The sequence below is a fragment of the Salmo trutta genome, chromosome 17, assembly GCF_901001165.1.
Source record: "Salmo trutta chromosome 17, fSalTru1.1, whole genome shotgun sequence".
Classification (NCBI taxonomy): Eukaryota; Metazoa; Chordata; class Actinopteri; order Salmoniformes; family Salmonidae; genus Salmo; species Salmo trutta.
This window is the reverse complement of record NC_042973.1, coordinates 48492797-48557310: the sequence shown is the minus strand read 5'-3', so window position 1 is coordinate 48557310 and position 64514 is coordinate 48492797. Positions and strand designations below refer to the sequence as shown.

At 42.0% G+C, this 64514-nt stretch overlaps 1 pseudogene; it reads left to right on the top strand.

Annotated features, from left to right (window-relative positions):
- Nucleotides 1–8035: 8035 nt before the first annotated feature.
- LOC115151374 (protein O-mannosyl-transferase TMTC3-like) lies at nucleotides 8036–62509 on the top strand (annotated as a pseudogene).
- The last annotated feature ends 2005 nt before the right edge of the window (nucleotides 62510–64514 follow it).

The window sequence follows — 64514 nt, the reverse complement described above, 5'->3', positions numbered from 1 at the left end:
GACAGAGCTCGAGAGGAGCTGCAGAGAAGAATGGGAGAAACTCCCCAAATACAGGTGTGCCAAGCTTGAGCATCAAACCCAAGAAGACTCAAGACTGTAATCGCTGTCAAAGCTGCTTCAACAAAGTACTGAGTAAAGTTTTTACTTTTGTAAATGTGATATTTCAGTTTACATTTTTTATAAATTAGCACACATTTCAACAACAAAAAAAACTTTAAGATGTCATTAGGGGTATTCTGTGTAGATTGATAGGGGAAAAAATAACATTTTAATCAATTTTAGAATAAGGCTGTAACGTAACCAAATGTGGAAAACGTCAAGGGGTCTGAATACTTTCCTAATGCACTGTAGCCTGCGGCCCCAATTTTTTTAAATATATATATATATATATATATATATATATATATATATATATATATATATTTATTGCTAGCAACAACAGATTAAACAGATTTGGCCAAGTGGTAGAGGAACAAGTGTAGAGGGTTCTTTACAATACAATGTAATAGTATTCATCTCCAATATAGGCTACAACAGTGCCTGCGAAGCTCACAGGGATCCACAGTACTCCATCAATGATCCAATTTTCAACTCAATACTTCTTGTATTCCCTAAAAATTTAGTTTCGAATGTAATTTAAAACTGCAAAATGTTCTCTCTGCCCAATGGGAAATGTGTATAATTGCAGGAAATTTGCTTTAAAACCGCAAACTGTTCTCTCTTTATTTAACGCACTCTAAAGTCAGAGTTGTGTTCGGATTTTGAAGGCGTCCCTGATGAATTTGCTGTCACAAAAGGGGTCCCCGGCCCCAAAAGGTTTGGGAACCCGTGTTTTAAGGGTTAGGGACCAGAATTCTGATGTCTCCTTCTGTCATCCTCCTCCTCATCTGCAGAACTTAAGGTTGGTGTTGGTATCGGTTTGATGGATCTGGCGGGCTTGGCATCTTCCTCTAGCAATAAGCTGATCATTGGGATCCCTATGATGGAGAAAAGTGGTGTTATCAGCACAAAAACACAGATAGACTTAGTTAAATGGGGGATAAAAAAACAAATAACTACTAACAACTAGTACTTGCTATCAATACTTGCAAGGCATGCTTGCTAACCAACTCATATCTCCCTCCTATAGTTTTGTAGCAGGGAGCGGGTAGAGGGTATTTACCAGAGTTGTGGACTCGAGTCACATGACTTGGACTCGAGTCTGACTCCAGTCACACATTTGATGAGTCGGGACTCGACTCTATATATATATCAAATAATATAACGTGAGACTTTACTTGGAGCCTGCAGCAGATTGGCTAGTATAAACACATTCTCAGCACTCTGACTGGACCAGCAATCAAAACAGGTCGGGTGGTCAACTGGCGAACAGATTGCTGATTTGCTGTATAGCTTCAGATAGGATAGCGCAAGCGTCAAATTATAGGAAGAGGATTGGCATAATAAATAAATATGTAGCTCCAAAATTGTTTGGTGATTATTAATATTAACAGTTTACTTTGCAAGCTCATCACCAATGGGGCAACACTTACTAGCATAGGCCTACTGGTATTTGAATATATAACAACTGCTTCAAATTTATAATTTACTCATGAAGCTTGCATTTTGAATTTGTTTAAAATGAATTATTACTGTGGCGAAGACGCACCAAACGCGGGGCTCTACAGTTGCGCTCTCCAAACACCCGCCAGTGGAGAGTGTTTTTTTTTTATCTTGCTGAAATGTTTGCGCTTGTGTTCACACGTTTAAATGCATAGGTCCTATGTGGTAAATCTATATTCCATCTAATACTACAATAATTGCTTCCGTTTCATCAATCCATCCCCGTACCGTTTATTGCAACATGTAAACATTTCTGTTTCATAGGCCTACGATACATGTTCATTTAGCCAACCATTTCTTACCCTCTGAGTGGGCGCGATGTTTATTGTGCACATGAATGTTAACAAGACTGAGGTGTAAGTTCTGTTTATTTAATTAAATGTATGGCTTCGTTGTTCATATGTCCCGGGTTATGTGTCCTATGTTTTTTTCATTCTGTTTCCATGTATGCATGGTGCTGAAATATCATTAAGATTTATTAAGTCTGATTAAGACGAATGTACCAATGTAACAAAGGATGTGGAAATTGCCTTTTACATTGTAGAACCAGTTTATTGATTGTATTTGCCAATTGGGTAATTGTATGGTTCTGGGGGCCAAGTGCTTATATTATGTAGGTCTACCTGTTTGAGCTGTTAAACAGATTCAATTTGGTTTCTCAAGGGGCCGCTTTACAGCCTTGCCCTCTCACCTGTGTCCGGTCAGATAGGACAGGTTAGGCCTGATAGAGGCTATTCCTTTTGGGCTATTGCCCATATATCTTTGGTAAATCTACTTGTGTATTTTGTATGATATGCCACTTTCACCATTGGATCAACTAAACCTGTAGATAAATCTACACTCTTGAGCACATCAACCTGCCTTCTGCTGATTTCATGCCCTTACGACTGCTACAAGGTCCCTATTTTACAATTACATAGGCTAATCAAAATGTGTTGTAGACAAATTAATGAAAAGGGCTGTCTGGTAGACTCGATAAATAGACAAAGATTTAGCACTTTGACATTTGCTGATGTAAAAAGGGCTTTATAAATACATTTGATTGATTGATTGATTTGTAGTTGAACAAGTCATTGCATGTATAGATTTTTTTTTTACTTGACTTGAGACTTGACTTAAACTTGTAACTCGATTCTACTTGCTCTTAGAATGCACAACTTGGACTTTACTCGAGTCTTGACAAGTTCTACTTGGGACTTGACTTGAAACTCGGACCTTGTGACTTGAGTCTTGCTTGTGACTCGAATGATAGTGACTTGGTCCCACCTCTGGTATTTACCTTTGTCCTTTACCATTCCTCTGATTTGTTTCTTCAGTTCAAGTATCTCCTCTTCCAGTCGTTCGATCTGTGGGGTCAAATGGGGTCATGAAGGAAACAGGGCCACTGGCAGAGCTAAAGGTTTTGTTCCAAATGTCACCCTTTTCCCTATACAGTGCACTACTTTTGACCAGTACCCATAGTATAGTGCACTACTTTTGACCAGTGTCCATAGGGCTCGGGTCAAAGGTAGTGCACTATGTAGGGAATAGGGTGCCAATTGGGACACAGTCAAATTGACATCATGAGGATCCCTCTCATCCCAATTTACCTCTTTGGTGAGAATCTGGTTCTCTGCTTTGAACTGCCGCTGTTTCAGGGATTTGGTTCTTCTGAATTCCGTCAGATCTACTTCCTCTTGGGGCTCCAGACCTTATGAAAGAGGATGATGGATGAAAAACAGAAACTGAACTGTCTAGCTACTAAGGTCATTCACTAACTTTATGAAATATCTGCTCTCTCTCTGTTTTAGATTTTTTGTTGTCGTTTCTTATTTTACATAACAAAATTCTGTCTGTAAAGTGTGTTGAGATAATGTGAAATTACCTTTAAATGTGACTTAATGTTTGTTAATTTAATTCGTTTTGTGACTGACCGAGACTTTCCTTAAGATCTTCGTTGATTCTCATTTCCAGCTGGTTGATATCTGTGGTTATGGCCTCCGTCTCGCGGTCTCTCACACTCATCTGATTCTTACATTCTTTGATCTCAGCGATGGCCACCTGCAGACCATCAGTGCCCTGCAGGACAGTAAAGAGAGCCTAGAAAGATCAGCCATGGCTTTCGAACTTTGTTTAATCTAGGATACAAGCTTTGACAGACCAGACATCTCGAAAACAAAGTCTGTTGCATGAGTCATGAGAATATCCACAGGGGTCGGGAGAATTGGTTTTTGATTAGTTTATAGGAACTTGGGTTTGTTGGAGAACCCTTAAGCGACTGGGCGTGTGTGAAACTGGGCAGGCTGGGCAGATTTACAGACTCGTAGATTCTCATGTGGTTTAGGGTATCCCTGGCGTCTGTCTCGGCTAGCTCGGCCACACGTTCTGCCTCCCGTGCTCTTGTCTCTGTGGCCTGCAGCTATTGCTAACAATGCTACATCAGAGTCTATGGCTATACTTATACTAAAGAGCTAATGTGCTAAATGGCTGTGCTTTTACAACAAGAGAATTTGACAAGCACCTCTGTCTTTCTTCAGTGGATTCTTGAGTTCCTCTATGAGCAGGGCATTTCTCTCCATCTCCCCTGTATACTACTCCACTTGCTCTGTCAGCATCTTGATTTGATTGTCCCGCTCTTGCACAGCCTTGAAGGCATTCAAAAACATTTTATTTGTTTGGATCGAGTAGGACGAACAGGCAGAGCAGAGCCAACGTTAATACAAGGACAACCACAGAAGATCACAGCAGGTTCTGATTTGTGAACAATATTGTGTAATAAAATACATGAGATATTGTGAAAGGAGATTAAAAGAAAGCAGGGAGAGGTATGCAAAATTGGCAAGAAATATGGAGGACTGAGTAACTTACAACACATAGCTCATATATGACCTGGCCACAAGTCGGTGATGGAAGAGAAGTTCAAGTAAGGACAGGAGAAAAGAACAGATTGAACAGTAACAAAGGAAGAAGAGAATCTGCAGTGGAAATCACAGATGGAGGTGGTGTAAATACAGTAATTCAACACACATTTCAAAGATTATCTTCCTTTAAACAAAAACCACATTGTTTGAAAAAAGTGTGAAATAGTTGAAGTTGGAAGTTTACATACACCTTAGCCAAATACATTTAAACACAGTTTTTCACAATTCCTGACATTTAATCAGAGTAAAAATTCCCTGTCTTTGGTCAGTTAGGATCACCACTTTATTTTAAGAATGTGAAATGTCAGAATAATAGTAGAGAGAATGATTTATTTCAGATTTTATTTCTTTCATCACATTCCCAGTAGGTTAGAAGTTTACATACAGTCAATTCGTATTTGGTAGCATTGCCTTTAAATTGTTTAACTTGGGTCAAACGTTTCCGGTAGGCTTCCACAAGCTTCCCACAATAAGTTGGGTGAATTTTGGCCCATTCCTCCTGACAGAGCAGGTGTAACTGAGTCAGGTTTGTAGGCCTCCTTGCTCGCACATGCTTTTTCAGTTCTGCCCACAGATTTTCTATAGGATTGAGGTCAGGGCTTTGTGATGGCCACTCCAATACCTTGACTTTGTTGTCCTTAAGCCATTTTGCCACAACTTTGGAAGTATGCTTGGGGTCATTGTCCATTTGGAAGACCCATTTGCGACCAAGCTTTAACTTCCTGACTGATGTCTTGAGATATTGCTTCAATATATCCACATAAATTTCCTTCGTCATGATGCCATCTATTTTGTGAAGTGCACCAGTCCCTTGGGCAGTAAAGCAACCCCACAACATGATGCTGCCACCCCCGTGCTTCACGGTTGGGATGTTCTTCGGCTTGCAAGCGTCCCCTTTTTCCTTCAAACATAACGATGGTCATTATGGCCAAACAGTTCTATTTCAGTTTCATCAGACCAGAGGACAATTCTCCAAAAAGTACGATCTGTGTCCCCATGTGCAGTTGCAAACCGTAGTCTGGCTTTTTATGGCGGTTTTGGAGCGGTGGCTTCTTCCTTGCTGAGCGGCCTTTCAGGTTATGTCGATATTGGACTCGTTTTACTGTGGATATATATACTTTTGTTGATTTTCTTCTCATTACTCGTCTCTTTCTTTAACTGTTAGATGTTCTCTCTGCGGTCCAGTTGAGCCTCCAGTGTGCGCATCTCATCCCGCATGAAGCACGTGTCCTGCCCCCTGCCACTGCCCGACTTCTTAGCCATCTGGATAGGAAACCACGCGGACAACCAACTCTAAGACTCCATCTATTTAGAACATTTATAAATCTACCCACTTGAACTACCAGGATCCTAACACAATATTATGTCTCCATTTGCTTATGTGAAAGTGCTTAAGAAATCACAGACCGGGGCAAATTTGTTGTTCAGAAAACACAGAAAGATAAAACCACAACATACAGCAGCGTAGCAGAGAAGAATTAGTTAGCGCACTCTAATCTCGTTAAGTGCTTTGAGTGACTTTACAATTGGCTGAGAGGTATACTAAGCCAGTTGAAGGAAACTGAGCAGCATGAGGTAAAATAACCTGTGGTCCAATTCAAACAAAACTGCTACCCAGAACCGGCAGTTTCAATTGAATATGGACTCTAATGCTTCACCATTTCATTTAATGACCACATTCACACCAAGCCTTACCTCAAACTCTTGTTCCCACTTTAACTCCTTGGCCTTCCACCTATTTTCTGTAAGATACAAAAGAGATAGTGTTAAAGTATCTACTGTGGGCAATTAATTTCTAACAATACACTTAACAACGCTTAATTAACAACAATGCTTCTGTGCCAACACTATCAATGAGTTCAAATGCCATGGTAACCTCCACTTTCTTCCACAGAAAAATATAAAGATTTTGGGTCCGTATCAGTACCACCAGTAATAAATAACATGAAACCGACTATAATAGACTGAACAATTAATAAAATCGCCACCGGACTATTTACATTGACACCCCCCCTTTTGTACACTGTTGCTACTCGCTGTTTATTATCTATGCTGTTACTTGATTTGAACACATGCATGTTGTAAATCCACACACAAGCAGGTCATGTACACTATGTGATGCAAATATAATCAAACTCTACTACATTACTTAAACCACACTGTGTAGAGCTTATCCTTCAAAGCAACTATGTATTGTATTCTACTGATAATAACACTGGATCTAATAATATAAGGAATGCATTTCAGCACAGCGATGTGAATAGATCAAAGAGTTGTAGTGAGATTGAATAATGCAGCTCTGGATATGAATGGGTAATAATAGCATGGGACACCTTTAGAAGGCCCTGAGTGACTCGCAAGAGCTGAACTATTTTCTCTGGGCTTCCATCTTTCAGCTCCCACTCCCATTGTTTGACCTGCAGAGAAATAGGGCACCACAGCTGTTCAGTGAAACACACAGTGAATTTGACATCAGGCAGAAACACATCAACAGTAATGCTTGGTGCAAAATGAAGTGAAACCCTGTGACCAGCAGTGTCTAGAGATCAAGTAACTAGTACTGCTTGGTCTTTTATATATGTTCCTGTCTCATTGGTAGTAGCAGAGAACAACATTGCTTACACGTTTGTTTAGTCTACAAGCCAGGTGCTTGATCATGGCCAGGGGAAATGGTAGGGGGATGAAAATGCGGTGCGCAGAAGAGGATTAGTCTGTTTAGGCATTTTGCAGACACAGGCAGTATGTGCTTTGGCGGAAGGCAGGGTAGTCCTTTGTTTGTTTACAGACAAATCAGTAGCAGAACCACTCATTTCAATGGTCATACATCCATATCAACACGAAAAACTAGATTGGTCTATTTGAATGATACAGTATTAGATTAGAAGAGGATTTGGGGTGCAGGTATGTGCATTTTGGAACAGTACTGTAATGTTACCTGTAGAAACATTTGGTTAATTATATCTGCATCTCCACTCTCCTGCATTTGTTCTAGGTCAGAATCAATTAGCCTACTCCAGTCAAGATGAGGAGGCATCTTAACAATTGTATAGTTACAGCTAGCTAACAGGAACTGGGGAACAAATAGATGGACAGGACAGACACACATTATAAGCTTGGGTAATGCTGTAAAGGGACAACACAGAGCTGTAGCTATTATCCTTGCAAGATGCATTTTAGTTGTAACTAGCTAGTTAACTAGGTTAGCTGACTACTGCCCCTAACAACATGTTTAGCTTGTTAGCTGCTGCTAGCTACTTGCTTCCAGACTTGCTAAACATTGCATTCTACATGTATAGAAATTACGTATGCATACACCTGGGTTATTTTCATTTAAATCAATATTCGTGTGTATCTTTCCTTTTTTCATATACCTGCCACAACGTATTTGGCGAGCTTACTTGGTATTTTAGCTAAGCATACCACAGCTGGAACAATGAGAACATATTTGACCAAACAGCTGCTCCAGTTGCTAAGTTACCACTGACAACAATCGTAAATTGATTTGCGCAACATGCTACTATGGCTGATAAAGTCGTTTCACCGTCGCAAAAGGCTAGCCAGTCATTTAGCCAGCTATATAGCTAGTTAGAGAGATTTTCAAAGCAAAAATGTTCATGATTTATACCAAGCTAAGTGTGTTCTCTTCTTGATAGTGTCAGTACACATGGGACAACACGTTACAGCCACCGCTGTTTCTGAAATCAGTCCCCCTTTTTAGCTTAAACTTTGCCCCGGAAGTTTGGGGATTTATTGGCTTGCTAGCGTTCAAATTGGAATGTCAATCGCCGAATACTTTAACGTATGTTTCTAAATGTTCTAATTTCTTCTAACAATGTTATATGTTAGGACATGTTACTGTAAACTATTTTCATCAGCAGTGGATAAACTAGACCATGAATCGTGAACAATCAAGTGGAAATGCAGCGGCGATTAGGTTATCTTCAACAACAGTTAGCTAACTAAGTTAACTTTCGTGTGTTTGTAAAAGGCATACTTCGGGATTTGATCTACTTCCCCAGAGTCGGGTGAACTCTTGGATACCATTTGTATGCATCTGTGTCAAGTAAGAAGGACGTTATAGGCAGTGTCGCTAGCCAATGCTAACTAGCGTTAACACAATGTCTAGAAGTAAGAGTATGGGTATTTGTTCGCTAGCAGAGACCCATAGACTTCCAGTCATTGCGCTAACGCTAGTTAGCAGCTTCCTTCTTACTGCACGCAGTTCATCTGACTCTGGGGAAGTAGATAAAGTAAAAATCTTGACGTATCCCCAATGCCGCCTAGCTGGATGGCAATGTTTTTAAAGTTACAGTGACTAGCTAGCGTGACTGCAACTACATGATCTTGTTCTCGGTTGATATAGTTACCTAGCTAGCTAGCTACATTGTTGCCTTTCGAGTTTTAATACGACATCCTCAATGTCATTGTCATAGTTTTTTTTTGCTAATATAATATGTCTGCATTGTATGGGAATTGATCATAGACCTACTCAGTGTACCTGAAGGCATACATTGTTATGATGTCAGTCTTGTCACCGGCAGCACCAAGCTGTGTCAGTGGCATCCTCGCAAATCTGGGTTGGGCACATTGTATTGTGTGAACCATGATATGATAATTAATAAAGATAACCTCTCTACTCTAATTTCTCCTGTCCTGCTGTTACTTCATCCATCACAATGATCAATGAAGCCTTTGGTCAGCAATGGCTGTTGTCTTGTGGAAGGAGATTTTGATTTTGACCAGACTGGTGTTGGGATGCTACTGGAACAGCCTATCCTGTGGCTTTGTGTTTGATAATGTCTCAGCCATTCTGGACAACAAGGACCTGCGGCCCGCCACCCCACTCTGCAACCTGTTCTTCAATGACTTCTGGGGCATGCCCATGTCTTAGGTGATGAATCTATCATGAAATATCCTCGAGCTTGGGGAAGTGTTTGGTGCACGAGATTACATATGGCATGTCATGCACCATGTCTTACTTTGTTTATGCTCCCCTTGCAAAACATGCAGATGATCAAGTGAAAAGGGATTATTTGAATTTCAGGTGAGAATAGTTCAAATGTATTTTACTCTGAACAAAAATATAAACACAACATTTAAAGTGTTGGTTTCATGAGCTGAAATAAAATATCCCAGAAATGTTTCATATGCACTAAAAGCTTATTTCTTTAAAATATTTTGCACAAATGTGTTTACATCCCTGTTTGTGAGAATTTCTCCTTTGCCAAGATAATCCATCCACCTGACAGGTGTGGCATATCAAGAAGCTGATTAAACAGCAGGACCATTACACAGGTGCACCTTGTACTAGAGACAAAAGGCCACTATCATGTGCCGTTTTGTCACATAACACAATGCCACAGATGTCTTAAATTTTGAGGGAGAGTACAATTGGCATGCTGATTGTAACTCAGTAAAATTAATGAAATTGTTGCATGTTGCATTTTTGTTCAGTATATGTTCAATTAATCAATGGCTGTTGTGTATATTGGTGAACTTTGATTCTTGGCATAATGCTAGTCAGAGGAGGTTGATTGTAAGTTCCAACAAAATCACCTATATTCATAACAGCACAATTCTCCCTTCCATATTTCTGTTTCTTACCACAGGAGAGGAGCCACAAGTCCTACCGGCCCCTGTCCGTGCTCACGTTCCGGTTGAACTACCTCTTCAGTGAGCTGAGTTCTGCATCCTACCACCTGCTCAACGTGGGGCTACATGCCGTGGTGTGTGTGCTCTTCATGCGCATCTGTCGTCTCTTCCTGGATAAGACCTCCAGCCTGGTGGCGGCTCTGCTTTTTGCTGTGCACCCCATCCACACAGAGGCCGTAAGTCTGCTCGTATTGTAGGCAAACACAGATCTAGGATCAGATTAAACATTGCTGTTCGCAGTGGCAGCGGCTGTGCACTCCATCCACATGGAGGCCCTAAGTCTGCTCATAGTGTAGGCACAGATCTAGGAACTAACAAGCTGAATTAACTATCCCTAAATCCTAACCCCATCCATGCTCCCAAGTGGCACAGTGGTCTAAGGGAGCTTTCTGACATGAACTTAGCTGCTTCTGTTTAAATCTGTGGATTCTGATTGGCTACAAGCACAGGAATAGCTTACATTTGCTTTGTTCTTACAAGGCACCCCCCCCTCGCCTAATGTTTTTTTATTTATTATTATTATTTATTTAACTTTTATTTAATTAGGCATGTCAGTTAAGAACAAATTATTTTTTACAATGACTGCCTACACCGGCCAAACTCGGACGTTGCTGGGCCAATTGTGCGCCGCCCTATGGGACTCCCAATCACTGCCGGTTGTGATACAGCCTGGATTCGAACCATGATGTCTGTAGTGACGCCTCTAGCACTGAAATTCAGTGCCTTAGACCGCTGCACCATAGTGACAGGGGTTGGCTTTCATTTGAGGGATAGCTTGACTGTCAAATCCATGTATTTGTTTGTGGCCAGCGACTTTTATACAGAGAGAAGCTCCAAAAGATCTGTGCCATTTGAGTTTGAAAATGAGTCCTTCAATGGATAGGCACGTATGATAAAAGCAATTGTACCAAACCAAATATATGAATCTGTTTAAAGCAATCTATTCAGTATCATCTTAATGACTATATATCACCAATCTGAGGTAAAAAGGATGGGTAAGCTAATTCCACTCAATTTATGTGGTTAAAATGCAAGCTTATAATGTAGTAACACAAACTGTCCACATTAGTGCAATATACAATGTTTTAATAAACTCAGCAAAAAAAAGATACATCCCTTTTTCAGGACACTGTCTTTCAAAGATAATTTGTAAAAATCCAAATAACTTCACAGTTATTCATTGTAAAGGGTTTCAACACTGTTTCCCATGCTTGTTCAATGAACCATGAATGAACATGCACCTGTGGAACCGTTGTTAAGACACTAACAGCTAACAGACGGTAGGCAATTAAGGTCACAGTTATGAAAACAGGACACTAAAGAGGCCTTTCTACTGTCTCTGAAAAACACCAAAAGAAAGATGCCCAGGGTCCCTGATCATTTGCGTGAACGTTCCTTAGGCATGCTGCAAGGAAGCATGAGGACTGCAGATGTGGCCAGGGCAATAAATTGCAATGTCTGTACTGTGAGACGCCTAAGTCAGCGGTACAGGGAGACAGGATGGACAGCTGATCGTCCTTGCAGAGGCAGACCATTTGTAACAACACCTGCACAGGATCTGTACATCCGAACATCACACCTGCGGGAAAGGTACAGGATGGCAACAACAACTGCCCGAGTTACACCAGTAACGCATAATCCCTCCATCAGTGCTTAGACTGTCTGCAATAGGCTGAGAGAGGCTGGACTGAGGGCTTGTAGGCCTGTTGTAAGGCAGGTCGTCACCAGACATCACCGGCAACAACGTCGCCTATGGGCACAAACCCACTGTCGCTGGACCAGACAGGACTAGCAAAAAGTGCTCATCACTGGCGAGTCGCGGTTTTGTCTCACCAGGGGTGATGGTCGGATTTGCGTTTATTGTCGAAGGAATGAGCTGTACTCTGGAGCGGGATCGATTTTGAGGTGGAGGGTCCGTCATGGTCTGGGGCGGTGTGTCACAGCATCATCGGACTGAGCTTGTTGTCATTACAGGCAATCTCAACTCTGTGCGTTACAGGGAAGACATCCTCCTCCCTCATGTGGTACCCTTCCTGCAGGCTCATCCTGACAGTGTTCTGCCATGGCCAGCGGAGAGTCCGGATCTCAATCCCATAGAGCACGTCTGGGACCTGTTGGATCGGAGGGTGATGGCTAGGGCCATTCCCCCCAGAAATTTCCGGGAACTTGCAGGTGCCTTGGTGGAAGAGTGGGGTAACATCTCACATTAAGAACTGGCAAATCTGGTGCAGTCCATGAGAAGGAGATGCACTGCAGTACTTAATGCAGCTGGTGGCCACACCAGATACTGACTGTTACTTTTGATTATGACCCCCCCCTTTGTTCAGGGACACATTATTCCATTTCTGTTAGTCGCAGTTTATGTCTCAGTTGTTGAATCTTGTTATGTTCATACAAATATTTACACATGTTAAGTTTGCTGAAAATAAACACAGTTGACAGTGAGAGGATGTTTCCTTTTTTGCTGAGTTTATATCTAAATGTAATTTTAGGATGATTGTATATGTTGCCCACTAGGGTTGCACATTTTGGGGAATATTTGGAGTTGGAAACTTTCTGTTAGAATTAACGGTAATATATGGGAATTAACGGAAATATATGCAAATTAATTTTAATACCATTTAAATGTAGATGTTTTTTGCATTGTATATATTTACCATATCATATGGAGACAAACATTTACCTTTTACCTCATCATAAGTAGACATAATTGCAAATGATTAAATCCTTCCAATATAAAGAAAACAATTTAATTATGAATTGAACTTTAATTAAATGAGTTGACTCTTCACATGGGATGATTTCACTGAACAACAAAAGAAAGGGAAAATTGAATGATCCCCAATGATCCATCGCATCTCTCAAAAATGTGTTCAACATACATCTGTAAAATGATAGTCTAGAAACTAAAGCTTTGGTTGTCTTCCTCTCAGGCTTCCATGTCTTCTCCCTGGACCTCCTCAATGTCCACCTCTTGAACATCAGACTCTGAGGCCTCATATTCACTGTCACTTTCCAACCTTGTTGAGTATAGCTTGTTGTCAGGCTCTAAAAAAACATTTGCCTGGATGGCCACCAATTTTTCAACCCTTGTATTGGTCAGCCTGTTGCGTGCTTTGGTGTGTGTTCCCAAACAAGGACCAGTTGCGCTCTGAGGCGGCTGATGTTGGTGGGATTTGTAGGGTGATGGACCGTAGGCCTTGTTGATCTCTGCACCAGACAGGATGCTCTTGCCAGCATACATGGGGTCCAACATGTACGCTGCGGCTTGTATGGGCTTCAGGCAGAAGTCTTCACGCTCTTTGATGTATTTCAGAACTGCAGTTTCCTCTGCTTAGAGCAACAGTGAAGTGGGCAGGGCAGTACGGATTTCTTCTCTTACATCTGTAAGCAGAATCTGAACATCAGAAATGATGGCATTGTCTCCCTCAATCTGTGCAATGGCTACTGCTACAGGTTTCAGGAGTTTCAGGCTGCTTACCACTATCTCCCAAAATACATGATCCAGGAGGATCCTCTTGATGGGGCTGTCTATATCGGCAGACTGTGATATGGCCATTTCTTGGAGAGACTCCTTCCCCTCCAGGAGACTGTCAAACATGATGACAACACCACCCCAACGGGTGTTGCTGGGCAGCTTCAATGTGCTGCTCTTATTCTTCTCTCTTTGCTTGGTGAGGTAGATTGCTGCTATAACTTGATGACCCTTCACATACCTAACAATTTCCTTGGCTCTCTTGTAGAGTGTATCCATTGTTTTCAGTGTCATGATGTCCTTGAGGAGCAGATTCAATGCATGAGCAGCACAGCCTTGGGTGTGATGTGAGGGTAGGACTTCTCCACTTTAGACCAAGCAGCCTTCATGTTTGCAGCATTGTCTTTCACCAATGCAAATACCTTCTGTGGTCCAAGGTCATTGATGACTGCCTTCAGCTCATCTGCAATTTAGAGACCGGTGTGTCTGTTGTCCCTTGTGTCTGTGCTCTTGTAGAATACTGGTTGAGGGGTGGAGATGATGTAGTTAATTATTCCTTGCCCACGAACATTCAACCACCTATCAGAGATGACTGCAATACAGTCTGCTTTCTCTATGATTTGCTTGACCTTCACTTGGAACTCTGTTGAACTCTGATTCCAATAAATTTGTAGATAAAGCATGTCTGGTTGGAGGGGTGTATGCTGGGCGAAGAACATTCAGAAATCTCTTCCAATACACATTGCCTGTGAGCATCAGAGGTGAATCAGTTGCATACACAGCTTGAGCAAGACATTCACCAGCATTTCTGACAACATTCCTCCATTGAGTAAAAAAACGTCTGATTCCAGGAGGACCATGAGCTGTTGCTATCGATAAGGTGTCTGATTCATCATTTTCACCTCGAATAGAAGTAGAGGGACTTTTGTCAGAGGTTGCTTCTTGTGAGCGCTGAGGGAACTTTATGCACTTGGCCAGACGATTCTGCATCTTTGTTGCATTCTTCACATATGATTTGGCACAGAATTTGCAAATGTACACAGCTTTTCCTTCTACATTAGCTGCAGTGAAAGGTCTCCGCACATCAGATAGTGCCCGTGGCATTTTCCTGTAAAGATTAGAAAAACATGAGTAAAAAAATAAAAAAGAATACTATTCCATGTACAGATAAATAGTTAAGCAGTTAGATTAAACAACTCCTTTGTAGGATAAATGTTTTAAAATGAAACATGTATGGAAACAGGTGAATTAACACTCCTCAGTTAGCAGGTTCAAGCAAGCTAAAACCCACATGGTAGCAAAAATTAAGAAGCAGAAATTGTTAAGTTAGAGATGATTTAAAACACACTTTGCTGTAGGCTACTATTTACTAGTTAACAAACAATCATGTATGTCATATAAAATATATTCACCACACCCAGTATTGTAATCAAAACTTAACAGAAAGCATGTAGTCCTTGGCTCAGACAGTGTAGTAGTGTGGGCTCAATAGCATCACATTAGTGTGCAAGATCTTGAGAATCAGCTGTACATGTGATGGAAGAGTGCACTGCATACAGTGGGGGGAAAAAGTATTTGATCCCCTGCTGATTTTGTACATTTGCCCACTGACAAAGAAAGGATCAGTCTATAATTTTAATGGTAGGTTTATTTGCACAGTGAGAGACAGAATAACAACAACAATATCCAGAAAAACTCATGCCAGAAATGTTATAAATTGATTTGCATTTTAATGAGGGAAATAAGTATTTGACCCCCTCTCAATCAGAAAGATTTCTGGCTCCCAGGTGTCTTTTATACAGGTAACGAGCTGACATTAGGAGCACACTCTTAAAGGGAGTGCTCCTAACCGCAGCTTGTTACCTGTAAAAAAGACATGTCCACAGAAGCAATCAATCAGATTCCAAACTCTCCACCATGGCCAAGACAAAAGAGCTCTCCAAGGATGTCAGGGACAAGATTGTAGACCTACACAAGGCTGGAATGGGCTACAAGACCATCGCCAAGCAGCTTGGTGAGAAGGTGACAACATTTGGTGCGATTATTCGCAAATGGAAGAAACAAAAGAACTGTCAATATCCCTCGGCCTGGGGCTCCATGCAAGATCTCACCTCGTGGAGTTGCAATGATCATGAGAACGGTGAGGAATCAGCCCAGAACTACATAGGAGGATCTTGTCAATGATCTCAACAGCTGGGACCATAGTCACCAAGAAAACAATTGGTAACACACTACGCCATGAAGGACTGAAGTCCTGCAGCGCCCGTAAGGTCACCCTGCTCAAGAATACATATACATGCCCGTCTGAAGTTTGCCAATGAACATCTGAATGACTCAGAGGACAACTGGTGAAAGTGTTGTGGTCAGATGAGACCAAAATGGAGCTCTTGGACATCAACTCAACTCGCCGTGTTTGGAGGAGGAGGAATGCTGCCTATGACTCCAAGAACACCATCTCCACCGTCAAACATGGAGGTGGAAACTTTATCCTTTGGGGGTGTTTTTCTGCTAAGGGGACAGGAAAATTTCACCGCATCAAAGGGACGATGGACGGGGCCATGTACCGTCAAATCATGGGTGAGAACCTCCTTCCCTCAGCCAGGGCGTTGAAAATGGGTCGTGGATGGGTATTCCAGCATAACAATGACCCAAAACACACGGCCAAGGCAACAAAGGAGTGGCTCAAGAAGAAGCACATTAAGGTCCTGGAGTGGCCTAGCCAGTCTCCAGACCTTAATCCCATAGAAAATCTGTGGAGGGAGCTGAAGGTTCGAGTTGCCAAACGTCAGCCTGGAAACCTTAATGACTTGGAGAAGATCTGCAAAGAGGAGTGGGACAAAATCCCTCCTGAGATGTGTGCAAACCTGGTGGCCAACTACAAGAAACGTCTGACCTCTGTGATTGCCAACAAGGGTTTTGCCACCAAGTACTAAGTCATGTTTTGCAGAGGGGTCAAATACTTATTTCCCTCATTAAAATGCAAATCATTTTATAACATTTTTGACATGAGTTTTTCTGGATTTTTTTATTGTTATTCTGTCTCTCACTGTTCAAATAAACCTACTATTAAAATTATAGACTGATAATTTCTTTGTAAGTGGGCAAACGTACAAAATCAGCAGGGGATCAAATACTTTTTTCCCCCACTGTATGTGGTGGAAGAATGCACTGTGCATGCGGAGGGTTGCAATTCCATTGAATTGGGGATAGTTTAACCAAAATATGCCACAAGACCAAGAATTACCTTATGTGTATCCCCAAAAAATGGTTCACTGTTATAAGCTAACTTTTTGGACAAATTTAAGCAAAATTCCCCAAATTCCCGGGCTTAACTTCCCATGGACATTTTGGGGAAAATTTCCGCAAGTTTCCGACCCTTTGCAACCCTGTTGCCCACTTACAAGTTATTGCAACAATTACATCTATTTCTCACTCATTTAACTGTTTAGAGTTAAACAATGCTTTCAAACACAATTTAACCGAGTGCTCTAGACTAGCGATCCCATAGTGTCTGTACAGCAGCTTGAACGTTCAACATTGCTGCTAAAATAGTTATACGGACCTGCATGCATTGGTGACATGGAAAGAATGGAATTCAATACAAGTTGGACATTGAGTTGGTTAATGTCCCTTTCAATGCCTGAATTGTTTGGAAATTAACTAAATTGAACTAATCTCAGTCATTACTGTCTACCTCAACAACAACGTCTCTCATCTTGCCTATTTGCTAACCCCCTTACTCACAATTTGTACTTGTATTTCACCACATTCAACCGAGTTGCACCGGCAACCAGACAGGCCTTAGAAAAACTGAATAGAAGAATTGAAAACGAAAACAGAATAGTAAAACAAAGACAACATTCTGCCACTCTGGGAAAGGGAGTTGTAATGTTACACAGCTCTAGTGCTCCCTCACTCCCTCTCATCTTCCTCATGTCGTTCTCTCCTTCAGCTGAGTGCAGCCTCTCAATCGCTTGAAAGGACCCATTTCACAATTCACAAAGTAGCCCTTGGCCCGGCCAATGGCCTTCACGTTATCTTGGTCTGGAATCTCTCTCTCAACAGATCATTTGTTTTTCATTTGATACACTGAGCAATGAAGCTCCCCTTCATGATAAACATGGACAAAGAGACCATTGTGCATGCCTCTGTCTTTGTTAGCATCTTAGAATGGCTTTCTTTCTGAATGTGTAGTTCAGAGTTTGTGTGCATCTGTGTCTGGTATCTGAACATATTCATAGTGAACATATTCAACTAGAACTTTGTTTGTATGACATTGATAATCCTAAAGATGGAACTGAAAGATGCATGCTTTGAGTAGTTTCATTGGATTCAATAGTTGCAAGTGGTTGAGAGATGAAAATGCTGCATAACAGTGATGTCTGTCAACCTATGTTGTTAAGAGGCTGACTGTCACTTGCCTGGCTACACAAACTCCTTGCTTTGGCCAAATGCTACACCACACCCACAGACGTTAGTTTATTCTCTGCAATGAGTCTGGATCTGAGTACATGCCCTACGCTTTCTAGATTGGAATTACGTTCTAGTGCATCTGATTGGTCCCAGAAATCGATGGGTTGGGCCAGAGCCAAAACACACAGGTAAAGCAACATTTTTAAAATTCGTCATTGGCTTTGATACTCAGATTGGTTAGAGATGATCCAATTGCTGATGACTTTGTTTTGTACAACACCCTCATTTTGACGTCACCACGAAACACTTGCAGTCTCAGACTGAAGTACTGTATGTAGTGAACGATAGCGCAGCAGAATAATTAAGTTTGAGTCGTCAGGCAAGACTGTCACAGTCTAGTGTTTAGCAATTGTGTATCAGTCTATGTGTTGTTCTTAGGACATCTATGCGGTAGAGGTTAGGTGAGTCAACCTCACCTGGGTCATGTTCAGTAAGGTTCTTATTCTTACTGGTCAAGTTCAGTTAATACCTCACTGTGTTTCAAAACATTTTCTCCCTACTGAACATGACACAGACTTGCTCTCCTCTTGGTCCAGGATTTACCAGCCCCAGCTGCATTTGTGAAAGGAGGACATGTGCAGTTCCATGTAGTTCCATAAGGTGGCAATCATCCTCCATATATTTCTATAAAATACCCTGGCCGGCAGGAGCCAGTGTGAGTTACCTCTGTTGTCTGCCTCCATGATTTAGTTCTACGCTATGTGACGGGTATACTTTTCATTTACGGTCTTGTTGCTTTCAGTTGGGTATTGCATATTGTTGGTTTAGGTTAGCCTTTGTCATGGAGAATCAGGTTTCAGCTGATTTCAGGCATACCTGGGAGACATGTTGAGAAGCGTGAACTCCAGAGACTGGGCAGGAAGTGTTTAAAGGATGATTGATTGACGAGGGAACATCTTTGTGCCAGAAACGTTAACTTTGACCGTTTACTTTCAACTTTGTGCCTATGACAGGTAATGGCTGTCATGGGGAAAGTGGAACTCTTCATTTCATTTATGAAAGAAGAACATATTTGTGCCAGAAATGTTGACTTTTATTTATTTTTATTTTTGGTTCCTCTGGTAGGTGACTGGTGTTGTAGGAAGAGCGGAGCATTGCGCTGAGGAAAATTACAGTTGATGCCTGATCCTAAGGAAAGTCAGAAGGAAGATAATGACTCAGGGGTTTGATTTCTGAGCGATGATGGTTATCACGAGAGAGGGATGAATGGGGAAGTGTTTTCCCCCTCCTGATGTCAAGGAAATGAACATGTAACAACTCATTGTCACTATCTTATCTTACTAGTTACAGTTTTACCAAATTTTTACCAGCATGGCACATGTGCAACAAGAGAAAAAAAAATCCTAGGCCACCTTTACTCCACACACAGAGATGCATACAAAGCTCTCCCCCACCCTACCGTTTAGCAAATCTGACCATAATTATATTTTCCTGATTCCTGCTTACAAGCAAAAACTAAAGCAGGAAGTGCCAGTGACTCGCTCAATACGGAAGTGGTCAGATGACGGATGCTATACTACAGGACTGTTTTGCTAGCACAGACTGGAATATGTTCCGGGATTCATCAAATGGCTTTGAGGAGTACACAACCTCAGTCATCGGCTTCATCAGTATGTGCATGAACGACGTCATCCCCACAGTGACTGTACGTACATATCCCAACCAGAAGCCATTGATTACAGGCAACATCCGCTTCGAGCTAAAGGCTAGAGCTGCCACTTTCAAGGAGCGGGAGACTAATCCAGATGCTTACAAGACATCCGCTATGCCCTCAGACGAACCATCAAACAAGCAAAGCGTCAATACAGGATTAAGATTGAATCCTACTACACCGGCTCTGACGCTCATTGGATGTGGCAGGGCCTGAAAACTATTACGGATTACAAATGGAAACCCAGACGCGAGCTGCCTAGTGACGCTAGCGTACCAGACGACCTAAATGCCTTTTATGCTCGCTTCGAGGCAAGCAACACTGAAGCATGCACAAGAGCACCAGCTGTTCTGGATGACTGTATTGTAACGCTCTCAGTAGCCGACATGAACAAAACCTTCAAACAGGTCAACATTCACAAAGCCGCTGGGCCAGATGGACTACCAGGACTTGTACTCAAAAGAATGCGCGGACCAACTGTCAAGTGTCTTCACTGACATTTTCAACCTGTCCCTGACCGAGTCTGTAATACCTACATGTTTCAAGCAGACCACCATAGTCCCTGTGCCCAATGAAGTAAAGGTAACCTGCCTAAATGATTACCGCCCCGTGGCACTCACGTCAGTAGCCATGAAGTGCTTTGAAAGGCTGGTCATGGCTCACATAAACAGCATCCTTCCGGACACCCTAGACGCACTCCAATTCGCATACCGCCCCAACAGATCCAGAGATGACGCAATCTCAATCACACTCCACACTGCCCTTTCTCGCCTGGACGAAAGGAACACCTATGTGAGAATGCTGTTCATTGACTACAGCTCAGCGTTCAACACCATAGTGCCCACGGAGCTCATCACTAAGCTAAGGACTCTTGGACTAAACATCTCCCTCTGCAACTGGATCCTGGACTTCCTGACGGGCCGCCCCCAGTTGGTAAGGGTAGGCAACAACACGTCTGCCACGCTGATCCTTAACACTGGGGCCCCTCAGGGGTGTGTATTTAGTCCCCTCCTGTATTCCCTGTTCACCCACGACTGCGTGGCCAACACGACTCTAACACCATCATTGAGTTTGCTGACGACACAACAGTGGTAGGCCTGATCACCGACAATGATGAGACGGCCTATAGGGAGGAGGTCAGATATCTGGAAGTGTGGTGCCAGGACAACAACCTCTCCCTCAATGTGAGCAACACAAAGGAGCTGATCATGGACTACAGGAAAAGGCGGGCCGAACAGGCCCCCATTGACATCAACGGGGCGGTAGTGGAGCGGGCCAAGAGTTTGAAGTTCCTTGGTGTCCACATCACCAACGAACTTTCATGGTCTAAACATACCAAGACAGTTGTGAAGAGGGCACGACAAAACCTTTTCCCCCTCAGGAGACTGAAAAGATTTTGCATGGGTCCCCAGATCCTCAAAAGGTTCTACAGCTGCACGATCGAGAGCATCCTGACCGGTTGCATCACCGCCTTGTATGGAAACTGCTCGGCATCTGACCGTAAAGCGCTACAGAGGGTAGTGCGAACGGCCCAGTACATCACTGGGGCCAAGCTTCCTGCCATCCAGGACCTATACATTAGGCGGTGTCAGAGGAAAGCCCATAAAATTGTCAGAGACTCCAGTCACCCAAGTCCTAGACTGTTTTCTCTGCTACCGCACGTCAAGCGGTACCGGAACCCCCACCTCCCTTTTTGTACACTGCTGCTACTCGCTGTTTTTTTATCTGTGCATAGTCACTTCATCCCTACCTACATTTACAGATTACCTCAACTAACCTGTACCACCACACACTGACTCGGTACCGGTGCACCCTGTGTATAGCCTCATTATTGTTATTCTTATTGTGTTACTTTTTATTATTACTTTTTATTTTAGTCTACTTGGTAAATATTTTCTTAACTTCTCTTGAACTGCACTGTTGGTTAAGGGCTTGTAAGTAAGCATTTCATGGTAAAGTCTACACTTTCAAAAACTGATACCGATATCCGATATTTAAGATTTTAGCCGCCTTTTAAGCATTCTAGTACAGTTAAATAGTTAACACACACACATGGACACAGATGTCTAAGGCATTGCATCTCAGTGCAAGGGGCGTCACTGCAGTCCCTAGTTCGAAACCAGGCTGTATCACATCCGGTCGTGTTTGGGAGTCCCATAGGACACAATTGGCCCAGCGTCGTCCGGGTTTGGCCGGGGCTGGCCGTCATTGTAAATAAGAATTTGTTCTTAACTGACTTGCCTAGTTAAATAAAGGTTACTCACACACACTGACCCAAAAAGTAATTTTGTTGGCATTTACCTGTAAAACATAATCAAAACCATTTATTTCACTTACTTGCTGTGCTGTTACGTTGTTCATTTATTCAGTTGTTTAATTCTCAGCTAGGATTGCATCATACATGTCAAGCAGTGAAGTTTTAGCTCTGTCTGCCCGTGGCTTCTTCCTCGGTGCGCTCTGTCACTGTGTCCGTTTCCATCTTGACCAGCTGTGTATGTAACATTTCACGTCAACCCTGTTTCTTGTCTGCATCAAAGTAGCGATCCTTGTACATAGCATCTTGCATGGTGGCGACACAGTATAGAGAGAATGCCACTGAATCACTTGTTCACAGCCTGTGTGGGCAGTTTTGTTGCCGGGGTAAACTGTTGTCAAGGGCAACTGTTTCAATCGCCAATGTGGGCCAGTAAAAACATCCACCTCATCGGGAAAAGGGGCCTTCTTCACTCCATAGAAACTAGTCAGCACTAACGTCGCACACTAGCTGCTAGCTAACTGTTTAGCGTAGCATTGACGAAGTCAGAATGGGCATGCTTACTCCACTGTTGTGAAAGAATCAGTGGTGTTAGAATTAGGAATTAGAATAAGAATACTACACTGAACAAAAATGTAAACGCAATATGTAAAGTGTTTGTCCCATGTTTCATGAGCTGAAAAAAAAGATCCCAGAAATGTTCCATACGCACAAAATGTTCCATATGCATGAAGCTTATTTCAAATTTTGTGCACATTTGTTTACATCCCTGCCAGTTTTGTTGAGCAGGCGTTTCAGTGCCATGACGGGGGGTATCACGTCTGCTGCAGGCAGACGTGATATTGGCAGCAGCGGTATGACAACCAGCATATTCATGAGCATGCAATACGACTTTCCTCAGTACGAAATCCTCGATGACCCACTGTGCTGTCAGACTCAGCATGCTAATGGGGAGATATCGCTGGTCCAAATGTCAGTCGTTAAGCTAATAACAGTGACGCTATTACTGTGTAACTCCGGTAGGGCAACATCTGAAAAATAGTTAAAAAAATTAAATGTAAAAGTGTGCTGGTGCTCGACCAGTTGGCGAAAGCCAACATCACCCACAACAGAGAACGGTTGATTGTCAAGGGCAATGAATTCCATTATCTTGGCATTAATGGATTTTGCCTTTGAGTTGTCTCCCTGAAATGTCCTTACTCTTTCAAATGACTGCTCGACTTGTTGACTGCTCAATCCACACAGCAGACATTGTGGGCTAGGTTAGGAATGCTGTGTTGCACGTGTAGCGCATAATTTTACGTGGGGTCATCACGTCATTTACCTACGTTATATATATATATATATATAAAGATGTTCTCATCTATCTGTGTTGTTATATAGGTATGCACGTCAGCTTTGACATTGGTTTTGCACATCTGCGTTAAACTAGACATCGGGCCGATACCAACGTTGGCATTTTTAGCTAATATCGGCTGATTCCGATATGTTCACCTATATCTTACCACGGTGATTTAGCCTTAGTAGGGCCAGTTTTAGAGAGGTTAATATAGTTGTTAGTTTATACAGCCTTTAACCAAATATACAATTCAATAGTGTACCAGTAACTGCCAAAATAATGGAAACTCTTAAGTAAAAGAGGGATACAAAGTATATTGAAAGCAAGTGCTTCCACACAGATGTTGTTCCAATGTTAATTAAGCAATTAACATCCCATCATGCTTAGGGTCATGTATAAAAATGCTGGGCAGCCCATTATTTTGGCTATAGGATGACAATGCCTCCATCCACGGGGCATGAGTGGTCAGTAAATGGTTTGATGAGCATGAAAACGATGTAAACCATATGTCATGACCATCTCAGACAGCAGATCTCAACCCATTTGAACACTTATGGGAGATTCCCGAGCGGTGCCTGAGACTGCATTTTCCATCAACAAAACACCAAATTATGGAATATATTGTGGAAGAATGGTGTTGCATCCCTCCAATAAATTTCCAGACACTTGTAGAATCTATGCCAAGATGCATTGAAGCTGTTCTGGCTTGTAGTGGCCCAATGCCCTATTAAGTCCCTTTATGTTGGTGTTTCCTTTATTTTGGCAGTTACACATATTATTTATTTGTTTATTTCACCTTTATTTAACCAGGTAGGCAAGTTGAGAACAAGTTCTCATTTACAATTGCGACCTGGCCAAGATAAAGCAAAGCAGTTCGACAACAAACAACAACACAGAGTTGCACATGGAGTAAAACAAACATACAGTCAATAATACAGTAGAAAAATAAGTCTATATACAATGTGAGCAAATGAGGTGAGATAAGGGAGGTAAAGGCAAAAAAGGCCATGGTGGCAAAGTAAATACAATATAGCCAGTAAAACACTGGAATGGTAGATTTGTAGTAGAAGAAAGTGCAAAGTAGAAAATAAATAATGGGGTGCAAAGGAGCAAAATAAATCAAATAAATAAATACAGTAGGGGAAGTGGGAGTTGTTTGGGCTAAATTATAGATTGGCTATGTACAGGTGCAGTGATCTGTGAGCTGCTCTGACAGCTGGTGCCTAAAGCTAGTGAGGGAGATAAGTGTCTCCAGTTTCAGAGATTTTTGTAGTTCGTTCCAGTCATTGGCAGCAGAGAACTGGAAGGAGAGACGGCCAAAGGAGGAATTGGCTTGGGGGGTGACCAGAGAGATATACCTGCTGGAGCGTGTGCTACAGGCGGGTGCTGCTATGGTGACCAGTGAGCAGAGATAAGGGGGGACTTTACCTAGATGTTGTTATTCTTATACCAGACAAACAAGTTCTTAGGTTTTACCTTCCATCAAGCTCTCATTGTGTCTGTTGTGTCCCTTGGCTCTTCAAACAGTTCTGGAACATAATAAATGCAAATAATTGCAGAAGTGTATGTCAAACAGTCAATCTGTCAAGTGAATTTGCATGCAAGGAACGAAAATGTAAGTAATTACCAGTGTTTTCCACAAGTACATAGAGTAGCCAGCCAAATAGAAAAAGTAGCTGTTCGGGGGGCTTTTGCCAAATGAGCTCTGTTTTGGTGGCCTCTGGTACATTCTACTGCCTTGATTACATCTGAAACAGACAGCAAAATTATTGAGTACTTTATTGAGTTTACCTCCCAGATTAGAATTTTTTTTTTTGTGGTATTGTGACATGACTTTACAATTTTAATTACTGAAAATGTATGAATTCAGTGTATTGTTAGTAGTTTTGGATATTGTCTAGGTCTTTATGATCAGGACTATTAAGGGAAGTAATAGAACATTAAACCCTTTTTAAGATTTAACCGGTCTTTTCTGGATTAAGGTCTTACAGTTTTACTGCAAGATATGAATTTCCACTAATGTTTGTCCTTCAAATAATGTATTTTATTAAAACAGATAAGAATAGGCAACTTTGTAGTTAACATTTAATTGAGAAGGTATTTGGGAAAGCCTTGCCTTCTACCAGAAGACTGTTTTCATTAGCAACATTGCTAACGGCTAGACAAGGTGTTAGACCCACGCACACACACAGACGGGCATTCTTGTTGTTTCCTCAGAAAGTAGCAGGAAATACGAATCACTGATGCATTCTGTTCGTGTCTTATGACAAACTTGGGCAAATTTAGTAATATTGGGTAACACTTTACTTGACACGCATTGTCATAAAACGTTACAGCTGACAACCTGTCATGACCCATATATTTACACCTATTTGACATATATTGTATTATTTTAGGGCTGGTTATGACACCTACATAAGTGTCAACCCACAATTATTCAATTTTTTTTTCTCCCCCTGACAAGTTTCCTTTCGTTTGAAAGTGTGTTTCTTAAATCCTTCTTCTTGTTGTTGTAATGAATTCATTACAGTCATGTTTTTTTCATCATATTTTAAATAACTTGTAGAAAATATGCTTTATGACACTGTCATGAAGTGTTATGGGCGTCCTGTGTCACTTGGACTACGAAGATACACTTTAAGACACTGTCAAGAAGCATTATGACCATCATAGTTATATAAGTCAGGTAGGCCTGTCACATACATGGCCTTATCAGTCAAAAAGAGGGTGTCTTGTCCTGCTCCTGAAATCTGCTCCTGCATTCATCCCAGTCATCAGAAACAGAGCATTTGGGTAGGTGCATGTCTGACATCAATGTGTGCGCAATTGCAATGATCATTTAATATGGTCAATTAAAAAAATATATTTATACAACATAGCCTACATGTCAACAGTATGTTTATGGTGTGATGGAATGTTTTGCCATGTGGTAGGGTTTGTGGGTTTTGACAGGTTCATATAGGTGCATAACCGGCCATAAAATAATGCAATACATTTGAAGTCGGAAGTTTACATACACTTAGGTTGTAGTCATTAAAACTCGTTTTTCAACCACTCCACAAATTTCTTGTTAACAAACTATAGTTTTGGCAAGTTGGTTAGGACATCTACCTTGTGCATGACAAGTAATCTTTCCAACAATTGTTTACAGACAGATTATTTCACTTATAATTCACAATTCCAGTGGGTCAGAAGTTTACACTAAGTTGACTGTGCCTTTAAACAGCTTGGAAAATTCCAGAAATGATACAGGTTCAAAAGTATCTATATCCACAGTAAAACGAGTCCTATATCGACATAATCTGAAAGGCCGCTCAGCAAGAAAGAAGCCACTGCTCCAAAACCGCCATAAAAAAGCCAGACGGTGGTTTGCAACTGCACATGGGGACAAAGATCATACTTTTTGGAGAAATGTTCTCTGGTCTGATGAAACAAAAATATAACTGTTTGGCCTTAATGACCATCGTTATGTTTGGAGGAAAAAGGGGGAGGCTTGCAAGCCGAAGAACACCATCCCAACCGTGAAGCACGGGGGTGGCAGCATCATGTTGTGGGGGTGCTTTGCTGCAGGAGGGACTGGTGCACTTCACAAAATAGATGGCATCATGAGGAAGTAAAATTATGTGGATAGATTGAAGCAACATCTCAAGACATCAGTCAGGAAGTTAAAGCTTTGTCGCAAATGGGTCTTCCAAATGGACAATGACCCCAAGCATACTTCCAAAGTTGTGGCAAAATGGCTTAAGGACAACAAAGTCAAGGTATTGGAGTGGCCGTCACAAAGCCCTGACCTCAATCCCATAGAAGATTTTTGGGCAGAACTGAAAAAGCGTGTGCGAACAAGGAGGCCTACAAACCTGACTCTGTTACACCAGCTCTGTCAGGAGGAATGGGCCAAAATTCACCCAATTTATTGTGGGAAGCTTGTGGAAGGCTACCCGAAACGTTTGACCCAAGTTAAACAATTTAAAGGCAATGCTACCAAATACTAATTGAGTGTATGTAAACTTCTGACCCACTGGGAATGTGACGAAATAAATAAAAGCTGAAATAATGGCATTCTCTACTATTATTCTGACATTTCACATTCTTAAAATAAAGTGGTGATCCTAACTGACCAAAGACAGGGAATTTTTTGTAGGATTAAATGTCAGGAATTGTGAAACACCTCAGTCAAATACATTTAAACTCAGTTTATGTAATCTTCCGACTTCAACTGTATATGTTTCATTTAGTACATTCACTTCGAAGTGCCTTTTCCACTGTGAATCTTGTAACTGGTATGTATGGTTACCAGGTGAATGTGTGAAACAACCTTCCCTTCGTGCGGCTCCTGAGGGCCTCGACCTAGAGCAAAGGTAGGCAAACCTGCTCCTGCGGCACTCCATGTTTTTGATTTAACAGAGCAGGAAGACAAGGTGTGTTAAATTTAGGCACACTGAACTGATCAATTAGCTCAGTTTGTCAGGTGTGGTGCCTAGTTGGAACAAAATCCTGCAGTACCTGCAGGATACTTAATACTTAATATTTTGATGGGTTTTGATGGGGATTAATTCCAGGGGCCTTTAGATGAACACACTGTGGCTAATTTCACTATAAATTCCACTATAAATCCAACTGACCGCTTTAGAATGGTTTCCAAGACTCTTTAGTTTTGTTTTTGAGTGGAGGTTCTGGCAACATGAAAAGGACAGAATGTCCTGCAGACTGTCTTCCTGTCCTGTTTGTGGGTACTCATTAACACAGCACCTAAGTTTTATTAGGATATGATTGTGCGTATGACTATGACCTCTGGCAACATCCCATTCTCTTTGTTTCTCCTTTTTTGACTTTCTCTCTAGTGTGGACGCCCATTGCTGTGACCGTGGTTTTGGTGGCTGCAGCCACATTATGCAAAGAGCAGGGAATCACAGTCATTGGCATCTGCTGTGTCCATGAGGTGTTTGTTTCACAAGGGGTAAGACACCGCAGGCCAGCGCCGGTAACCTCACTCCACACTGCAACATGCTGTTGCTCCAACCAACACACTGCACGGTCACGCCCTCCCTGACAAAACCCCAGTAATAGATTTGAGTTATGAGACAATAATTTTTTGTTGTTGAACTGGCTAGCTCCCATTTTTACCACAAAAGGGGTACTTGAGATTGAATGATGGTGAGCAGCTGTTTTGTCGGCTATCTTTCCCCTAGTTTAGAAATAGACAAATGAGTTACATGACACAAAATCGTCAGAGAGCCAAAGCCAGAGGCATTCATTTTGATAAAGTGTCCTAAATATTAAAGATTCTTGACTCATCTGGGTATACAGTGCATTCGGAAAGTATTCAGACCCATGACTTTTTCCACATTTTGTTACGTTACAGCCTTATTCTGAAATTAATTAAATTAATGTTTTTCTTCATCAATCTACACACAATTGATTGACACAGCAAAACAGGTTTTTAATTTTTTTTACAAATGTATAAAAAAACAAAACAGATAACTTCTTTACATAATTATTCTGACCCTTCGCTATGAGACTCAAAATTGAGCTCAGGTGCGTCCTGTTTCCATTGATCATCCTTGAGATGTTTCTACAACTTGATTGGAGTCCACCTGTTGTAAATTCTATTGATTGGACATGATTTGGAAAGGCACACACCTGTCTATATAAGGTCCAACAGTTGACAGTGCATGTCAGAGCAAAAACCAAGCCATGAGTTCGAAAGAATTGTCCGTAGACCTCCGACACAGGGTTGTGTCGAGGCACAGATCTGGGAAAGGGTCCCAAAAAATGTCTGCAGCATTGAAGGCCCCCAAGAACACAGTGGCCTCCATCATTCTTAAATAGGAGTTTGGAACCACCAAGACTCTTCCTAGAGCTGGCTGCCCGGCCAAACTGAGCAATCTGGGGAGAAGGGCCTTGGTCAGGGAGGTGAACAAAAAGGCACCTGAAGGACTCTGATCATGAGAAACAATATTCTCTGGTCTGATGAAGCCAGGATTGAAATATCTGGCCTGAATGCCAAGCGTCACGTGTGGCGGAAACCTGGCACCATCCCTACAGTGAAGCATGGTGGTGGCAGCATCATGCTGAAAGCTGAACGGAGCAAAGTACAGAGAGATCCTTGATGAAAACCTGCTCCAGAGAGCTCAGGACCCCAGACTTGGGCGAAGGTTCACCTTCCAACAGGACAATGACCCTAAGCACACAGCCAAGACAACGCAGGAGTGGCTTTGGGACAAGTCTCTGAATGTCCTTGAGTGGTCCAGCCAGAGCCCGGACTAGAACCCGATCTAACAACTCTGGAGAGACCTTAAAATACCTGTGCAGCGACGTTCCCTCATCCAATTTGACAGCGCTTGAGAGGATCTGCAGAGAATAATGTGAGAAACTCCCCAAATACAGGTGTGCCAAGCTTGTAGCGCCATACCCAAGAAGATTAGAGGCTGTAATTGCTGTCAAAGGTGCTTCAACCAAGTACTGAGTAAAGGGTATGATTACTTATGTAAATGTGATATTTCAGTATTAAAAAAAAAATTTTTTTTTGCTTTGTCGTAATGGGGTGTTGTGTGTAGATTGATAGGAACAAAAACGATCTAATCCATTTTAGAAAAAGGCTGTAACGTATCAAAATGTGGAAAAAGTCAAGGGGTCTGAATACTTTCTGAATGCACTGTAAATGATCAGTGTTTCTCAACTGGAGGTCAACTAGACTGGATTGAAAGCTAAAGTACACAAAACTGGCCTCACCCCATCATGATTCCCATTTTACAGATCAGTCAGTTAATTATTTCTCTCTCTCTTTCTCTCCTCTCTCCCCCCTCCCTCTCCTCTTTCTCAGTTCACACTACCCATGCTGCTGGACACCCTCCTCCAGGTGCTGAGGGGTAAAGATGGTTTCCCCTACGCCGTCCTGCAGACACTCCTCAAGCTCGTAATCCTCATCATCAGCACCTTGCTGCTGGTCATCATCAGGGTACAGGTCATTCAATCACAGCTTCCCGTCTTTACCAGGTGGGTGGAGCCGTGGATGTGTTTCCGTGGCAACATAAAATTATTTTTTCTATTGCAGCCATGACCCGGGAAATCTAGATTCTCTGTTCTGCTCATGATAGCCCTGCCACTTGGAACATTACATTGTCTGTTACCCAATCAATGAACATTGTTCGACCTTAAAAGTGTAGGCCTAGATACAGTGAGAAACAGATCTCGTTTACAAGATCGATTGAGAAACCAAATACATATTGGACCTGCATTTTCAAGGCAGCGAAATGTTTTCTTTGGGGTTTGAAGGGCTGTTGTTGCAGTTCCCGTGATAGCATGAAGCAGACATACAGGCTCTTCGGATCACAGCTTCAAAGTGGTGAAACCAACAGCCACAAATCAAGTGGAAATGGAACACGAACAAAGGCATAATTCACACATGGCTAGAGGACATAAACTCATTTATATCGGATCTATTATCCATCATTTGATTGCGCAATTTGTTTTAAAAACAAAATAAATTGCATTGCAGTGTGAACATAATTTCACCCGCATCTTTTTGGTGAGTATGATAATTACACCAGACCTAACAGGTTTGAGCTGTGCTTTGTGGTGGTGGAAAACATTCCTATGTCATGGCGCCAATGTGACGACATTAGCTAAAACATTGTTCTCCACATCTGGAAAAGTTACCAGGACCCCATTCCAGAACACCATTACCATAGAACAGGCCTGGCCTGGTTTTCACTTTTCCCATGTATTGGTTACAAGCGATTTACAACTGTCCAGTGTATTTTTAAAAGGATACTGAGTACGAAGTGCAAACCACCCAGCTTTGGAGTAGTTAGGTCTATTTCCCTGTATTTGAGAGGAGCTAGCTACTGTACCTGGAAACTCCAAGCAATTGCACTAAGCTAACAATGCCTTGATGTCAATTATCTTCAAACTTCAAATGCAGAGACATAAATTGTATCCTTGCAGTATTTAATGTTAATATGCGTGGGGATTGGACCTTACCCTATGTCAGTGGTCGACTGTACATGAAACATGTCTTGCATAATGTAAAGGTTACAGCCGTCCAGTGTACATTAAACCAGGTATGGGGTTGGGGTCCTATCCTATGTAATTGGTCATCTATGCAGTGAAATATGTCTTGTATTTCACAGCTTGAGAGGTTCTTGAGAGGCAGTCACTGTGGCACTGTGACTGGGGTATTTGTAGGGAGGCGCAGCGGTTGTTAAAAGTATTGGGAAATAGAACCCGCATTGATGGATATGTTGCAGACATATTTTGGAAATCCAGGACTAGAAAGTAAGTCCATGATCAGATTCTATAATTCCCCAATAGAATGTGAAATATTGTTTTGGGTTCCAGGTGTTAACCTAAACAAGGTCAGGGAGTCAGAAGAGCTCGGGAACATTTTAACATTACATTTTTTATTAATCTCCAATCACAGACATAAACAACCTGATGGCATCGTGCAGATAACATTCCTAAAGATTAGTTTATATTAAAATTCTTCATCAATTAATCCACTGGCAGTCTCCAGATTGTATCGCATAATTAGTGTTATCAGAAAAATAACCAGTTCCCAGACATAACAATGGTGCATATTTGGATAATCACTATATTTGTGTGGGAGCTAGCAGTAATTGGTTTAACCCTTACAGATTACGTCTGAATGGTGCTCCTCAGAGCCATGGAGACTAAGGCCCCATCACAAATGGCACCCAATTCCCTATATAATGCACTACTTTTGACCTAAGCCCTATGGGCCCTGGTGAAAAGTAGTGCACTACATTGGGAATAGGGAGCCATTTGTGACACACACTATAACGCTCATGGTTCCGAAGAATGTGAGTCATGAATGCCAGTCCATTCACAAAGTTATAAGGGAAAAGGATAAACAGGAGGTAGTGGAGGCTCCACAAAGATGACGGTAGCATACAGTATTTGTGCAAGGATGTTTCTTGAGTGCTAATAAGTGCAACATTGGCACAAATTGGTTCTCAGGAAAAAAAAGGATATCTTCTCAGTTACTCCTCTTGTCCACACCCTCCTGGTCTAGTCAAGCGTAAGCCTCCACTCACCCTCTTTGTGCCTGTTTCACTCTACTCCCTTTCCAGGCAGGAACTCTCATTTCTATTCACCTGCCATTTGTCTTTCTCTATCACCTCCTCTTTCTCCATGTTTGATAACCCAATGTTTTATTAATTGTCCACTCACCCTCTTTCTCTCTTCCCCTCTTTCGCTCTCTTCCATTTACTATCCAAGTTTTATTAACCAAACTTGTCAAATATCCACTTTGCCAGATCAGATTACATTTATTTTTATATTACTTATCCACATTTCATTGTCCAATGTGCGTTTGGCAGCTGTCATGGATATTCTTATGTGGTGCGGAAAGTTGTGGAATATTTCTGCGTGTGTTGTTTGTTTTGTCTGCACTAGTATGGTTTGTTGTGTCTGACCTGAAGTTTGCCAGTTGTGACCTTAATTGTTTGTAAACCTCATAACTATAGGCACGCCAAAGACATCAAACCATCAGTGTGGAATTCCCATATTGAAGCCAAACGTTTGACTAACTCTGCTTGTAAGTTGAATGATGACCTCTTGATGTTGGGTTTCACTCGCCTCTGCTTAACACATAACCCTGCTGTGTTTATAAAGTCAAGATATGGCCCTGTTTCAAGACGATTCAAATTCTGTCCAACATACAACTAGAAACCTGAGATGTTGTTTTAATCTTTTGTCCCAACAGATAGCTTTTCTCCGTATCCTCATCCTGGCTCAGCACAACTAATGTTCTCTTCTGAATGTTCCTGCTTGGCAGATTTTGTGCATTGGAAAGTTCAGCAGTGTGGATGCCTGCCCTGAATCTACTACTGTATCCTCTGCCTGCCCATAGATAGAGTAAGAGAAATGGATGGGAGGAGTGTATATTGTGTAACAGACCCATGACTTCTTTCTCCTCACTGTTTTCTCTCTGTGACTCAATATGGGTCAGTGAACTTCCTCACAATGTTGCTTTTACCCTCCCTATGAGACAAAGACCACCACAAATGATCATTTATAATGTTAAAGGGGTCGACTGCACTTCCTGATTTGGCCTTATTTTTCATCAATGATCATTAAGAAATGCTAGCGGCTATGACTGAAGGCAAACTACAATTGTCTTGGGGGTGTGGTTTGATGTTGGTGTTTCTTGGGTTTGTCTTTGCCATTCAATCACGACAAACAAGGCCAGAAATGAGTACAGTGATCTAAGCTAGTTTTTCTATGGAGAGAACAAAGTTTTGAAGTTGATGACTTTCTCCCCTCCTGATTGACTTGCCATCTCAGGATGGTCAGCTAATTCAGTTCTATAGATTGGTTGACTGTTTAGCAACAAAATTGACGTGTGCGCAACTATCTGGCAAACAGACAATGTTAACTTAGATTGTTGACAACATATAAACTACATTTCGTCTCCTTTGTTTATTTAAAAACATAAATACATTTGCACAATGAGCTCTTGTCTCTCAAATACATTGTTACAGTTGTTGGTTAGCTAGGTAGGACATGTTTTGCCATATTAGCATAGACGTGACATCAGTCAAAACGCTCCATTGAAGCGTGCTCATTATTTTCTTGATGATTCCTGCACTGACCTTGTACTTAGCCAAGCTGACAACAGCAAGCTAGCATAGCTTGATGATAGCTGTTGTTGGCTATCCTATCTAGCTGATATTTCTCTTTTCATATCAGTTATGTCAAGATAGCAAGATTCCAGTGTCTGGAATGTGTTTCATAAGAAACTTGTTCAACAACACCTTGCTACGAAAGTAGCTTGCAACTTAGTTTCAACGTTTCATCACGTCATGTCATGTTACTGTGGAAACGGTATCAACTGCGAGTTGAATGCCCGCTCTTGAGTCAGCTCAGCTGTCCTACAACACAATATTCTGTTTCGCCTCCTCTCTCCATATGTCCGCTGTTCGATCTTTCCCAGGGGACAAATCCCAGAACTTTATCCCCCTTGGAATTTTTCCTATTTTGTTGCATTACAACCTGTAGTTAAAATTGATTTTTATTTGGATTTCATGTAATGGACATACACAAAATAGTCAAAATTGGTGAAATTTAAAAAATTACTTGTTTAAAAAAAAAGAACTAACAGAAAAGTGGTGTGTATTCACCCACTTTGCTATGAAGCCCCTAAATAAGATCTGATCTGGTGCAACCACTTACCTTCAGAAGTCACAATTTGTTAAATAAAGTCCACCTGTCTGCAATCTGTCAAATGATCTGTCACATGATCTCAGTATATATACACCAGTTCTGAAAGGCCCCAGAGTCTGCAACACCACTAAGCAAGGGGCACCACCAAGCAAGTGGCACCATGAAGACCAAGGAGCTCTCCAAACAGGTCAGGGACAAAGTTGCGGAGAAGTACATATCAGGGTTGGGTTATAAAAAAATATCAGAAACGTTGAACATCCCACGGAGCACCATTAAATCCATTATTAAAAAATGGAAAGAATATGGCACCATAACAAACCTGCCAAGAGAGGGCTGCCCACCAAAACTCATGGACTAGGCAAGGAGGGTATTAATCAGAGAGGCATCAAAGAGACCAAAGATAACCCTGAAGGAACTGCAAAGCTCCACAGCAGAGATCAGAGAATCTGTCCATAGGACCACTTTAAGGCTTTACGGAAGAGTGGCCAGAAAAAAAGCCATTGCTTAAAGAAAAGAATAAGCAAACACGTTTGGTGTTCGCCAAAAGGCATGTGGGAGACTCCCCAAACATATGGAAGAAGGTACTCTGGTCAGATGAGACTAAAATTGTCACGAATCCCACCGAAGGTGGCTCCCCTGCCTGCTCGGGCGGTGCTCGGCGGTCGTCGTCGCCGGCCTACTAGCCCCCGCTAATCCCTTGATTTGTGTTTATTTAAACCTGCTTAGCCCGCCCAGGTTTGTGCGGGATTATTTTCTGTCAGTGTGCTTGTTTTGGATGTGCTGGCTATTCGCCGTAATTTATCTTTCCGGACTGTGTGCCTGTTGTTTCTGGGTTGGTCATTTTGTTCACGCGCCTGTTGTGTTGGCGTTGACCGTTTTCTGTACCGGGAAAAATAAATTAATTTTTTCCTTACCTTTGCTCTCTGCGCCTGACTCCTACCACCACTCCAAGCAATTCGTGACAAAAATGTAGCTTTTTGGTCTTCAAGGAAAACGCTATGTCTGGCGCAAACCCAACACTTCTCATCACCCCGAGACAACCACCCCCACAGTGAAGCATGATGGTGGCAGCATCATGCTGTGGGGAAGTTTTTCATCGGCAGGGACTGGGAAACTAGTAAGAATTGAAGGAATGATGGATGGTGCTAAATACAGGGAAATTCTTGAGGGAAACCTGTTTCAGTCTTCCAGAGATTTGAGACTGGGACGGAGGTTCACCTTCCAGCAGGACAATGACCCAAAGTATACTGCTAAAGCAATACTCGAGTGGTTTAAGGGGAAACATTTACATGTCTTGGAATGGCCTAGTCAAAGCCCAGAACTCAATCCAATAAAGAATCTGTGGTATGACTTAAAGATTGCTGTACACCAGCGGAAGCCATCCAACTTGAAGGAGCTTGTGCAGTTTTGTCTTGAAGAATGGGCAAAAATCCCAATGGCTAGATGTGCCAAGCTTATAGAGACATACCTCAAGAGACTTGTAGCTGTAATTGCTGCAGAAGGTGGCTCTACAAAGTATTGACTTTGGGGAGGTGAATAGTTATGCACGCTGAATATTTTTTTTTGGTCTTATTTCTTGTTTGCTTCACAATAAAAAGTATTTTGCATCTTCAAAGTGGTAGGCATGTTGTGTAAATCAAATGATACAAACCCCCCAAAAATCTATTTTAATTCCAGGTTGTAAGGCAATAAAATAGCAAAATTTCAGAGGGGGGTGAGTACTTTCGCAAGCCACTGTATATTGTACAAAATATGCAAACAGGCAAACATCCCAGAGTCGCCTCTTCACTGTTGACGTTGAGACTGGTGTTTTGAAGGGTACTATTTAATGAAGCTGCCAGTTGAGGACTTGTGAGGTGCCTGTTTCTCAAACTAGACACTCTAATGTACTTGTTCTCTTGCTCAGGTGTGCACCGGGGCCTGTATATTTTGGGATGTGACCACTGTCTGTTTTAATTAACTACAATGACCATAATCCATCGCGCCTGTTCTTTCCGGCTCGGACAGTGAAAAGAGTGTTTTTCCGGGTCGGATACACTTTTACGCCTGCAATGTTAGGTTAGATACACACAGACCACATAGACTGCATGAGAGAGGAATGTACACAACACAATGATGAGAGGGATAGAGACAGTTTGTGAAAATATGCCTTATCTACGTTGAAGAACTAGTCAACTATTTCGTCAGACAGCTTTCAGCATATTTAGGCAGGCTAGCCTAGCTAAATAGGATGAACAAACACAGGAAGTCACTCTGGATAAGAGCGTCTGCTAAATTACGTAAATGTACATTATGGGGAGAGTTACACAGAGTTAATGTTATGGCTGGCTGGCTGCTACTGCCTGAGCAGAGATGATGATTAACGAATCAACAACAAAAAACTAGGCAATATACACATCTGAAATATTTTGTTATTTCATAGTAATTTCCTATTTTTCTATTGATGTCTAGGCTACCTACCCAATGTGACATGAAAGAGACAGTGGAATATTGTTGGCAATTGAATGTTTACCATTTTTGGCTGTGGAATTTTCATTGCAAAGCTCTAAAGTCATTGGTATATCATTATTTCATATTGCATTTCATGTTTAAAAGTCGAATTCCGTGATCATTTTTTCAGTAATCGAACTAAAATTTACATCAAAAAGCACTATTCGCCCATCACCGGGCCCTCTGAAGCGACTGCCAAACGCAATCATGCTGTTCATTGTAAATATCATATTATGGTGTTAATACATAGGGAGGGGGGATAACTCTGGATAATTCACGACAAGGACCACCTATAGCGTAGAGTGAGTGATTTAGTTTGATAGCTGATGAGAGGGTTTACACTTTTCTCCTTTAACACTCAGAGCGCTGGAATTCAATAACTACTAGAATTGCCATGACATTCATTCTGACCGTTGATATTTCAATTGTATAAATATTCCATTATAAATACTAAATTAATGCATTTATTATGTTTAAATAGGTAATAAGAAACCTCAGGACACCAAATGCAAATCGATTGATCCAGAAGCACAGACTGTAAATACTAAAATAAGGTGATAGTGTATTTTCTACCTACCCAGCTGGCCCGTCCAAACAACACCTAAACTATATTAAAACTAATTTCACGTAATAATAATAATAATAATACTGTAGATATGGCTTAAAGACTAGATTAAATTGATCATAGTCTGATGGGTGACAATATTATCAATTGTCAAATAGAAAATGACGAGACTGATGGCCTGTGCAGCGTGCATTCCAGATGTTTCGATTGCTATTCCCTATCAGAAAGAGCAGATTCCAACATTTTGAATTAACCTATTTTTGGGCAAAAAACTGTACAAATTGTGTGGATGGTCTCTGTTTCAAAATATTACTTTTTCCTTGAATAACTATGGCTCCATGTATTCCTCATGGGAGTAGGCTTCTGGTGACTATCAGCAATAGCCATTTGGGATATTTCATTATGTTCTTACTGTAAAATATGTGTGTTGACTTTGGTAGGACTGATGTCTGCTAAACAAACAAGTTGATTTCATTGGCATGGCGCAGCTACTAAGCTCAGATAAATACAACTCAAAATATGCCAATCTGTTGGCTTTAAATAAATTGCCATGTATTATGTTTTTTATATGACCTTCCTAAACGAAATATGAATGGGTTTATTTGTGATTGTGTATATTAACACTAGAATGGCAATGGCAGAGTGTATCATGTCTCAAAACGAATTGAAATGTTTAATTACTCTGCTATTTTTAAAGTAATGTCCCCCTTGTCCGTCAGTTTTCCTAAATAAGTCTATACAACACATTGTCATTGTTAGAATCTTAATATCGCAAACAGAACTGGAGGTATAACCAATTTTAGGAGGGCATGTCATTTTTTGAATGATCTTCCCCAGCCTGCTCGGCTCCTTCTCCGATAGTTGAAATGAACGATGAGGGGAAATGGACGATGCATAATTATGTAATCACCAATTGTGAATGAAGAACAGGGCGGCCATTGTATTCAGGGCTATTGTATTAATCTATTCTAATTATAATCTCAAAACGTTGTACCCTATACCAGTCCACCAAATCCAAGCAGTTTCATTAGTCTACTCTAGGCCTACTTGAAGTAAGATACACAGTGAAAGCGTGCATAATTTACAATGGGACCAAGACGAATGGATGCACATGCCGTGTTAGCGTTGCTACAAGATCTGAATAACAACGACTCAGATGGCAAGGAAGAAATAGATCATGACATCTATGATGATTATTATTCTGATTCATACTGAACGGCTTTCCATATCTGGGAAAGGAGCCATATCGGGCAGCGGGTGAGCAGGTTTCGGGTAATGTTTCGGATCAGATGGCACAGCTGTACTAGCTGAAAGGAGGAACTTGCCGCTGGCCTGCTGCTGTGTTTTACAACATGCCTGACTTTGCTGCTATCATCGCACACGTGTTGTTCAAGCAGCGCATGAACAACACCCATGAGACCAGAAGAGACTTCATCATGAGTCTGGCACACAGGCAGCGTGAGAGACACATGTGGTCCAAGCAAAGATTCCTTGCGTGCCAAATTGTGCACTGCTCTCGGGGAGAAGCTGCAAGGTAGGCAGATGCACTTGGAACAGAACCGGACACCTATTCAGCTGCAAGTGACTTGTTTGTGGGAAGTGTTGCATTTAAGTAAGTTAAAGGATAACAACTAAATGAGATCCAACTATTGCGTGAAGACGCACACAATACTGTAAACAGGAGCGAGGCCACAAATAATGTGTCTAATAACTGACAATAAGACTATTTTTGACCGCTGTCATAGACACTTATATTCATTATAATACCATTATTGCTTTTGTGCTGATTTTCACCGTTCACAAGCACGCTATACTGATATTTAGTCTACTGATATTTTCTTCATTGACCGCGTGTCTTGCGGTTTGGGTATTTTCATTCGTTTTGTCATTATAAACATAAGCTTTTACTGTGTTTCAATACACATGCTTTTTGTTTCATAGTTGGTTTTTTGTTTTTACATATAGCCCACAGTAACAAACTAATGAAAATGTTATGTTCTTCCAAATACTTACATTTGGTAATGTTACCTAACAACTTCATAAACACAACCAAATGACATTGGCAATGAGTCCAGGCTTTTCTAGTTAAATGGATTTATTAGACTGGTGACAATTGGTACTCCTCAAGGCCTGGCTATTCTACTGTTAAATATGCATATGGTAGTTTTGACCGTCATGACGCTTTTGAGGATGAAATGCTCAAAGTTTTTGTCTGAAAGTACTGCTAAACCGGTGGGTTTAAGGTTTTTATTGAAATTACAAAAGTGTTTAGGTTTTTTCTCCATTAGGTCAAAGGGGTTTTGATGGGATAGTGATGTATGGCAGTTGAATGTTTTGGTAGACAGACACAATAAAGCCGCTGTAACGTCCGTCGTTAAAGGTAGACCAAGGCGCAGTGGGAGTTGGGTTCATCTTACTTTATTTTAAACGTGAACCAGCAAAACAAAAAACAATACAACGAACGAAAAGCTATGCGTGCAAACACATGCAACGCAAAGACAACTTCCCACAAAAGCCAGGTGGAAAAAGGGCTACCTAAGTATGGCTCCCAATCAGAGACAACGATAGACAGCTGTCCCTGATTGAGAACCATACCAGGCCAAAAACCAAAGAAATACAAAACATAGATAAGGAACATAGAATGCCCACCCCAACTCACGCCTTGACCAAACCAAAATAGAGACATAAAAAGGAACTCTAAGATCAGGGCGTGACAGACGCATGATTTAACTATTGTCACAACACAGACCTAAATCGAAACAATGTGGTTGGTGACATAAGGTGCACACCAGAGCGATCCTGACTTTATAAGACAATGTGTACCCTAAAAGTATAGTCAGTTTTGACCTAGTTTGGTTAAGTTCAAAACAATCAAAACAATGGAGAAAGGCCACTTACAATGAATTTGCTGCCATCCTAGGGTCATGCACTACTCACAAAACATATTAAGAACTTTGCTTATTCCGAAATAGAAAATACAGTCATACAGTCAAAAATGAGAAAAAAATACTGTGATGTTATATTTTGGGTCTGTCGCCCAGCCCTAACTGTAGGGAAGGCATAGCCTAAAGCTTACATGTTAACAGTAAATGAAGAACACAGCCTCATTGGCCTGTGCCTGAAATGGTACCACAACGTAACATTTGATCTTTTACAGTTTACAATACAATGTTATCCTGATATATGCCTAATCCTCTCCAAACTCATAACTCATAGCTCCAAGACAAGTTCAGAGTCCACTGAAGCAATTGCTTCATTGTAAACCACATTTGGCTGCCTTTTTGTACTTCTCAAATATGATTTTAAAATACTCTGTCAAGCTAGTTATTGAGAGCTCAAGTGGGGGCCACGTTAAATCAGAAAGCAGGCAGGCGAACTGCCTGCGGACGTTATGTTTGACACCCCTGGATATTTTGTGGTTAGCTAACCATTTTAATATAGCTCACTGCTAAATTTCACAGTCACACAATCTCACTTTTAAACTGCTGAACTCAATATGACATTCAGTCATTGGATTACTGCATTGTTGGGTTAAGACCTTGCAAGAAAGGCATGTCACTGTACTTATGCAAGTTACATTCAAACTTTAGTCAGTCATTGAATTCCATATTGCACACCTATTCCCCCGGTACCTCTAGGCTTAGGCATTTGTAGTAAATGCTACAGCTAACAACTCATTATGTTATGTCTGATTTGCATTTCTTATATATGCCATTTTGCAGACGCTTTTATCCAAAACGACTTACATTCATGCGTGCATACATTTTACGTATGGGTGGTGCCGGGAACCAAACCCCCTATCCTGGCGTTGCAAGCACCATGCTCTACCAACTGAGCTACAGAGGACCACATTTTCTATTCCTTTCTTGAGGGTGTGAGGCAATTAAAGTAATATAACATGCATTGCATTCCCTGCCAAGTGTTTTTCCATGCCCTTGTTTGCCCCCCTAGTTCACAACCAGTAAAAAGCTTTAAAACATCTCCTAGGTTTCCAATGAAAATTATTCTGTACTCGTAACAAATAAGAGATAAGGAAGTGAGAGTGACATGCATGCCAGGCAAATTTTACCTTGCTTAAAGACATACTCCGGGAACTTTGGTGACTACTAATGATTTGTTAATCCTTCTGCTTTGGGCTGAATGTGTCAATGAAGTTCATACATGCATCATCTATAAGCAGAATTAGTCTTACCTCAATTAGCCACGAAATCCCTAGTTTGAAGGCGACTGTTTTTCTGGAAGACGTGCTGCGCCATTTCTCCTTCATTTTCCTCCGTGTGTGCCAGCCCCATATCAACTCGAGTTGTACCAATGAGCTTCAGCCCCTCACCATTTGAGTGATATCTAGCAAGAGGCACACACAGCAGAGCGAGAGAGAGCAATGCCGTGGTGCACATACTGTATCTGCACGTATGTAACATGGTACTCAATTTTCAGGGACCACTTTTGGCTTGGGAGCGTTACTTTCAGAATGACTGTCTAAAAAGTATACGAAAGAGATCCCGGAGGATCTCTTTAATCTATCATGTAGATATGCTTACTGGTAATGCAAGGGAGAGTGCTCTACTGATATGGTGTGCAAACTGATAAGTAACTCCTCTAACATGCTTGTCTTGGTGTCCTCTGATCAACCTGAAATGGTCACTTATAACGAACTATAACATATAGTTGGGAAAACTCTATCTTGCCTTATCTATGATGTTGATATGCTTACATGAAATGTAAAGTGTTCAACTGATATTGTGTGTGTGTGTACTGAGTATATGAGAGTCCAAACAGCTAAATCTATCCTGAGTGTTCAAAACTCTTTCCATAACATAGACTGACCGGGTGAATCCAGGTGAAAGCTATGATCCCTTATGCTATGCCACCTGTTAAATCCACTTCAATCAATGTAGATGAAGGAGGCAGGTTAAATCATTATTTTTAAGCCTTGAGACAATTGTAACATGGATTGCGTACGTGTGTCATTCAGAGGGTGAATGGGCAAGACAAAATATTTAAGTGCCTTTGAACGGGCTATGGTAGTAGGTGTCAGGCGCACCGGTCTGAGTGTGTCAAGAACTGCAACGCTGCTGGGTTTTTCACGCTCAACAGTTTCCCGTGTGTATCAAGAATGGTCCACCAACCAAAGGACATCCAGCAATCTTGACACAAGTGTGGGAAGCATTGGAGTCAACATGGTCCAGCATCCCTGTGGAACACTTTTGACACCTTGTAGAGTCCATCCCACGATGAATTGTTCTCAGGTCACAGGGGGGTGCAACTCAATATTAGGATGGTGTTCCTAATGTTTTGTACACTGTGTATGTGAACCCATGCCTCTGTGCCAATGCACTCTGCCATTCAAAATGAGCATTTCATTAATTCACAGGATAAGTGTATTCAAGGAGGCTTATGTTCATCATGCCTTTCATTATGTTCTTATTTGTATTTTGTTCCCTACTCCTCCCCCCTCTTCCTTCCCCTTTTTCTCCAGTCTCTCTCTTTGATCGTGCTCCCCTTCATCCCAGCCTCCAACCTCTTCTTCCCCGTGGGCTTCGTGGTGGCAGAGAGGGTGCTCTATGTCCCCAGTATGGGATTCTGTGTTCTCGTGGCACACGGCTATAGGATTGTCTCCCACAAAGGGTGAGTAGTACAGTAGTTAGCTTGGTCCCAGATCTGTTTGTGTTGTCTTTACAACAATGACCAAAGGAGTTGGCAAGACAACACAAACAGATCTGGGATCATTTGGAGTGAGTAGTACCCTTCCAACACAAATTCCGATGGGGCGTAATGGGGTATTAAATGTCTCTTTAATCACCACTTCATTAAGTCAGGATTCCTATTTGACTCAGCCATGTCTCCCTGCCCGCCCAACATTTCCTCATCTCCCACCCCTTCTAATGCGACTATCCCCGATGCTTCTCCCTTTTTTCCCTCTTGCCCCGCTACAAAGTTTCTCCCTCCAGGCAGTCACTGAGTCCGAGGTGCTAAAGGAGCTCCTTAAACTTGACCCCCAAAAAACATCTGGGTCAGATGTTTACACCCTTTCTTCTTCTTTAAGGTTGCTGCCCCTATCATCGCCAAGCCTATCTCCAAACGTTTTAACCTGTCTCTCCTTTCTGGGGAGGTTCCCATTGCTTTGAAGGCAGCCACTGTTCATCCTTTATTTAAAGGGGGAGATCAAGCTGATCCTAAATGTTATATTTCTATTTTGCCCTTTTTATGAAAAGTGTTGGAAAAACTTGTCAATAATCAACTGACTGGCTTTCTTGATGTCTATAGTATACTCCCTGGTATGCAATCTGGTTTCCGCTCAGGTTATGGATGTGTCACTGCAACCTTAAAGGTCCTCAATGATGTCACCATTGTCCTTGATTCTAAGCAATATTGTGCTACTAATTTGATTGACTTGTTCAAAGCTTTTGATACGGTAGACAATTCCATTCTTGTGGGCCGGCTAAGGAGTATTGGTGTCTCTGAGGGGTCTTTGGCCTGGTTTGCTAACTACCTCTCTCAAAGATTGCAGTGTATAAAGTCAGAAAATCTGCTGTCTCAGCCACTGCCTGTCACCAAGAGAGTACCCCAAGGCTCAATCCTAGGCCCCATGCTCTTCTCAATTTACATCAACAACATAGCTCAGGCAGTAGGACGCTCTCTCATCCATTTATATGCAGATGATAGTCTTATACTCAGCTGGCCCCTCCCTGAATTTTGTGTTAAATGCTCTACAACAAAGCTTTCTTAGTGTCCAACAAGCTTTCTCTACCCTTAACCTTGTTCTGAACACCTCCAAAACAAAGGTCATGTAGTTTGGTAAGAAGAATGCCCCTCTTCCCACAGGTGTTATTACTACCTCTGAGGGTTTAGTACTTGGGAGCACTGTCCTTCTCTCAGCACGTATCAAAGCTGCAGGCTAAAGTTAAATCTAGACTTGGTTTCCTCTATCGTAATCGCTCCTCTTTCACCCCAACTGCCAAACTAACCCTGATTCAGATGACCATCCTATCCATGCTAGATTACAGAGACATTATTTGAGACCATCAGTGTTTTGCATGACAATAACTGGCTGACAAAATGTAATGACCGCCACAGCCCTAGACTAGAGTTCATCAATCTTCTTTGTAATACAATATAATTACAACATAAATACACAGTATACATTGATGGTAAGTTGGTGGTTGAAGATATCCCTCTAGTGGTGTGGGGGCTGTGCTTTGGCAAAGTGGGTGGGGTTATATCCTTCCTGTCCGGGGGTATCATCGGATGGGGCCACAGTGTCTCCTGACCCCTCCTGTCTCAGCCTCCAGTATTTATGCTGCAGTAGTTTGTGTCAGGGGGCTAGGGTCAGTCTGTTATATCTGGAGTATTTCTCCTGTCTTATCCGGTGACCTGTGTGAATTTAAGTATGTTTTCCTCTCTCTCTCTCTCTCTCTGTCTCTGTCTCTCTCTGTCTCTCTCTCTCTCTGTGTGTGGACCTGAGCCCTAGGACTACCTGACATGATGACTCCTTGCTGTCCCCTGTTCTGCCTGCGGCTATGGAACCCTGACCTGTTCACCGGACGTGCTACCTGTCCCAGACCTGCTGTTTTCAACTCTCTAGAGACAGCAGGAGTGGTAGAGATACTCTCAATGATCGGCTATGAAAAGCCAACTGACATTTACTCTTGAGGTGCTGACTTGTTGCACCCTCGACAACTACTGTGATTATTATTATTTGACCATGCTGGTCATTTATGAACATCTTGGCCATGTTCTGTTATGATCTCCACCCGGCACAGCCAGAAGAGGACTGGCCACCCCTCATAGCCTGGTTCCTCTCTAGGTTTCTCCCTAGGTTTTGGCCTTTCTAGGGAGTTTTTCCTAGCCACCGTGCTTCTACACCTGCATTTCTTGCTGTTTGGGGTTTTAGGCTGGGTTTCTGTACAGCACTTTGAGATATCAGCTGATGTAAGAAGGGCTATATAAATACATTTGATTTGATTTGAAATTTGATATTGTGTGAAACAGGCCCTATTGGCTGAGCTCCTTCTCAAACTGTCTGTTTTCAATTGAATCACGCAAAACTTTACTAATCGATTATACTGCTACAGACAGAAGTTGCATTGACCATGGAAATGAGGGCTGTGTCCCATATGGCACCCTATTCCCTATATCGTGCACTACTTTTGATATAGTCCAGGGCTCTTGGGACGGACCCAAGAATTATTGTTCAGTAAAGCCATTCAAATAAATCCATGTCTCCCAGATATTATTGCTGGCTGAGTAAAGATGTTCCAGGCTCCTCCGGTCAGTTGGAGTGTGGAGAGAGCTGTTGGTGTATCTACACAACAAAAACACAATGCTTAAATGTTCACAGGGAAAGGTTCACACTTAACATGTGTGATTGACCTTATCTCAACCAATTTATAGAACTCAAATTAGGGCTGAATGTCATAGTCTAATTTAAAGTGGGGATTAACTGTCATGCAAGTTAACATGTGTGTCATGCAAGTTAACATGTGTGACTGGGCTGACTCTCAGAACTCAGCATTTAGTAACAACGCCTTTCATAGAACTCAACACGTGTGACTATGTATAGGACATACAGGGTAACGGAGCTGACTCATACAAGTTAGCGTGTGACATGGTTGACTTGTAGAACTTAACATTTCTGCCTGTCCTCATAGAAATTTTGTGACTGCAGGCAGGGGAAGCAAATGAATATACTGGTAGGCTAATCTAAAGTATAGTACTATGTAACCCTCCAGATATGCCTGTCCTCTACCAACATGGCTTGTGCATACAGGTCATGTCATGGAGCAGGAAACATGTACAGTCACTAGTGAAAGTATACACACCCCTTGCGCAGTCTTCACATTTACTTGCCTTGAAATTGGATTAAATTAGATTTTTCCCCTACTGATCTACACAACATACTCCACCTTTTCAAAGTGAAAGAAAAATGAAATACATTTTCAACCAATAAAAAAAATAAAAAAAAATAAAGATGCCTTGATTGCGTTTTTGTACCCTTTCTAATTTTTCTACTTTTGCATATTGTTTTCTACTGAATGTTACCAGATTTTCAACCAAAACCTAATATTAGATTAAGGGAACCTGAGTGAACAAATAACACATCAATTACATACTTATTTAATAAACAAAGTTATGCAACACCCAATGCCCCTTTGTGAAAAAAGTAATTGCCACCTTACACTCAGCTGGTTGTGTCACATTTAGCAGCAATGACTCCAACCAAACACTTACTGTAGTTGTTGATAAGTCTCTCACGTCACTGTGGAGAAATTTTGGCCCACTCTTCCATGCAGAACTGCTTTAACTCAGCAACGTTTGTGGGTTTTCAAGCATGAATCAAATCAAATTGTATTAGTCACATGCGCCGAATACAACAGGTGTAGACCTTACAGTGAAATACTTACTTACAAGCCCCTAATCAACAATGCAGTTAAACGTATGAGTAAGAATAAGAAATAAAAGTAACAATTAATTTAAGAGCAGCAGTAAAATAACAACAGCGAGACTATACACAGTGGGGTACTGGTACAGAGTCAATGTGCGGGGGCACCGGTTAGTTGAGGTAATATGTACATGTAGGTTGAGTTATTAATGTGACGATGCATACTGTAGATAATAACAACAGAGAGTAGCATCAGTGTAAAAGATGGGGGGGGGGAGGGGGCAATGCAAATAGTCTGGGTAGCCATTTGATTAGATGTTCAGCAGTCTTATGGCTTGGGGGTAGAAGCTGTTTAGAAGCCTCTTGGACCTAGACTTGGCACTCTGGTACCTCTTGTCGTGCGGTAGCAGAGAGAACAGTGTATGACTAGTGTGGCTGGAGTCTTTGACAATTTTTAGGGCCTTCCTCTGACACTGGTATAAAGGTCCTGGATGGCAGGAAGCTTGGCCCCGGTGATGTACTGGGCCGTACGCACTACCCTCTGCAGTGCCTTGCGGTCGAAGGCCGAGCAGTTGCCATACCAGGCAATGATGCAACCAGTAAGGATGCTCTCGATGGTGCAGCTGTAGAATAGGTTTTGTCGTGCCCAAGAGGGGCGACTGTCTTGGTGTGTTCGTTTGTTGGTGATGTGGACACCAAGGAACATGAAGCTCTCAACCTGCTCCACTACACCTTCATGACTGAACAGGGAGTACAGGACGGGACTAAGCACGCACCCCTGAGGGGCCCCTACATTGAGGATCAGCATGCCGGATGTTACCTACCCGTACCACCTGGGGGCAGCCTGTCAGGAAGTCCAGGATCCAATTGCAGAGGGAGATGTTTAGTTCCAGGGTCCTTAGCTTATTGATGAGCTTTGAGGGCACTATGGTGTTGAACGCTGAGCTGTAGCCAATGAATAGCATTCTCACATAGGTGTTCCTTTTGTCAAGGTGGGAAAGGGCAGTGTGGAGTGCAATAGAGATTGCATCATCTGTGGTTCTGTTAAAGCGGTATGCAAATTGCAGTGGGTCTAGAGTTTCTGGGATAATGGTGTTGATGTGAGCCATGACCAGCCTTTCAAACACTCCATGGCTACAGACGTGAGTGCTACGGGTCGGTAGTCAATTAGGCAGGTTACCTTAGTGTTCTTGGGCACAGGGACTATGGTGGTCTGCTTTAAACATGTTGGTATTACAGAGTCGGACAGGGAGAGGTTGAAAATGTCAGTGTAGACACTTGCCAGTTGGTCAGCGCATGCTCACAGTACACATCCTGGTAATCCGTCTGGCCCTGCGGCCTTGTGAATGTTGACCTGTTTAAAGGTCTTACATCGGCTGCGGAGTGCATGATCACACAGTCGTCCGGAACAGCTGGTGCTCTCATGCATGTTTCAGTGTTATTTTCCTCAAAGCGAGCATAGAAGTAGTTTAGCTCGTCTGGTAGGCTCGTGTCACTGGGCAGCTCTCGGCTGTGTTTCCCTCTGTAATGGTTTGCAAGCCCTTTGACATCCGACGAGCGTCAGCCGGTGTAGTATGATTCGATCTTAGTCCAGTATTGATGCTTTGCCTGTTTGATGGTTCGTCGGAGGGCATAGCAGGATTTTTTTATAAGCGTCCGGGTTAGAGTCCCGCTCCTTGAAAGCGGCTGCTCTAGCCTTTAGCTCAATGCGGATGTTGCCTGTAATCCATTGCTTCTGGTTGGGGTATGTACGTATGGTCACTGTGGGGATGACGTCATTGATGCACTTATTGATGAAGCCAATGACTACTGTGGTGTACTCCTCAATGCCATCGGAGGAATTCCTGAACATATTACGGTCTGTGCTTGCAAAACACCACTTTACAATAGTACATCTATTTCTTCTACATTGTAGAACAGTAGTGAAGACATCAAACTATGAAATTACACATATAGAATCATGTAGTAACCAAACAAGTGTTTAACAAATCAAAATATATATTAGATATTCTTCAGCCACCCTTTGCCTTGATGACAGCTTTGCACACACTTGGCATTCTCTCAACCAGCTTGTTTGGCCGAGTATGGTTTCCAATCAGAGGCAGGTGTTTTTCGTTGTCTCTGATTGGAAGCCATACTTAGGCAGCCTGTTTTTTCCTTTGGGTTTGTGGGTGGTTGTTTTCTGTATAGTCTGTGTGCCTTATGGAACTGTTTTGTCGTCTGTTTATTTTGTTTTGAGTGTTCTTTCTAAATAAAGAAGAAAGATGAGCACTATACCCGCTGCATTTTTGTCACCTTTCATCGACGCCTGTGACAATGTATTTCAAGGCCTATCTTCAAACTCAGTGCCTCTTTGCTTGACATCATTGGAAAATCAAAAGAAATCAGCCAAGATCTCAGATAAAAAACTGTAGACCTCCACAAGTCTGGTTCCTCCTTGGGTGCAATTTCCAAACACCTGAAGGTACCACATTCATCTGTACAAACAGTAGTACACAAGTATAAACACCATGGGACCACACAGCCGTCATACCGCTCAGAAAGGAGACGCGTTCTGTGCAAATTGATCCCAGAACAATAGCAAAGGACCTTGTGAAGATGCTGGAGTAAACGGGTACAAAGTATCTACATCCACAGTCTATATCCAAGCTTGTGGAAAGCTACTCGAAACGTTTGACGCAAGTTAAACATTTTAAAGGCAATGCTACCAAATACTAATTGAGTGTATGTAAGCTTCTGACCCACTGGGAATGTGATGAAAGAAATAAAAGTAAAAAATAAAATAACCCTAACCCTAATAACCCTAACCCTAAAAAAATATAAATAAATAATTCTCTCAACTATTATTCTGACATTTCACATTCTTAAAATAAATTGGTGATCCTAACTTACCTAAGACAGGGAGGTTTTACTAGGAATACATGTCAGGAATTGTGAAAAACTGAGTTTAAATGTATTTGGCTAAGGTGTATGTAAACTTCCGACTTCAACTGTGTGTATATGTATATATATATGGAGTCAAATATCAAAATAATGTCTAAGAATGATGTTGTGATACTTAACTGTGTAGATTTGTTTCTCAATCACTACACCGCTGTAGAGCTATGTATTGTGTGGTCCTATTGAAATGGTGCGTCCCAAAAGTAGTGCCCTATATTGGAAATAGGGTGGCAATTGGCACACATACAATGTTCCTCTAAACTCCTTCAGATTAGCCCAGTTCATATACTGTTCAGCCAAACCGCAACCTGACCTGACTGCATGGGCATGTACAGTACCACTAATGCCTAACCCCATTCAGTCTTGATATCCCTGGCAAGTTGTCATAGCTAAACCCATGTGCTTACCCATGTGCATTCTCATGTGGCATGTCCCTGCAGATGACTGCCCATATGAATGTGGGAAGAACCTATAAAAACCTGAACAAGTCCAAGGAGGCTGAGGAAGCCAACCTGGTTGCCAAATCCCTCATGCCACAGGTACTGTATGTCACAAGGCCAACAACGCCTCAGCACCCAGGTGTATTTAAGAGGGAAAACATCAGTTGTTTGTTTTTCACAATGTTTCACCTTCATCATCCTTTGAGGGACATGACAACGAGAGGACTCAGTAGCTGGGAGGTAACAGCAGCGAGTGGGAAGAATAGTGTAGTTCCAGGGAGTAAGTTATACACACTCAGGGGCAGGGAGGGAGTGTAGGCCTAGAGGCCTGGAGTTCAGAGGTCACCAGGTCAATGGGGGCCTGCCTGGAGGTCAGGAAGGCCCCAGGGGGAATGTCCAAGTGAATAGGTGTGTGAGTGACACTGTCCTTCAGGGGAGCAGAGCAGGCAATTAATGTAAAAACTTCTGAGATGAAAAATGGACAAACTAAGGTGTGCAATATAGAAGGGTAGTCAGTGGACATTCTGAACCTTGTTTGAGGTCAGTAGGTCACATCAAATCAAGTTGTATTTAGACCTTACAGTGAAATGCTTATTTACAAGCCCTTAACCAACAATGCAGTTTTAAGAAAATCCCTACAAAAGTAAGAGATAATAAATAATTAAAGAGCAGCAGTAAATAACAAAAAATAATCAAGGAGCTATTGAAATGAGAAAGTTTACAAAATGTATCTAAAAACATGTGAGGTGAGAATGGACAAACTAAAGAGTGTGCAATGTGTAGGCCCACTGAGTACATTCTGAACCTTGTGTGAGGTCAGTGGTTCACATGACCAAGGAGCAATTGAAATGTAAAATTGTAGAGAATGTATGTAAAGTCACCTGAGATGAGGGGGGACAAACGGGAGGGTGTGCCATATAGAAGGGACATTCTGAACCTTGGTTGAGGTCAGTAGGTCACATGACCAAGGAGCTATTGAAATTAGAAACATTGAAAATTAATATAAAATCGCATGAGATTAAAATGGGCCACTTGTCGTGTGGTAGCAGAGAGAGCAGACTGACTTGGGGCACTGAAGTCTTTGACAATTTTTAGGGCCTTCCTCTGACATCGCCTGGTATAGAGGTCCTGGATGGTAGGGAGCTTGGCCCCAGTGATGTAGTATGCCGTCCGGAGGACCATCTGTAGGGGCTTGCGGTCGGATGCCAAGTACTTGCCAAATCAAGCTGTGATGCAGACAGTCAAGATGCTCTCAGTGGCATTTTGAGGATCTGAGGGCCCATACCGAATCATTTCAGCCTCCCTGTGGCTCAGTTGGTAGAGCATGGTGTTTGCAATGCCAGCATGGTGTTTGCAATGCCAGCATGGTGTTTGCAACGCCAGGGTTGTGGGTTCGATTCCCACGGGGGGCCAGTACGAAAAAGAAAAAATTGTATGAAATGAAATGTATGCATTCACTACTGTAAGTCGCTCTGGATAAGAGCGTCTGCTAAATGACTAAAATGTAAATGACGGGGAAAAGGCATTGTCCTGCCCTCTTCATGACTGTGTTGGTGTGTTTGGACCGTGATAGCTCCTTAGTGATGCGGACACCAAGGAACTTGAAACTCTCGACCTTCTCTGTGGGGGCGTTGTCGTTGTCTGCACTTATTAATGAAGCCAGTGACTGATGTGGTGAACTCCTCAATGCCATCTGATGAATCCCAGAACATATCCCAGTCTGTGCTAGCGAAACATTCCTGTAGCTTAGCATCCGCTTTATCAGAACATTTGTAATTAAGGTTAGTGATCGCTGTTCTGATGTCCAGAAGCTCTTTTGGTAGGAAACGATGGTGGAAACATTATGTACAAAAAAAGTTAAGATTAGTGAATGGAAAAAAAAACACAAAATAGCAGAATGGGCCAGGAGCCCGTAAAATGGACGTTATACATTCCAGCGCCATTCTTTGGCATGAATTTAAATGTTATTTTTTTGTGGGCTCGATGCACAGTTTCTCCAGCGATAAATCAGATCATGCCCAAACTGTGCAATGTAAGTAGGGAGTTGTAGTTTCCAACAGGCCAATATTCTACAAAGTTAAGTGCCGCTTCAATTGCCATAATCTCTCAGTAATTACGTCAACTAAAGGGGCACTTCTTCACGCTTGACAGATCATTGATCATCGTTTAAATGTTAAAGGTCTCCTGAAGACTTGTCTTTGTAAAAACATTTGGCATTAATTGATCATTTAATAGTCAGTTTAATAGTCTGAGGTGATGCTCAGCTGTCTAATGCTTAGAAATACAGCTGCGTCGCCTCAGTTCTGATGAGGTTATGTTTTTAGAAGCCAATGGGAGGCCAGCCTGATTTCCTACCCCAATCCCTCAAAGTTGGTTTATCTCAGGAATCAAGGAAATGGTAGTGCCTCAGCCTGGCCTGGTGGTTGCGCTGCAGACTCTACATCTCTACTGTCGGTCTCTCTCTGTAACTGCCCAGTTCTCATTATTCTATTGTTCATAAAATACAAACCGAGTTCTGGGATCCAATCTCCTTGTTAAAAACATAATGAAATAGCATTTGAAATCCCTACAAACATGACTGGCATGTGAAAGCCCTTTGGTCATTATTGTAGATAAGCGTTGATGTGGTGTTTCTTCGTCATTCATGAGTGACAGTTCCCTCAATTCATCCACCCCAAACTTCCAAGAAAAACAACTTCTGGACTATGGCCTAGTTGATAATAATAATTTGAAGGGCCTGACTGTACTTCCCATGCGAGGGGTCAGCTTTGAAACAAATGACGATTTTGTGAATAAGCAGCGGGGCTGATTTCTTCAATTTTATCATCACGAAATGGAACAGGCGAGGCCTTGTCTGAGCTTTAAAGAGTTTTTTCAGCTGAAGCATGCAAGCGGCTATGGCCATCATGTATCGACGACCGATGCTGAAAGGACTGAACAGGATTTCCGCGTGGGGCCCAATGATAATCGCTTTGATACACTACACTTATTTTGATCATGCCTCTTTTATTCATTGGTTTTCCAAACGAGTTAACTCTCTATATCCAGATTTCCGCTTATGTCCAGGAATCCAACGACTGACAACCCCATGACATGAAACGGACTACATGGTGCTTTAGTACGTGTTTTATACGGTTCTGTGAGGCTGTCGATGGAGGAAGTCCCTGCCTCAGTCTCATGTTCTCATAATTTATTTGAAAAACTGCGTAAACTCTGATTCGATAAATCGGTTTAGAAAACATAAAAGAAACAGATCTTCTCTCCCTCTGGCTGTATGTGTGGCTAGTATAGAAATGTATGACTGTGGGATTATATGTACAAATTTGAGCTTTTTCTTCCAAGAAAATCCCACTGTGAAAAAATCCCACTCTCATGTTGGCCATGGCAGAAGCATATTGCCCACATCAGAGGCTGTCGGTGGCTTTGAAATTATATTGATATGCTAGTTTTCCTGCTCAGTCATTATTAGGCCTCCAAGAAAGTGACTTGTTGTCTCTTCTGTTGATTGCTTTGTAATTTTAAGGCCATGCCGAAACGTCAGTACAGATGTAGGATCTTAATTTGAGCCAGTTTGCTACAGCAGGAAAATAATTCTGCAGCAACAGGAAATGTGAATAATTATGTGGATTATAATTAATGGACATTTTTCGTTAGGGCAAATCAAGTCTGACATTTTAAAGTGGAAATTACAAACTTTATAAACCTTTTTAAGCCTTGAATACACTACAAGTTTGCATTTCCTGCAATGCTATCTCTCAAATTAATGTTTGTGTAACAGTTAAGAACGTACCGTAAGCTCACTCCACAGCTAGCTTGAAAAGTCAAGGATGGAGCCATCCAATTAGTACCATTTGGCTCAACAAGTTAGAATGTTATCAAGGAGGGAGGTCATATGCATTGCGAAGCAGAGGATCACTGGTTCGAGCACAGGATCGCGCAGTCGGGACAGCTAAGCTGTTAGCAGCACACTGACCCAGGTAACAGTGGTGCCATGACCCGGATGCGCAGTTGTGCTCAGCTTGACGGCTTGGATCTCTGTGTAGTGAGTTTAAAGGGGGTGAGTGTTACAGAGTTAAGAACGTACCATAAGCTCACTACATTCTCTACGTCATGGGTTCTCAAACCTTTTGGGGCCCGGGGACCCCCTTTTGTGATGGCAAGTTAATCAAGGACCCCACAACTTGAGTGAGTTAGAAGTAGCATACAATGAGTTTTACTGTGACTGGCAGTGCATGGCCGGACAAACCAAGTATTGGGCACTGGGAAGGAACATCTTCTGTTGTCAAATTGACTGGGGCAATTTATATATGTTTGACGCTTGCCCCTTGCTGGCCCCAGTCAATTTGACCACAAGAGATGCCTTTTGTTGACAATATAAGAAGGCCGCACCATTCAAGTGCATTTTTGTGTGTGCCCAATATTCTTTGGGTGGGATAACATATTGTGAAACGTCATTACACTATTACTGCAGATATATTAAGGACATTGTCTGAAATTACAATGCAAAAATATGACATATAGCTCCTTTTAAAGGGATACTTCGGGATTTTGGCAATGAGGCCCTTTATCTATTTCCCCAGAGTCAGATGAACACGTCAATACCATTTGTATGTACGTGTCCAGCATGAAGGAAGATAAATGACCTCATTGCCAAAATTCTGAATGATCACTTTAATGAATGAATTACATATATTTATTTATTACATTGTATTATTTAACACCCTTTAAATGTATTCCATGGATCCCTCAGCCAAAATGTGTTTAATCTGTTAGTAATGTTCGTTAAAAAAATGCAATGTAAAAAAATAAATACATTTTAGGTCTGGCCACAGACCCAGAGGTCTGCGGACCCCATTTTGAGAACTCCTGCTCTACGTTCTCCGGTAGTTATAGTTCACCTGGAATAGCAAACTAGTGTCCAGTACCCCTAACCTGTCAGAACGAAGTTAATAACAAACCAAAACAACTGCAAGCATATAATATAGTGTGATCTAATATCTTTCATGTGGAATAAGAGTCATGGATCAGTTACTGATCAATCGTCAACAAATTAGAGATAAGGACTAGTTTATTATGTTGCCCTTCCAGGGAAGAAGTACGCCACCCGAGTGGCCCAACCACCTGAACGTGTACATTAACCTGGCGAACCTGATTCGTACCAATGACTCACGCCTGGAGGAGGCTGACCAACTCTACAGACAGGCCATCAGCATGAGGCCTGACTTCAAGCAAGCCTACATCAGCAGGCAAGGTGGTTAGTTTACACCAAATATCAGAATAATGATGTTGAACAAGGCTGTTGACTTTCTCTTAACATCCTTCATCAGAAGTCTATTTAGTGTATTTACTACCTCCATCAGGGTGATGTACAATCTACATCATAACTGTTTACTAACAACCTTGAGCATACTGATATTTGAATGGATACCATATACGTCAGTAGGCACTCCTTCATCAGAAGCTGAATGAATGAATTTACAACATACGTAAGCAGTCAATTACATTAATTCAGCTTAGCGAAGGGTCAATTGACTGCTTACGTAGGTTGTAAATAACTAATTAGACTTAAATTAATCAATTACATAAGCAGTCATTCTAGATTCTATGTTGGACTTCGGAGGTCATGACATTTTGTCAGCCAGTTATTGTTATGCAATTGACTGCCGGTCTCATGGTAATTGACCATTGATGAACATAAACATGGTTAGTATCTCCAGGCCTCCACACTTACAAGCCGCTGATGCGTACCTTAATAATAAATAAATCCATTTAATATACACCATCACAATAAATCAATTTATTTTAGGCAGGTCCGAACAAACATTATGATATGAAGAAAATGTATTTCAGAAGAACCGAATAGGAGCCATAGACTTAAGGCTACATCATTTATCAGACAAGATATGCTTATGAGTCCCATGCCATTATTTTATATTATATTATATGATTTTATTGTAAAGAATTATATTATTGAACTAAAATGGAAAGGATATTTTTCCCATTCCGGAGCGAGTGTGAATATGAAGTGGCTATGTTGAGTGTAAAAGTGATAATTTGAAACACGTCCTATACGCTAGATTTAGAGTTATTTGGCAAATTTAGTTGTGAATGATACAAACCCTAGAATGTCTTCAAAATCAAAACATTTATGGGCTGCATGATGCGACTATAGGCTATTGACTATTTGAAAAGTAGCCAAACAAAAGCTTGCGTTCTGTTACTTGCCTCAGGCGACACACACAGTTCTCTAATCAAGTGATCATATTTTCAACCATCAGACTATTCCCAATTTAATCTTTACTAATATGTCCAAAAAAATGATCAAATGGGTAGGAAAAGGAGCAGGGGAATCATCCCTATGCACTCAAATAGTGAATGGAGACCGCTTTCCCACAGTTTAAATCATGCCGGCTAGGCTACTCCGGTTTTATAGCGTTTGCATATAGAAATGTCTGGGCTTATAAGAATACTTCCACTTCACGCATCAACCACTGTTAGAGGAGTATGCTGCCACTCGCTGCGCGACAGGTGATTTTCCGCCCAAACTCTGTATGCTATGGGCTCTTCAACCCTGTTCCTGCAGCTACCCAGTGCTTAATTTGGGAAACCAAGTGAAATCTTTTCGGGAACATCGATAGTATCATGTTTTCACGACAAAACCTATTTAATTAAACTGTTGACAGCCCCTATCTCTGCGCGCTTGAGAAAGGGATGAAGGAGAGAGAGGAGGAGATGGAAACGCACAGTGGTGCGATATTATGTAGCTAAATGTAATGTAATGTTATTATAAAGCTTATTAATTATGTTATTTTTTTTAAATGCCCTAATTCTAGGCTATTCCAAATCAAGTACAAATTCACTATAATTGTAGGCAAACTCTGTAAGCCTCCCTGTATTGCCTATGCCTATACGTTCTCTCCCAGACTCGTGGATAGAAAGTAACAATACATAACAGTCCACACTCAAAGGCGATTACTTAAATCTTTTCTTTTTTTTAATGCCGTGCGTAATAGCCTTCCGTGCGGTAGGCTATTAGGCTATGTATTGTATAATGGAACAATCATGATTTGAATTCAGGTTTTGGGGGGCTTGGGCTCATATATAGGCCTATACGTATACATACGCTCTAATATGCATAGGGTTGTTCTACATGCAACGTCTTAAATGCTTTGAATAAATCATCACCTTAGAAAACTCTGTCCATTTTCTTGTTTGGCTTTGAAACAACATCCACAATGACCAAGTTTTCCACTCAGTTTCAACCTGGTTGAACTTCTTTCTTCGTATTGATCATCACATTGTGGTCAAACATTTTTGCCTAACGCTGAGTTTTAAAGGCATAATACTGTTTTAATGATACGTGTTTGATGTAAGTTTCGATTGCATTTGCGTTGATGTCAGAGTGATTAGAGGGACAATAGAGCATTGAGTGTCAGGGCAGTAGCGACCTGACGTTGTTAGCAAGTTAGGTACTACCAATACATGTCCAGAGTGCATAAAAGGAGATTACTGTGACGACTCACATGGAATTTGACTGCAGTCATGGTAATATATATGGTCACCGCAACAGCCCTAATTCTACACCAACATAAGGTATTTTGTTTACATCCTTCATCAAAGCCATTAATTGGCTCTGTAACACAGTTGGCTGGTCAGACTACTTGTCTGGTCAGACTACCTGTCAACTGTACAGTCTACTATATCACAGTGCCAGTGTGTTCATCAAAAGCCAGTTATTGACTCTGCTCTAACACAGCTGACCAAGCAGACTGCTTGGGCTCCCGAGTGTCGCAGCGGTCTAAGACACTGCATCTCAGTGCTATCACTACAGACACCCTGGTTTGAATCCAGTCTGTTTGACAACTGGCCGTGATTGGGAGTCCCTTAGGGCGGCGCACAATTGGCCCAGCATCGTCCGGGTTTGGCCGGTGTAGGCCGTCATTGTAAATAAGAATTTGTTCTTGACTGACTTGCCTAGTTAAATAAATGTTAAATAAAATTTAAATGATTTACTATACAGTCTGCTCTACATCATAGCATGTACGTAAAGGAGAAAGGAAGCGAGAAACAGATTATCATTAAAGGCCCAGTGGGGTCAAAAACATGATTTCCCTGTGTTTTATATATATTTCCACACTGAGGTTGTAATACTACTGTGATATTCTGAAAATTATGATGATGCCATTTTAGTTTAAGAAATTAGTTAGACCAATAAGAAAGAGTTCTAAACCTCTCTGCCAATAACAGCTAGTTTTCGATTTCCCCCCTCCCCACTCAGACACTCCCACAGTCCTAGCTAAATTCTTGCATGAGAAATTGCTCTTTTCTATGAGGCTATTTTTGTTTCTTTTTGAAAACAATCACAATTGTTCCCCAGAAATTATTTGATATTTAGATCAAAATGGCCGCATTGGACCTTTAACAAACAACAATAGAGAATTGATGTAGATAAGATGAGAGTTATGATCATTTTTTCATAGCCAGTTGTGAAGGTGAGCTTTAGATTTGGCTTGATTTCACTTTTCTTTCTGTACAAACCCAGAGGGGAGCTGCTGCTGAAGATGAACAAACAAGCCATCCGAGGCCCGGGATGCCTACCTGCGGGCCCTGGAGCTGGACAGAACCAACGCTGACCTCTGGTACAACCTGGCCATCGTCAACATCGAGATAAAGGAGCCTTCAGGGGCCCTGAAGAACTTCATCTACGCCCTGGAGCTCAACCCGCACCACAAACTGTCCCTCTTCAACTCTGCCCTGCTCATAAAGGAATCCGGTATTTGACTGAGGCTGAGCAACCCAGGGTTGTATTCATTAGTGCACATCGTAGCAAAACGTTTTGCAATGGAAAACGAAAATAAGCATTTGTTAGGACACTTCCTGTATCGGCCCGTTTGCTTCCGTTTCGCTCCTACTGAATTCAACTCAGGCTCAACCAGAGCACGTAGCAGTTGTTTTGCTGAGTTAACCTTTTGTCCCATTTGAAATGTAGATTATCAATCAACAATGAATCACTCATCTTGTCATTAATAAACATTAACAGATAAGAGATTAGGGGGTCTATTTTTGGCCGGCATCAAGCCAGCGCGTTGGTCAAAACTCCATGTCGGCTATATGCCCATCATAGAATGAGAGATGAGATAATCCAGTGACACTCCTATTTAGAAACATTTAAATTCTGTTCCTTTTTTGTTTGATTAAAAAAACAAAGTCCTTAATAGGCTACCCTTGGTTCCACAACAATGTATCTGGTGTCTTTCTTATCCTGGGCATGCATCAGCCAAGTAGCCTATGCATAAAAGGTTTCTAAATGGTCTACTCGTGAGGCTTTTGCCGACATGCTTTTGCATTATTCACAATTCACATAGGTCTACCTGCAGTGCATACTCCATTAGGCTTGTATCCATCCCTATTTCCAAAGAGCGCCTCTTGTCTTGTTACCAAAGACACAGTCCTCCAAACGTAGGCTATTCAGTCTATAACGCCATATCAAAGGTAGGCCTAGGCTATATCTAGCTTATTGAGAACATGCCTCACACATACAATACAGTTTACAGGAGCCTTGTATTTTTTATTTGAGGAGAAGTGCAATGTGTAAAGGCCTATACTCGTTGAAGCCAATTACAACAATGTTGACTCCAAACATATTGAGCAATAACTGATTTATTTTTTTATTTTTTACTGTTGCTATCACGCAGTAGCCTATGTTATTTAATAAACTGTAGTATTATTCCACAATGGACTAGGTGGAGAATATTTCGTGCCCCCAGCCGAATTGGAGTTGATGACAACGCAAAGACTGTCAATAACCTACAGAACTTGAGACAAACGCATGCAGTATTAAGCTATGGAACGCCTTGTTGGACCAGTGAGTGCCCAAGCCTTCGTCACACCTACAACTTATTTATTCATTTAAACCCAAGCCTTTCATGCCACCGGCAGCTATTTTGCTCATAATAATGGCTGTGAAAATAGCAAAAATATTCCTGACACCCCCGAACCTATAGCGTAAGCTTTACCATTGCGTTAGAGTACTAGGGCTCTATTTTAACAAACCTAACGTCTTTAATTATTCTACTGAAGAGACTTGGTTTCATTGGAACGTGTGCCATCTGTAGCTCTGTTGACTAGATTGTTTACCCAGACAGCCATGTGAGTTCAAGGCCAAGTTCACAGTCCTGGTGCTGCCTTGGTGCCTCCTCCCTCCCTCCCTCCCCCTCCCTCTCCTCCTCCTCTTCCTGGTGCTGACTTTTCCTGCACCCCCTTCCCCTCCTCCTGGGCCACTCACTTTACCCACGCTCGTTTTCAGCGTAACTTATCCTCTTTGTAAGAGCCTGAGCAGTGCTCCCTAACCCTGAAGTTGAATTTAAACAAAAGTCCCAGCACGCGACACATCAACGTTTTCCTCACATTTGCAGACTCACAAGTTATACCAGTGTGATTAATGGTCCCCCATGGTGCAAGCAAATGTACCATGATAGCAGGTTGGGTCGACAAAGATTTCAGATTTGGGAATTGGACCCAAAAAATATTATTACAATTATTATAAATGCACCTTCACCCTACCCACTAGGTGTGTGTGTGTGGCGTGGTGTATGTGTGTGTGTCAGCACTCCCCTGGCTCTGCCCGGATCACTCACGGTTCGCTGCAGCTGTAAAATGACAGATTAATTTAGGCTCTAGTTGTTATTGTTAATATCGGTGTTCTAATAATGCTGTCACCACCAATGTTTTTGTTCTGACTCCCTGTATTCTTTGTGTTCTTTCTCTCTTTTGGTATTACGCTCGTTCTGTTCACAGAGGCCCAACTGTTGATTCAATTGTAGGTGTGGGTTTTTGACTTAGTGCCCAGGGACTCTTGCTGGCACCCTACGGGGTTGTCGGTCAGAGGCAGTGCGCGGCTGCACGTACACCCAGCATAGTTTACAGGCACAGGGCACATACAATAAGTTCAGAAAAAAATTGAAAACTCTATGCACACTCTTTAGATGCAAGCACCGATAGATGTAATAAAACGTCATGGTGAAACATTGGGCAGTATAAATTGTGTGTAGATTTTATTGAATGCCATTCCTATCTTATCATACAATTCCTGCTATACAATCTGCCCCTGTGACTTGCTGAGTGTGCGTGCCCCACCTTTACCCACTAACCAGTATAGTGATTGTGCCATGAGAACATGTTTTTTTAACAAATCACACCTACCTCCAACTAAATAAACAATGACTTGTTGTTGTTATGCCCTAACCAATATGTGTGTGTGCATTTTTCTCTGTCTGTGTGTGTTTTCCAGGTGAGCCCAGGTTCTTTCAGGAGGCCAACCGTCATTTCCTGACCTACATCCAGGAGGAGCCAGATGATGCCAACGGCTACTTCAACCTGGGGATGCTTGCCATGGACGCCAACGAGAATGCTGCAACCGAGCGCTAGATGAGGGAGGCCATCCGTCTACAGAAGGGCTTCCGCAGCGCCCTCTTCAACCTGGCCCTGCTCTACTCGCAGTCTCGACAGGAGGTGGATGCCCAGCCTGTATTAGACGAGCTACTGCACCACCACCCAGAGCATGTTAAAGGTTTGATTCTCATGGGGGATATCCTGATGAACCACAAGAAGGACATCGAGGGTGCCAAGATCTGCTTCTAGAGGATCCTCCGTATGGACCCCACCAACATGCAAGGGAAACACAACCTGTGTGTGGTCTACTTCGAGGAGCAAGACCTGCCGAGAGCGAAGCGCTGCCTGGAGGAAACGCTTGCCATGGCACCCAACGTGGAGTACGTACGCCGCCACCTGGGCATCGTGCGCGGCAAGATGGCGGCCATGTCTGCAGCGGGGCAGCCGCTGAGCCCAGCTTCAGCAGAGGGCGCTGCTACGCTAGCCAAAGCGGAGGAAAATAAGCTGGGTAAGGAGGAGGAAGGGAGTGGAGCCACCGACAGCGATAGGGTTGGGGAGGGTGCCGGGAATAAGAAGAATGCACGGAAATCCTCCTCGGCAGAAAGCTTTCGAGGTGGCGGCGACAGCCAATCAGAGCATCTGAACGGCAGCCAGGCTGACAAACAGCTGAGGACTAAGAGCAAATCCACAAAAGAGATTAAAGATATAGCGAAGAAACGGGCAACCGCCTTGAAGAAACTGGAGGAGATTGACTTCATATTATGGTAGTAGGTGCCAGGCACACCGGTTTATGTCAAGAATTGCAACGCTGCTGGGTTTTTCATGCTCAACAGTTTCCCGTGTGTATTAAGAATGGTCCACCACCGAAAGGACTAAAGGAGGGGTGGATCTCAATATTAGGAAGTTGTCCTTAATCGGGCGGCGGGTAGCCTAGTGGTTAGAGTGTTGGGACTAGTAACCGAAAGGTTGCAAGATTGAATCCCCGAGCTGGCAAGCTAAAAATCTGTTGTTCTGCCCCTGAACAAGGCAGTTAACCCACTGTTCCTAGGCCGTCATTGAAAATAAGAATTTGTTCTTAACTGACTTGCCTAGTTAAATAAAGGTAAAATAAAAATAATAATGTTTTGTACACTCAGTGTATATAGTGCACTACTTTTGACCAGGACCCATAGGTTAGAAGCCCATAGTAGTGCATAGTCAATAGGGTGGCATTTCGGACACTGCCACAAACTCGGTTGGTTTTAAGAAATAAAACCCCTCCCCACTTCATCATGCATGGCTTAACTCCTTTTCGATTTTTTTATCATGTTTAGGGGCTACCCTACCTACTGTGTCCCATAATTTTAACACCATTGCGATAATTAAAAAAGGGAAATTGTGGTTTGTTTGTTCTCTGAACAGCACGAGAGAGGAAAAGCACAACGCGATTAGTCATAGTCTATTTAATCTCCACTACAGATGCATAACCCTTTGTGTTGCTTCTTCTGAATGTCATTTTATCATATCCTAATTTATGCTGGTTTGTTTTGATTTTGATATGTTTACTAGATAAGTTGTTGATCACTGGATTTTGTGTGTGTGACTCACTCTGTGCGTAGCCAGGTATTGTTTTTAAAAAAGGAATGATTGTATCACGAACAATGAAAGGAAATGATGTAATGGACACTACAAGGCCCACTTCAGGCAGACAGGATCTCTGTATGTTGTATGCATCTCCAAATAACCCATTACTACAGTTGCTGCACCAGCAAATTACACTACATTTCACCCCATTGACTATTTTCACTTATTGATCTCACCCTTTACTTCCTGTTTGCCACGTCGTCAGTGTTACTCTCCTCATAGCACAGCCCTTGTCTCATAGTGCTTCCATGGAGCTGTTTGTCTCATATTCAGTTCATGTCTGTCCAACCCCCCCCCCCCCACACACACACACGCACGCACATACAACCTGACCCACCACCAGACAGATATATTTTTTTCTGCTGTTAGTCTTCACTCTTCACGTATCATAACATCTTTGATTGCAACAATACCAGGCAGTTTTGGCGTGAGGATTGTGACACATGCTCCTCACCCCTCTCCCTCCCATGTTCTCCCTCAGGCTGTGCCATGTGTTTTTTTTATCATTTACACAAGATGCTTCCTCTCTCTTGAGGGAGGATTTCACAGCACAGTTATTTGGCAGAAGAGTTCCTCTTTTTTATTTTTATTTCTCCCACTGCAGCTCAGCTCATTGACCTTGTTCTCTTTTTCTTTCTTTCTCTCTATCTCTCTGTCGGCGTTTTTCTGTCTGTCTTCCTTCTCTCTCTCTCTCTTTTTTTCAACTGTCATTCTCTTAAAACACTAATGTTGTCGTTGAGTTTGAGTTATCTGGAATGGAACTGTTTTTGTTTGATGATGCATGACGAAAGAGATAATGTGACTTGTCAGAAACCTATGATTAGCTAAGTGAAACAAAAACTCGCCTGTCATTGTTTTGCCTCTCTTTAACCCCTTATTTAACCCCTCAGTGTTCCATGATTGTTTTGTATCCTGGTGATTAGTTGTAGACCACTACTGTGCAGTGTCAGTCTGTTCCCTTTTCCTCTTTGCACTCACTGAAAGTTGGTGTGTCCATCTGTTCGCACTCACTGTCAGTCATGATTACGCTAATGGAAAATCTGCTGATATTAAATTAAAAAACATTGTCAGTGTGATATGATGGTTGGCCTGAGGCCTCATATGAAACATGACTATCCTAGCAGTCTCAACATGATCAAGCATTACTTTA